Raw genomic sequence first — 72,089 nt, forward strand, 5'->3', positions numbered from 1 at the left:
TTGATACCAGTTATTATGAATTCCGAGCTATTTATGATGAATTGCATCGTCGCAGGTGAGGCACGACCCGCCCGTGTCTCACCTGGGCCTCACCTGTCCTTTCGCGCTATATTTTTGAATAATAATTATGCAAATTGATGATGTTGGACGAAAAAATGTTCAAATTTAGTTATTTATGAGCATCGATGTAAAATATCAATATAATCATCGACTCATGGAAGGTTTCCACAATTTTCACTTACTCACCCTGACGACAGGTGAGGCACTGCCCCACCTGCCTCATTGGACCGCACGTCACTGAGCTATATACAGTATACTGGAGAGAGGTGGAACAATGGTTCGGGTCGGGTTGAGTGCGAGCTCAGAAAATATTTCAGTTTTACATGGAATACTCGACTAATCAACGATGCAAAATTTTGACTGTGGTGTTTAGGCTCAAACCTATATGCAATCAATCTTCACCCCCCAATGTACAAAGCCCTATTCCACCTCAGAAACACCAGCGTGTTACCACGTTTACTATTTCTTATATTTTCATTTGGTGTTCTTTCAAATCCCTACATTTATACTTTTGTTGCGACGCCCAAGTGGCGTACGGAAAGTCATCATATCACTATGTGGGATATACTGCAATGGAAATAGTTGGATTTTCCTTATAGAAAAAGACGTTTAATACATTAGATATATTCGATCGACTGTCTATAAATTTCCCGTTTATCCAACTTTAAACACATCTGAGTGATAACACATGCTACACCAGAGTTACGATGAAAGCATCAGTACTGAATAGCTTTAAACGACATTACGCGATTGACAGCTCAAATTTGGTCCGGATAAGGTACTCTCATCGTGGGCATTCGCTAACCCCATTGTTACACATATTGCTATCGCAACAGCACAGACACACACTGCCCGGTTGCCTCCGTCTACATTCCTTGTTCTTCTTTTTGCTCTCGGAATTCATCTGGCAGGCGTTCTTTTGCTTACAGGATTTCGTGATCAGTTTCTGAGAAGAAAATATCGGATAAGTAATTTACGCATGTTGCTTACTCTAAATTTAGCAGTTGGCGAACAACCCAACTTATTAATCGAGCTGAATAAGTTCGCAATGTTGTACATCGACATCATCGGTTAATTTCACATGAAGCATTATATATTACGGTGTTCTATCAAGAGACAAGATAGCGTTATTTAGGGAGAAATGGCACTTATTCGTTGATGGGGATTTCGCTCAATTTCGCTCGGGATAGTACAACTGCCTGACCTTGCGAATAAAGCCGAAATGGTAGTCCATGGTGGAAGTTTCGCCAAGTCATATCGACTTCCTAGTGTCATTGCAGAGCACCCCCAATCCAGTGATGCATTTACGTGGTTTTTAAGGTATTGCCGAATGAGGAATTTCAATTAATTGTCCAACGCAATATCAATGACAAATCTGCCTATTCTAAACTGCGGAAGAAGCAACATATAATTACAAGAGCACCAGCGTAATACTGAAAGCACATACATTTTTTCGCATATTTTCCTCAATAACGGTTGTTTGAAGAGCTGGAGGTACAGAACAGTCCCTGTACCACCAATCTCCCACCCGTATCTTACACTAATAAAACTGAAGCTGAATGATGTAACAAATATGAGTACCGGTGGTGGTACGCATTTCTCATTACGCAATGCGAAACGCCTGCGGCTAAACTTACCCGTCGCTTTGTTATTTGGCGTACTTCGGTTTGGCAAATCTCATTCTCCAGGCACATCGTCCGAGTACCCTGATCGGCGCATTGTCTGTTAGATCCCGCATTTCGACACGTCATGCACGCGATGCCTATGAAATACACGGATGAAATATAGCCTGTCGTGGAGATAAGTACTGAGAAGGTATGGATGTAAAATGAATGTGTCGCACGATTGCCATGTTCGATTGATAGAGTGGTTCCCAACCTTTTTCGACTATCGCCCACTTATGTAGCTTGACACAAATTTTCACCCCAAATATTTACGGATCCGAAGAAGATGGCATATAAACGGAAAGTTTATTCACCTAACTGTGATCGCAGGTGAATCGACTAAAAAAGGTCAGTTTCCGGTTCCGCGTCTACTCTCCGTTTTGTTGACCTTATTTTTTCGCGTCGTATGCAGAAAACCGTATACTCTAGTGCATTTTTGACCGTGTTAATTAAATATATCTCGCTGACATTTTCGCCCCCTATATCACCTTCAGTTACCCCTTTGGTATTTTCGTCCCGTCGTTTATCAAAATGGCCCACTGGTGGGCGATATCGCCCACGTTGGGAACCACTGTACTAATATATTATTACTGGAACTCATCGCCCAGTAAAAGTACCATCTTAACTTGCTATAGACCCCATAGCTTCATAACTTCCTTACCATTAAATTTACGTTTTAGCATAGGATGCCTGGTACGGTGGTGACAATTCGAGGTAATGTATATGTGTAATTCGAGGTATGTATATAGCACAAATGTTTTCGAGGCAATCGAGGTTTTCGAGGTAATGTGTAATTCAAGGTATGTATATAGCACAAATGTTTTCGCAGGTCGATGAGGGGTTGACATATATCTGGGATTCTTAAATTTTTTTAATCGCAGACTCGTTTAAGTTTTGTGAGCGATTGCGCGTACCCAAGAAATTTCAGAAGCCGATGATTAACATGAAAGAAAAAGGCCTTCACATCAAGTTCAACTCCATTTTGGTAGGGTTACCATATTTTAAGATCCGAAATAGAGGCCACTTTCTTCAAATTCCAATAAGAGGGAAATTGTGGAAATAATATGGTCGTAATACTGATCGCCCGATAGGTTGAATAAAAAAAAACAAATCCGGTTTCTACCGACAGTTTCCGTTCGATTGACCTTTTTTTAGTCAACCTAGCCGGCGATCAGCATTATGACCATATTTTTTAATGGTTTTGTAGTCACTTAATGGTCTAGTTCAACATTTCCCTTTCACGGACCCGTCAAATTAGTGAACCCCAGTTTAAGAGCCCTTGGCATAGGCTATAGGACTCTTTTGAATTTGAACTTTTTGAATTCGTTTATGATTTAATCATTTCTTTAACCAAGCAAGCGACACACAGAATTTTCACGTGAAGACGATGAATTACTCAATAGAGGTCTGGGAGGACATTACGTTCTTTGTGAATCCAGTCGAATGGTGGATCGGAAATGGTTATCACGTCGCCCGCATCAAAACTGCAATCGCCCGTCCCATAGTTGAGTTCAAACTTTAGCTTCGGCGTCGCTGTATTTGCGGGAAAGTCTGTATTTATGAGATATCTATTTTTATAGAAATCCTCGATGCGGTAAGAGCGGTCCCTCCTTGAAATGGTATCCGGAATCTGAATAATTACATTTATGACAAATGAAGTCCGAGCACAATACCATGTCGAGTGGATCCGCGTATAAGCGCGTGATCTACATAATATATTATACCTAATGATTAAAATACATTCCATTACATTACATCACATTTCATCTCCTCACAGGGCGGAATGAGATGTATTAAACAAATATTGCTTGACTCTCGTACCTTATCGTCCATGTTATCCTCGAACACATCGTCTTGTGACGTGACTTGCAAAATGAAGCATAATGTATATGTATATATTCAAAATGTGCCGGAAGATAAATTATGTGAGATTGTATAGGCGTATCTGTAATGCGCTGAGGTGAATTCCATGCTGTACCGGTGCCGCAAATTGGTGTATTTTGCTGGCTTCAGATATACGGATCAAATTGCGTAATGTGGCTAACTGGCTATATATTCGCACCAGATGACCAACTCAATGTGCCAGAAGAGATTCGGCAACATAAATACAGGAATGTTTTTAACGAGGTGCTGAAATGTCACAAATTTTATCTTTAATTTCAATATTATCACTGACGTTGTCAGTGTGGTAGAAATGGCGATGCTATATTAGGGTTACCATATTTTTGTTGGACAAATTCCAGACGCTCTTCAGCGCCCAATAGCGGATTTCAAAATGAGGTATGAGCACATTGTCGATAAATATGACGTCTCACCAGCAAACTTTTGTCTATCGACTAGAGGTGGCCGCGATCCAGTTCAGGAGTATGTGGGTGGTTGTTTGTTGTAAGTTGGAACCAGGGCCGAAACCACATTTGTTCATCTCATTCCCGCCCAAATAAACACTTATCTTGGGAGAGAGAGAGAGAGAGAGAGAGAGCCTTGTAATTGTCATTACAATTGAACTTATTTTTGCAAATGAATGTTATATTTTTATTTATTTTTGATCGCAGTTTTTGCGAGGGTGGTAGTCTCATGTCAAAACCAATGTATATTGTACGTATTACTAAATCGCGCACAGGGTGAAGAAAAATTGCATGTAGCATAAATCTGCCCAAAAATAATATTGTTTATGTTGACTGGCATAAGTTTCTACAACACAAACCTATGAAGATATACGCCTCGGTCGTTCTTGTATGGTCAGCCTGAATATCATACCTGCAATGATTCTATTTCACAAGGAAATTCAAGACCAAGCATGTTCAATCCTTGGCCCGAGCCGCCTTCAAGGTTTCGTCTCGCACGACTCTTTTCAGTCTCAGGTGGAAGCGGCAAGTCAACGTGCCACAGTCTTTCGGCATTCTTGGAATCGTAGTATATTTCCAACATCTCAACTTGTTGCTGGCGATTTGGCGAACCAAGTGATCCAACCTGAGGATAACCTGCGAGGCATCGACAAAGATTTACAAGGCCGATGGAAGCATCTTATGCTATACGCAAAGCAGTGCGCGACGCACGTCCCAGTTCTCAGACATTAACGAACCCAAGTTAAACCGTTGCATTATTTAATCCTATATTAGATTCAATGGATTCAATTTTAGCTTACATATATGGTCTAAACCTTTACCTTTAGAAAGTATGTGACGGCTAACCTAACGTGTACCTTGCAGGGATTACGCATCGATTATTATAACAAAGTGGAAGGCGACGGCTGGGAACAGTTATGCTGTTATTCGATTTTTACATTGGTGTCTGTGCAGTGCATTCTCGGACACCTTTCCGCGGACTGACGGTTGGCAATGACGTAAACGATCGCTATAGTTATAGATATTATTTTGAGTATACCAATACGATCACGGTAATTAGTAATTACGAAATATTATTATTTATCGAGAAACTGCGATGATTAGCAAATGCGAAGTCACAATCATCGTGGGTGTTCAACTAAATTTAATTGGTAAGCTTACGGATTACGCCCACGTCTAATTGTCCATATATCACGTCAGACGCACAGTACCACAGTACGTCAGCTTCAACAATATTATTGGTTGACAAGGTATAGTCACATTTCCTGCAAGTCATGACTGATTCCCAAAATAGATGTGTTCGCTAGAAATTAGTCCAGCAACATAGGGATGGCAGAATTCGAATTACGTCCGATTCAAATGAAATCGAACCATGTAATTAAATTTATACATTCTTATTTGTACCTTAGTCACCATCAACTGACATTTGACATACCATTCCTGCGTGCGATCACCGAAAAGCATAATTCAGCAATACACCGCGTGTATCTGGATTTCACGGCCGTGTCGGAATCAAAATATTGAAAGGTGAAAAAAGTACCGAAAAGTCTGTACTTCGATTCGGTATTTGAAATACCTCACTCGATCTGACAGATGGGAATCTATCCGAATCAATTAAGATGCTGGTTTCGTATCGCCTGTATTCAAATACCATATCCACGATGTTACCGTTTCGCGCTTTGTCATGTAAGCGGGGAGTTAGCGCAGTGGTGACAAGCGCCTGCTACCAGGGTGGCCCGGGATCGATTCCTCGTCGGTTTCGCATCGGGAGGCTTATATCATGGTTGTGACACATTATATATATTCTATACATAGGTGGTCAATAACGATGTGCTTATTCTTTTTCGTTGTAGGCAAACTCAAATCGTTTGTGCCTACATGCAATACTTACTTTTTTTTTGTTTTTAAAATACTTCCACTTGTACTTGAACATTTATTTTACATAAAACTAATTACCTTTTACGTTTTAGAGTTTGGAAACTAGAAGTCGTTTTGGGATAAGTTTGCATCACACTTACGAGTGAAGTTGTCATATAAGATCCGTGTGAAATAACCCCTGTATCACGGTAGTGATATATTTCCGAATTGTACCTCGTCCTCGTTTAGGAGGATTTGTCCTCGATTTTTAAGAGATCGAAAATGTCCTGCGAGGACGCCCAAATGTCATTCTTTTGGGAATTCGTTTTTACTTCCATATACTTGATGTAGTTTTGGCGTGTCTTGGAAATTGCTACTTCTACCTCTACTTACGTAGTAACGCTGATTATCTTGGCCACATTTGAAATTTCACTCAAAAACCATTAATGACGCTTAATGTCATGTTATATAGGTAGTAGGTACGCTAATGTTATTACTTAAGATCCCAAATGCGCCCGTTGTGTTAGTTACAAGCCACTATTTTATTGACTGGATAATATTTGTACTACGAAAATTCAAAATGATTGGCATCATGGGCTATGGGCAATTGGGTATACTGTCTCTGTCACGCACAGCCGCAAAATTGATGGCGTGAAGTTTCCGCTGCTCGCATCTGGGTTCGAAATTCGAATTCTAGAGATTGCGTGAATTCGCCCGCGACAACAATCACGAAATAAAATCAAAATCAAACGACTTCAATTCCACAAGGCGATATCACGAAATCAGGAAACCGCTGTGCTAATTCTACAACACGAATCGTCTCACAATCGCAACGCCGGTTCTATAAAATTCCAACACTCCACTCGAGCATAATCGTGTCAATGAAGATCTGCACTGCATTTGAGATTTGCAGAACACCGAATGCGTGGGCGGTGCACTAGGCTATTGCAATTCGATACGGCAGTCGTAGAGGACCTCGAAAATCGCCGAAATATTTCACATTACTGTAGCCTACTAGAGACGATATTAGGTGCGAGAGTAGGGAAATAAAAACTGTATTATGTGCCGTTTACATCACATGAGCTATATATATATTTCGAAACATTTGGTAAAGTGCAAATGACTCATCGCACCGATATCCGCCCTTAAAGGTTATTAAAACCATACGATATACTCTTATAGTGACATTTAACGAGATAACCTTCAGTCGGTACTGAAATCTTACTCCGCGAGAAAGTTCACTGGGAATTATTTTTTAAACTCCCGCTATATTACATTATACATATATATTGTAAGTAAAACAGTGCGCATAGCATTCGTCATAATACTCCCAGCCGCAAGTATGAAATTTTGCCTAGTGGAATCTTTATACATCGTTCATCTGTCAAATCTGTCAAAACTTATGATTCTCGAATGTGTGCAAATAAGCACAGTGCACAGTGCACACTGCACACTAGGGTTATGACTAAAATAATTTCAAAATTTCGTGTGACCTGTAGTCAAAAATGATGGACTTTTGTGTCCTGATTTCAAAAATCAAAAAAGTTAAGACCGTTCAAACAAAAACCTCCCGCACAAAAATTTTCCAGTTTTCACTGTATGAAGAATAGGCTTTCTTTTGTAAATACACACTATATAATATATACAGCGACTGATTTGATTTCAACTGACACAATTCCAATTGCGAAGATTTAAAATAATATTTTGGTACATTGTGATTGCCCATAATGAATTAATCTTACCGTGTTCTTGTATACAGTCAATAATTATGAAATAATTATTAATTTCGATTTTAGATGTAGATTGTATATATCGTATAATTTCATTTTGTCAGACACAAATCAAACTGGGTGTTCGAAAAGGCGAAAGTAGAACAGCTAGAGATGTTTTCAGCAGCCTAGAAAACCGATTAGAGGAATATGATGCATAGGAAAAATTGAAAATGTCACATCATATGTGACTCAGTATCTGTTGATACTGGACGGCGGAATTGCGCTGTGAAACTGCAAAATGCAGTGATGAGCAAGGGTTTTCATAAACCACAGCATATATTGGTTGCCAACATAATTTGGTCGATTCTTTAAGCATATATCAGAGTTCTCCAATCCAACGTCTTCAACAAATCCAACTCTCAGCTGCAAATTTGGAGACGATGTGGTAGAACACAACAAAAACTTGGTACAATCCACCAAGCCAGAATTTCAGGTGAAAATATTAGAAAACCGACGATGTATGGATGATTTCAAGTTTATCTATGAGCTTTGCAGAGCATGCCGCTCTTTCAAAGAAAATAGTAGAATACCGCTAATCAAATTGCATAAAGGCCATGATTGCGTATACTTCCAAATCCCCAGATGGAGAGTAACTCTGGAGATATCATGCTTATTCATCGCAAATTCGTGTTAGGAAGTCTTATATTCTAACCAGATGTCTAAAGATACAATATACTGGAGCCCAACCGATTATCGGAAATCCGATAATATCGAGACGATATGACACTTTGAAAGAATTATCGTTATCGGACATTGGAGCTGAAAACTTATCGGCAATTTTCGTGACGTCACAACATGGCGGCAGGTAGTCATAAGACTATAATCTTTGACCGCTAGACTGAGAATATTGATATATTTTATATAGCTCACACTTTACAAGTGTCCAGATGCAGCCTTTAGTTTTTTTCATGTTCAAGTATAATGATGGCTGTAAAGATGTTCAAATAAACGCTCTGGAGCTTTGAAAATGTGCTTATCTATATCCAACTTCTTTTGAATATCGGCTGAATGTATTGGGGTTATCGGTCAAGGTGTGAGATATCGGTTTTATCGGCATCGACCCAAAAATCCAATATCGGTTGGGCTCTAGAATATACCAAAGACTATTTGCTGCTATCTTTGCGCTCGAATGACCTGCAGCGATAAACAGCCTTAAAATCAATGTTCCCTCTAAGCTGCGCACGTGCGCAATTGCGCAGTGCTGACACGGTCTCCGCGCACGGAAAATCCAAGTTGCGCACAAAAAATCCGAAGTGATGACTTTTTTTTAGTCGTTACGCACTGTTGTCCAAGGGTCTGCGCAGTATGTTGGTGAGTGGGCGCAGACTCATCATAGAGGGAACATTGCTTTGAACCCCGTTGGAAGTCGGTTATGTCCGTTGTAGTTGTCCTTGGCACTAACATAATAACAGAAAGGGAAGTCAAATTGATGGATGAACTTTACCAGAAGTGCAAAAGGACATATATTTGAAGATTAAATTTGAGTCAAAGAATACCATTGGATTGTAATTTTTTTCTATATTCGGACCAATGTCGAAAATTGAAGTTAGTTATTGTGCGGGACATTTTTTTCGATTTGAAGAAAATGATTATAATTTTCTTAATTTATACCAAAATGTTCATTAATTCCTGCCACAGGCAATTTTTTCCAAGTCATAACCCTAGTGCACTCCCTCCATTGCGCATGGCCAATGCAACGTTGCTGTCCAGTCATATAGAGTTTGTCGTACTGATTATGTGTGAGTGAGGAGTTGGCTTTAAAGAAACTGTTTAATATAAAAGTTTATCTAAATGCTTAACGTAATGACATGGTGTCAAACTCGCACTGTAGGTTTATGATATTCCTAGTTCACGTGAATTTCTTTTTGCTTGTCTTCACGTGCGGAAGTATATGCGGGTAATAAGCATGAATCGTATACAGTTTTGGACGAATTCTCCTATTTCCTGCCACACGCACACTGTGCACTCAGATTAGCCTTAAATCACATTAAGATTTTGATTTACTTCCAAAAACTTCGCCGCAACACCGCACAAATCTAAACATTAATAGGAAAGAACCCGCAGTCTGGTTGTTAGGCGACTATTCACCTACCGATATTCTTCATCAAGTTTATTGACAAAATACAGAATACCATTCGCTGTTCGCTCAATTCGAATTATGCCAGTTACTACTGCGATTTAATCACGATCAGTACTCCTTTACTCATGAATACAATGTAACACTGGATTGACCAGAAGACATATTTGACGAAAAAACAAGCCGTGTATACTCAATAGCATGCGCAAATTGCATAACCATTACCATATACACAATATTAGCGAAAAAGCAGTTGGTTAATGAAGGTTTTCTGTACATGCACACTGTCCACAATACCGCTTAAAATTCAAATATTTAAAAGCATTACCTCAATTGAGATGCGGTAGGATTGCGAATTTGCTATAATTCATGTGCATTTCTAAAATTATCGCATTGCTTGTACAAATTACTGGGCTTAAATTCCGTAAATATTCCACACGATTTGCTGCTGTTCAGTGTTTATGTCCAAAGCACCAAAGCAAAGGTCGAGCGTATTTCGTTCCGAATCATACACAGACAACGTAACGTACAGGCCCCAATATACAGGAAGCTGACCAGTGACCAACTTAAAGGCAAGGTTAGTAATTGCTCTAAATGCGGTTATTAGTCCTCTGCATATAGGAACTGTCTTGCCTGGTGACGGCGTGGACTCATCCCAAATAATCCTTATGTCCTTGCTTTCAAACCTGCACTCGTCGGAAAAATCTACGATAAACGTCATTCCAACATCTGTTTTCACGAGCTTGTTTTGAACAAGCGTGTAATCTCCTTCGCCGATCGTACCAACAAACGAATTAATGCAGTAAGCGTTGAAAAACTGAAGAAATAAGAACCGGTTATCGATCAATATTGCGGTTTGCGGTAGCGTACAAAGCACCCACGAAAAAATTTTTCGGCTTGCACGGAAGATCCACCGTCACAGACCACCAGTAGTTCGCTGGACGTATTTCGGGCACACCAATCTCGTATTTGTGGCGGGATAGAGGCTCTAATACCGCGTTGCCTGTTAATAAATATACCACGATATACCAACGCAGAAAACAGCACAGGAATATATTGATCACCATATATACAATCAGTGAATAAATGTTGACATGTTGTGTATGAAATGTTTTGATAGGCACAGATCAATTTTGTTATTATTTTTCCTAAAATCACTATACAAACATTTCTTTAGATCATCGATGTATCAATATAGTTGCGGTGCAGAATAAGATGTGTTAGGAATTCGCATACTTACTGTCTTCCAAAAAAGCGGAGGCGTAGTCATCGACACATTTCTCAATTTGTGTTTTGGTCGTTTCTACAAATGCATCATATATTTTGTCTTCGGAAATTTTATCCCTCCAACATTGCACGCATTTGTTGATATATGACAACTTCCGATCGCGGCCGATCGAGTTATTTTTGGATGCATCAATGTGATTTTTGCAGCCCTAGAAATATGTAACTATTTGATCAAATTGTAGCATTAAGTGAGAAATTACGCAAGTCTGGCATCATTAGTTCACCGTCCGGTGCATGAAGTCACGAGACACTTTTTTTCTTCACTATAGTCTGTGTAAGTGGATAGCCTGAGCGATACAAGTAGCTGCTTTCAAGGAGCCTATATTATTTCGACAATAGAAAAGATAGACTATCACTTATAGTTATTGCGGGAATGAAGTTGAAGGAAATACGATAAAATTCAGATATAGCTGGTGGCTAGATATAACAATGTCATCAAAGCCTAGTCTTTCAGACAAGCCGCATTTTACTAGCCAAAGTCGCTACGTTAAATTAATACCGATATTAAAAATTAAATAGAATAACGAAAATGCAAAAAACGCGAACGTAGAAAAATGTGCATCACGTAATATAATTAGAAATGGATGAATTAGGGCCTATATATGGTCTTTTGACAATCGCTAATACAATTTAGAACAGAGGTCTCAAACTGAAATGTGCTCGCGGGCCAATTTTCTAGTTTTTGATGACGCCGCGGGCCGTAGTATCAATAATGGGGATATTCAATGTATAATTTTCAAGTAGCCCTTATCTGACGGGACCTTGCAGATAGGCATTCCACAAACATCGTGGAAATGTAATGTACTATTATACTATTCACGCTTGACACGGAAAAATCACATTGCATCATGACATCGTAAAACTGTCGGGTTATAATATAGCTCGTGGACCTTTGACGTGCCAAAATTTTATGTAGAATATTTTAAAATCTACTGAAGATTGATCTGATATCAAAGCATTTGAGCGGTGTAGCCTAATCCTGGTTTTGATACAGTCGTTATAAGTATAAGCTATTGTTACTGTCACTGCCAAAGTCAAATTAAATCAGCGTTCAATTTTGCTTTCGATTATTATTGGAATATATCAATAACAACTTAAATATAATCATTACTGAGCCATAGTAATAGCATTGCTTCTTAACCTTAACCCTTGCGCTTCCGATAAGATTTCTCGTAGCCGCTGTCGATTTTCAACACAATGTCTGATGATACCTATATCAAAATCAGAAAGCCCATTCACATAAAATCGCGCGTAGAGCCAAGACTATTTTCCAGTTGAATAAATTGACCAATAAAATATTCCACGGCATGTAAGTCTAGTTTCACAATGCATCTCGTGCACCCTGATGTGGTGCTTCGAACCCCGATGGGGTCTACGGACCCTGGGAACCCCTGGAATAGAAATGTCCAATCGGTGAAGAATTCATTGGTGTAAGAGTTGTAGAGCGTACTACTACCTTACTCGCCACCGATAATAACATGGCTAAATAGACAAACAACACCCAATATGTAACCAACTATACGTCACAGGGGTCACAGAGTAGCAACGGTTGCCATACTGACCAGATTAGATAGCTATATACCCTACGTAACCCAAGCTGCGACCTTTTGATATATTACTATTCCCCGTGACATAGATTGTTGCGTCCGTAGGATTACTAAGTCACCGTTCCGAGTCGCAAGTCCTTCTCTGATCTCAACGTTTGACCCGACTCAACTCGAGTCATTTTTATTTAAGCACCCAGTAAATCTGAAATCGAGTAATTTTTCGAGAAGGTGGTGAAGTTTCTTAAGATTTCAGTGATTTTTATAGTAGTTTTAGCGTGAACTTAGGGTTCTTATATCTAAAAAAGATATAAGGCACTTGAATATATTGTTGAATACTTGAAATTTCAAAATGCCGTTGCGGGCCGCACAAAATGCTCTCGCGGGCTGCGTGTTTGAGACCTCTGATTTAGAAATATAAATTATGAGTCAGATCATTGTGTAAAATTCAGAAAGAGTTAGATTATGAAATGGAAACGGTGCGGTATTTGATTTTCCGACATCAATTGGGGCCTACGTAACATTACGCACATGCCCCGCACCCAGAGCCGAAACAGTACTTCGTCAGCACCCTGAATCGTTGATTTCGGGCCGTCTTATGAATATTAACCAAACTTCTGAGGCGCCTCGTCCCAAAGACTCCCTTTCACGAAGGCCCTTTTCGCCATATAGAAAGACACGTGAAGTCCCCGTTTGGTCGTGCAAAGCGCAAAAGAAATTTCAAGTTCAGTGTTCAATTTGCCTAAAATATTGGCAATTGCATATATTGCTAATGATTTTTCATCCTCTCTCAGCTCACTTGATCATATATACCAGTAAAGCTGCGGGAGGTGATGACTTCGAGAATTGAAGTCACGTAATTAATAATTATATATCTTCGGGCAGTCATGTAACTAATTACTTTGCTGCATGTCGCTACTTCTATCTATATCAGGGGTGGCCAACCCGTGGTCCGCGTGAGGATTTAGAGAGGCCAGCGAGGAAAAATTCTCGAAATTAGTTATATTATCAAAAACAAATAATTACCTAAAAATTTGATTGCTCTGACCGTGAAATTCGGGATGTTAATGGATGAAATATCAACTATGACGCATAAGCGTAGCCAGGTGCTAGCCACATTTTCTTAGATTTTCGTAAATGACCATGAAGTAGAATATTTCGCGGCAGATTTATATGACTTGAAATTTCGCTTCGAACTTCACGCCATTTATTGTCGCTCGATTTCTGGCTTGTAGTATTGGTACCCTCTACAGCAGTGGTGTCAAACATACGGCCCGCGGGCCGTATCCGGCCCTCCAGACCATTTCATCCGGCCCGCGAGGCCATTCCGAGAAATTTGCAAAATAATTGTATAACCCAGCACATTTCTAACATAAGTTGAGATTTTTAGTATGCCGGAGCTCACTTGTGGATCAGCCTGCTATCCGGCAGTCACCGACCATGTCAACATTCAAGTCGAAATATATGCAATTTCTTCTAAATGAATATCGGTTGGATCTCAAGATTACCGGACCACGACCTAGCATATCGATCTCACCTTCCGCCACATGCCTGCTCATTTTGTCTCTTGCCTTTTATATTATCTGCTCTACTTTTCATTCAGTGTGCATGCCTCTTCGTTACATCGCCTAGGCGCAGGTGGGTGTCTGATTTCAAAGACTACTCCAAGTTGTTTCGAAAACTTCCTATCTTTTCTTTGTATCGCAGTTTTGTGGTGATTTGAAATGGTGAAAATATTAATTAATTGATACTGATACTAATAGTAATAAATACTTTGACCTAAATAATAAATGATCCCTCAAGACAGCAAATGTCGAATATGTCAATAGAGGCCACACTATAACTAATAACCATATGTCGGCAGTGTTGAGTTCCAACTCAGTAACCCTCAGGAAAAAGTCGGTGACATTGACAGTACATTCCGAGAAGGCAAAAATATGCACATTGCACACTTAGTTGCGAGTTTTCTAAAAAAAAAATAGACCAAATAATAATAGTTATTCACCAAGGCGGAAACCGCAATCCGAAACCGTTGTAAAATACATGGAGGTATACGAAGAATATAATTAAAATATCTTTGGTGGCACTGTTGTTTGCCTTAGTCTGGCCCAAAAGGCCCCAGCGCTGGTCTCCAGAGAAAATCGAACGGTGAATTGGTAATATAAAAATAATGAACAAAATTCCAAAGCCCGTGTTTACAATCTCTTTTTCCTCACCACGAACACGTAGGGCCAACGACGCATCATATGATTAAAACAAGGGCAATATAGAAATATTCCAACTTGTTTCGCCGTAGAGCAACTGTTTTAGTGGTTTATATTAACTGTTTTCAATCGACAAATCATCGTATTTTGGCCGATACCATTGTTTGCGAATAACGGTGTTTCTCAAATAGAGCCCACATGATCCGTGATATAATATATAATACTATATTTTCTATAGTAAAGCATTCCAGTGCGACTTCGTGTGTGCCTGTGCACTCATAGAAAGATCGTCGGCGATGAAACTTGGCACAAAATGATAGACACACGTTCGCCGAAACCTTGATATTAATTTGTTGAAGCGCCTAATAATCCTGACCTTGCCAAATGAGCCCGGCGGACCGAATTCATTTATTGTCTTTGCGAAATTTTTGTGCTTCGCGCGGCTAGGTCGTTAATGCACGCTGAGTTTTCATGACATAATTTTTATCGATTTTGACGCGTAGCGTATAGTAACATAAATATTGTTTTCACCGTTACCTAATCCGGTTTGCTCCTATCGGACGACAAATAAATTTTTATCAACATTCAAGTGCGCCCGTGCAATTGTTTGTAAATCTCATGTGTCCCTTTGGCTGAAATGGTTGGTCGCCCCTGATCTATATAGTCAAAATATATTGGAATCGTCCAAACGCACCAATAAACTAGGCTTAAACTTCTTTCGCGAAACTAACTCGATTTGAGATTGGCATTTCTTCACGTGGGGTAACATTTTCCGCTGCGGGTGCCCGGGTTGCATTTGTACTATGGGCCTGATCTATTCCGCGCCAGCCGTCTAGGCGCCGGTGGACGATTGAACGTACATATATCGATGATTTCGTTCAACATACGGCGGTCATTTTTGGCCAATATGTTATTTGGTAAGTACACGCAATGCGTATATCTTTCTTGGAGCGGGGAGGGTAACTATTGATAACTAAACATCTAAATACATTAAATTTTGAAGTTTCTTTAATCTCCATCAGAATATTCCGTATAATTGATGTTGATTAGCGAAATAAGTTTGGCCCCCTTTCGAGCTCAACAACCAATTGGAGATGGGGTGGGGTGCAGAAGTTACGGTCCTATGCCCGCACCAACACACGTGATCGTATTTCGTATAACTGGTAGAGCGGTGTTGCACCGACAAAGACAAGCAATGGAGCTATAGAGCTATATTGGGCCGTGCTACCCTACAAGTCGGCAGCCACGGAATAAAAATGAAGAAATTTGGCCGGGTGTAAATGACCACAGTAGTCGACAACAGAGTTGGATCAATTACAATATTTCAATTCAATTACAGTTACAATTACAATTACTTTCTTGCATGTTTCAATTACATTACAATTACAATTACTCAATGCTAAAAATATCAAATTACAATTACAATTACAATTACTGTTAAATATGTAATTAATTACAATTATGATTACAATTACTTTTAAACAGGTAATTGATTCAGTAAAGAGGTGTTCTTTGACAACCGTAGCGACGTAATTAGCAACAATCTCAAGCTATTCATGTTTCATTCCTGATCTGTACCCTTTAATTAAAAAAAACTCGAACGTATTCGAACCATTCCTAATCATGAGTACTGAAAACTACAAGCATATAGATAAATGTTTCAAGCGACTGTTAAGAACCAAAGGTTTGAGCGACTAACAGCGAATAGGCTACAGGACAGTCAATGAAATGTAATCAAACGATTAGGCTACTCAGAGCTGAGTCAGGATAATGAAATGTAATTGGTAAGGCGTCAGCGATAAGGATGATACCGATAAGGTGCGTAAAATTAAAATAAATGCAAAAGGAAAGAACCTCCTGATAACTAAGAATTACCATATTTTGGTTCGCATTTACATTTTCACTTGCTCGGAAACTGTTAGATTGCATTTGATGAACATTAGGGTGCGAAAAGTTTCTGGCCCCAGTAAATTTGGCCAAGATTGGAGGTAAGATTGGGATAACATCTCTACAAATGCGTGATCAAGTTTGATGAAGCCTTGGTTGGAAACTTGATTTTTTTTTGCTATTGTTGCAACAAGCCTCGGTACTGGTCAGTGATTTAAAAAAAACTTTGACCGTGGTAGGAAATGGTTCAGCACAGGTTTCAGAAGAGTTTATTTGCTGTTCATCCATTTTTGAAATATTAGGATTTAGTTTAGCCCACTGGTTCTCTATCTTTTTTAGACACGCCCCCTTTATGACAGTGAATATTTCGTGCCCCCTTATCGTCATAGCACACAATGAAACCAGAAAATTAGCAATCCTTACATATAGTTTGATGGTATGGAAGGTTATGACTGTTGATGAGAGAATTCTCCAATACCAAATTCAGACTATACACCGAGCAATAACCATAAAACGGAGGTGAATCGGGCCAAGCGCGGATTTCAGTTCACTGGAGCGTCGCGCCCCGTTCAGATGCTTTCACGCTGCCCAAGGGGGCACGCCACCAGTTTGAGAACCACTGGTTTAGCCTATATTGTAATTCACAAAGTTTCCTGTTGCTACTGAAGTATGGGAAACAGTTTAGCGTGACTGAATTATCTAGTTATAACGCAGCACGCATAGAACACTGATGTAGGCTAATTATTACATGTAGTGACTGTTTACTAAGGCCTTAAGGCCTCTCGTCGTCATCCTGGTTCGTACCGGATTTTCACTGGTGCGACGAATAAATGATTGATTTAATTATCATTTTATGTTGTGATGGTCAGGTTTCCATGAAAATGTAATTGAGATTGTAATTGAGCAAAATTTTGATCAAATTACATTTACAATTACAATGACACAAAATAGAAATGCTTCAATTACAATTACAATTACAATTACATGAAAAAATGTAATTAATTACGTTCAGATCAATTACAAATTACAATTGATCCAACTCTGGTCGACAAACACCACGAATACCTCAAAACAAACAAGCTATAGAGGAAAATCTTGTTAGATATTACCGAGTATTTCAAGGCATACATGAAAAGCTACCGAATCGAAAAATGTCCCCCACCATTCAAATGGCATTGCTAGTCGCAGAAACATCAACTGGCCTACTTGAAGTCGATTTGAAAATTGGTCTGTTGAGTGCTACTATATACCAGGTCTGTTCGACCTACTAAAGTCACATTTCTATATGACGTTGATTGTCCTTAGGATCAACTAATGTCCCAGCTCGTACACTTTCGACTCTGCTAATACTTTCAACCATCCGTCTATACACCGTCCTAACGTCGTAACCTGTGGTTACATAGGCTTATACTGACTGAAATCTCAGCAGTCAATTTTGTAGTTTAGTCAGAGAGGAATTTGAAACTGATGATTGAGAAAGCAATGATTAACTGATGCATGATGACTCGATTAGGACAGGACTGAAGGAAACCCCCAGTGGTGTGCGGTCAGGGGAGGCAAGTGAGGCAGTCGTCAGGATGAGTAGAACAAAATTGTGGAACCTTCAAAGACTATACCATTGGTATTTTCTATCGATGGACTAAATTTCTACACTAAACGGATCACGGAATTTGCATATTTATTGCTCAAAAATATAGGCGAAAGGAGACGTGAGGCACGCACAGACCAAGCCAAGCATCCATTGTGCAATTCATCATAAACAGCTCATAATTTTAATAACTAGCATTAATCGAATGATGTTGTCGCACTGATTCTGAAAAGCTAAATAATAATAGCGACAGAGCACCAGAAACCCTAAAAATCGCTGCAGAATGTGAAATCGACTTCGTTACTTGTAATGACAGCGCAGAAAAGCGATTACCAGGTGAGATGCAGATCAATTTGCCTTACTAATTGTTGGATAACAATTAAAAAATCGCAGCGCAGTAGTATGATGCAGGGCTCATCAACCGGGTGTATTGTACACCCTGGGGCAGCGGTCGGGAACCTTTTGGCCATATCGGCCCTATATTTACAATTGTAATTCCCAAAGAGCCATACAACGATGTCAACAGCTACGTCACAATTGACGATTCGTGACGTCATGGTGGCACGGAATCGATCACTACATCGGATTCGTCGTGCGCGCACAGGTAGCCACTAGCCATACTTCAATCGCTCTGCTGGCAGTCGCGCACAATTCAAGCAGCTCCCTAAACCAATATAATAATATTGCTAACTCATATCATTAGGTTACCTGTACTAATATTCATTCTCAAATTCTTCGGCGGCAACATAACGTTGCGCCACAAGCCTTCATTTTAACGGCACTGCCAACAAACTACATAACAATAGGGAATGATGATCGCTATTGGCTATGCTTGCAATTTTAATTTCTAGTTGAGAATGTGACTTCGAAAGGGAATTCATTTCTCGTCATGATCATCAATGTGGATTTGAAAACTGAACTGTAATTTGCCATGCAGGCGTCGACATGTCTGCTATTCTCACTGATCAATCAACGAATTGCGCAATCCATAATTTCAAGGCGTGAGATGTCGAGTACGGCTCCTTCACGATTGATATTGTTTGCCGGCGTGACAGGAACTTTAGAAATTATACAAACTTCGTATCGAACTAGACCATTGGTTCTCAACCTTTTTGTCTTCACGGACCGCTTCCGGACCGTCATGGACCCCCGCGGACCCCCACGAAGTTTTAGTTCAAATTCAGCTCGATTATCGTGCAATCGTCATCTGTATTGTGCAAATATTAACTGTAGGCTTAGTGATAAACAGCAAAAAAAGACTTTTCTTGAAAATAAGATCATACTATTCATATCGAGATTTGGTTGACTTCTCTTATTTCAAAGCGAAAAAATACTCCTCGCTTTGACACACTTCTTGAAGCTCAAAGCCAATGCCAAGTTCGACATTAAATTAATTTGTATATTTTTCTTGTTAGTCTTGCTATTCGTTGGTACGTGCTTTCATTCTTTATAATTTTTGTTATACTTAATTAGTGTATGGCTCCAAACGTACTCTGAAATTTGAAATGCGGCTCCGACACCCAAAAGGTTGGGAGCCACTGATCCAAGGGGTTCATGAAAGGTGAATGAAAAGGTAGCTGATAAGTATTTAGCATATCCTATAAGTTGCGGCCTTGCTCATTCTTATTTCGATTAGGGCAGGGGTTGCCAATCTGCTGACGTGCGGCCGCATGTACCCGTAAAACCGTAAAGTTTTACGGCCGTCTACACATATTTATTTTAGCGTGTGTTGGCGGCCGTCAATGTGCAATTTGAATTGGTTCCCCGATTTCAGAGATTTTATTTCGACTTGAAAATTTTATTCCCGCTGAGTGCGATTCAGGGTCACTTGGATTTTTAGTTTTTTTAATTATAGTGTCCTTGCAATCTGAGAACTACCGTACAAATGCGAAACGCATACGAGAGTGAGGCGCTCCATAAAGATATACAAAGTTGGAATCGTGTGCGTCTCACGAATGACGTTTTTTCTGGTACGTTTGGCCGATTCCAATATATTTTACTATACCGAAATCCTGATGGGCGGTCAAGAAATAACAACATGCAACAAAGGGATTAATACAAATCCGAAGATTCATCATCAATAATTTTTTGTCCAAACTTTTCGAAGACGCCTTCTCGATCAGCTCTACCGGTTAATCTGATCACATGGGCTGAGAATGAACAACATATTGACAGTAATATGTGAAGCCACCAACATTATCGACGAAATTTATTGAAGAGGATAAAAAAAAATTTCGCGCTCGGCCCGACTAGAAACCTACTCCCGGAAACTTTTCCTGACATTTATACTCGCGATTTTGTTGCATATTAGCAAGATTGCGGAAATGTTATGCTTCTACAATTAGAAAATTTTATACGCAACGCATATCTCAAGAATTCAGTGATGGCACTAAACGCCACAAGAGCTCTCCAAGTTGCAAAGTCCCAAGTAGGCAATTTCACAAGAGTAAATTTGCCGTCCAGATGGGCCATGAGTCATGGCGACTCTCATCTGGAATACGGCCGCATGCTACATTTGTAACACTGGTCGACATTTTTCAACTTTTTTGTTCTTTTTTTAGAACGATTAATTGAGTTTACCTAATTTGACGAAGCTGTTTCCGAATTTGCCGTCAGAATTCACTCATCACGTCACAATTTTTCGTAAAAATCGAATAAAAAGTTTACTCAAAAACGGCTGTATTAAGGATGCTTATGCCCGTTTAGGTCCGTATATAATACGAAACACATCCTACAAAGCTCTCAACTTACTTTATTGGATTTAAGGTGTCATTATCTTTAATTAAACCCTTCAAATAATCGGGATCCTTGGTATTTCCAAGAAATGTAGGTGCACCTTCAATGAAAGAGAGTCATGGATTTTTCCCAAATCCGCCTTCCTAATAAGAAATAAGGGGTTTTGGTGAGTGTTCTGATTTGAGGCTCTACAAATACACCATTTACTGCATTAACTCAAGTTAGGAAACCTTTCGTGAATGTATTTAGAACATGCATTCTCTTTGATCAGAGCCTTTAAAATGGTATATAATAGTGGAAATACAACATTAGATCTGTCGATAAGAGCAGGCTCTGAAACATTTTATAGCCTGTTGTAAGATACTCCCTCATCGGTCACTTACCTTCAAGTCAATGATTTCTACTGTCCCATTCACACATAAAAGAATGACGCCTTGCGGTTCCAGACAGTTGAACCAGTAGCATATTTATGAATTCAAAATCAAAAGAAACATAACACGTTTGCGTAGTGTGAGTACTATATTCTAAATTTGAAATCAAAAGTTTCATATTCTCATAAGACCCCTTAATGCCGGCTGTACCAGCTACAGGGATAAAAGCACATTGATTTGTATTGTGCGACAAAACAGCCTTTAGGCTTGGTGCATAAATAAATAGGCGCAATTCACAGTTCCCAATGTCTCTATGAGACCTTGAACATCGACACAATACACTAAAGAGGGTTCGGAGGCAAAGAAGCGTATGTGTATTCACTATCACGGTGCATATACGAACGAAGCAACTTTGGTATCAGTGCCAAGTATATGTTTGGCTTTTAATCTGGAACCTACAGCAAGAGCAGATTAATTTGGCAAATTCAGTTATTTAGTTCAGCCTTTATATAGCTGCTGATCACCATCACACACATGCTGAGAACATTCTTCAAACAAAGACTCTTCACCGAAAGAATTTTCGTCAACTGCTGGTAAAACTTTTGCAGGCAATGGAATTGTAACATCTGGCCATGAGAAATCGGTCGTATTGCGCAAGTCAAATTGGATATTGAATTTTATGCTGATTTTTGACAATAAATAAAATTAAAAACATTAGCAAAAGTAACAATCTTTTCCATGCCCAAGTGGCTCTCTTTAAACCATATTGGCACACCAAATGGTAAATATTTTTGTTTTCAAATGCTTCACAGCCTCAATGTCGATTTATTATTCATTCATTTTGCTGTGCATACCTCTTCTTTACATCGCCTGGGTCAAGGTCTGATTTAAGTTTTCTGATGTCTAATTTCAAAGACTACTCCAAGTCTTTTCGACGCTTTCACATCTTTTCATTGCATTGCAGTCTTGTGATGTTTCGAAAGGAAGAAAATATTATTAAATTGATGGTGATATCAAAAACTAGGCCTATATAATGACTTTTTTACATACTTGTAAAAAGTTACTTTTACATCTACTTGAGTAGAAATTGACGCCGTTACTTCTACTTCTACTTGAGTAGAAATTGACGTCATTACCTCTACTTCTACTTGAGTACCTATGGTATGTACTTTGACCACCGCTCATGACGTCACAATTGTGATAGCTATGACCAAACAGCAAGGAATAAGTCACAGAACAGGCTTTTTTAGCACTAAAATGCAAAATTTTAAATCACAGATTATAAAAAATCCTGACGTGAGAGAAAAAAAGGTGACTTCATATTCGTAATCAGCGTACGAAAATTGACTTAATAGTCGTCATTTTGGCCAGAAAAGAAAAATGATGTCGACCAGTGACCAGTCGATTATGTAATCGAAATCCGGCTGATTACGGAATCGGTGTACTATGTGGTCAGGGGTTTCAAGTATACATTGAAAGAGTGTACCACGACGAGAAAGGTCAAGAGCACTGCAATATAGTATAGCAGTGCTTTTCAACCTTTTTGAGCTCCATTCGCACAGTTTATTTGTAAAATAAATTTCTTTCGCACAAACTAACCGAAAATTGTACAGAAAGAAGATGAAGATGCTTAACAACATTTTGTTCAGATGTGCAACAAATTGTACTATGTAGCTTAAAAGCTATCGAGTGTCCCATTAAAAAGGCAACTTTTTTCGCTCGTTTTGATTTCAACTATTTCACTAAAACCCTTCGCGGCCAATCAGGTTGTTGGGTTTCGTACAAGAACGTCTACTATTGTTTGGACGGCCAGGTCTTAAAATCTATTCTGCACTCCTACTCAAAATACAGCATATTTTTCGCAAGTGAAAAATGCTTGCTGGCAGAAATTTTTTTGAGAGCTGACACAAAGGTCCTGGAGGCTCCATTTTGTCGAAAGGGATAAAAATCCACATCTTTGTGTTGAGGTTTTTGCCTTATGTCTTGGAAAATAAGGTCCAAAACGATCAAAGAGAGTAGGCACCATTAGAGCTCGCTACCGTATGATACGTTGCTCCAACTTGTGTTCTGTTTTTTTTTCGATTTCTCATTTTCTGTCTCGCGAGTATGTGATAAGAGCAAATAAACTCACGATACTGTGTGTTCTTCTCTTTAGCTCAATCTAACTTGAGATATCATATAAGTTTAATAACGGTAAAGCGGCTTTTTAGACTACCGCCAAGATCTGAGTTTTTATGGCATCTCGCGACCCGAGCCTTAGGCTACCCGTGAAAAGGAATATATTTTTAATATTACGTAGTATGCTACGATTTTACGGACATGTATGACACACAGAACGCGCACGACACAATTCCACCTAACACAGCTCTCCAAAAAGGTCTGACGCACGTGATTTCAAATTAGGGTGAATTAAATTCCTCTGCGTGTCGCAGTTGTACAACTGTCTACTCAAATTGCAAGAACGGCATGCAAGAACCGCATTTTATTAGCGATTTGTTGGCCCAACATTTTTCGTATTCATGTGCCTCGAAAAAAATGAGTATCATAGGCCTGGACTCGCTCGTTGGACCCTCTACACTAGTTCATCCAACGGTCATCGATCATGTTTTCCAGAAAAACCAGTAGGACAAATCTTATCATGAATTGTCAGGATAAAGCCATATTTTCTGTATGTCTCACTTATATTGGCTACAGTACCCAACACAGTGACCTTGGATATGTAGAAACTATCGCCGGATGTCTTGCAATAAAGTCAACGAATATTACATACATATTAACAGATAGCTCTGGCACCGTTTCGACCCAAAAGTATACCCTTTGCGGTCCATCCATATTGTAATATCCCTTAATATCCGTTACGGTAACTTGCAAATGTGAGTTTGTTATATTGGTATTTACTACTATCCTCGTGCCTCGCGCTAATCGAACAGTTTATGCCAGTGGTTCCCAACCTTTTTCGTTTCGTGCCTCCCTTGGCCGAAATATGAGCCAAAATTCCCCCCTTAGGAGAAATCTGCCCGATGATTAAAAAAGGTAATTTTTACTGCGCAAACACCTATTGACTAAGAGAATAAGACGGGCGGGTACCGAGTGTTTGTTTCTAGCAGGGCTGACACAACACTTTGTAGACCTCCTAAAACAATGGTCTCGGTCCCAATCAAACAAATTCTGGGGGGCTTGACTCAACAGACCCCCACACTTCCATTTGTGTTTTTGGCTTACGATGCACCAATCGCTAATACAACTGCTGTGAAAGATCAGTATACATAAATTTACTCGTCTCACGATGTTTTTTTCTCAAGTTTGCCTATGCATTTGGCCAATAATATTGTTACTTTCGTAAATAGCAGGGTTGACCAGACTCGAGCCACCATTTTCTGATGACTCGACCTGACTCGAGTCATTTTCTCAAAATACGGAAACGACTCGGATCAAGACAATCTGTGTATTGACTCGACTTGGACTCGAGTCATTGCGCATGACTCGAACCAAGCCATATGACTCGAGACTATAAGACGGCCAAAACCGACATTTCATTGTAATTTCGAAGAACAGTAAAGTGACCACCCGATTGGAATTTCGTCTATTGGTCTTGATACTTGTAAATGCGACAAGAAACTGCTCAAAGTGAGGAAAATTAGTGTAATATAAATCCAAATTATTCAATATCACCAAACAGAGTTATAAAAGTGGGTTTAACAAGACTTCAACTGGAAACTGAGCAGTCAACACAATGACTTCGACTCGGACTCGAGTCATAGTACCATTACAATGACTCGGAGTAGATCCCTCTGCTCGGTGACTTGGAGTCGGACTTGACTCAATGCTGAATTGAAAATGACTCGACTTGACTCTCGAGTCAAAACTATGAAAGTGAGATTGACTTGTGACTCGGAGCATCGTGACTAGGTTACAGCACTGATATATAACATACACGCGATGAGATTTACTGCTGGAGCTCATTGAAATTTAGGAAACCCATTACGTTTCGGCAACATCGCACCAAGTTTAACATGTCTTTTTTTCGATCGGGGAGCTGTTCACTAAAAATAAAGCAAGGCTAGCGATATGTTTGATTTGAATCGATGACGTTGGAATATTTTGTCACTGTCTGAAAATGTTGACTTGAAAATATAAGATAAATACCTTCACTATAGGCCTGGTTGAGATAGATCCGGCACGACATTTGCTCGCTTAGGATATATTTGATTGAGAGGACGTCGCTGGCCTACAAAATTGCCTTGCGAGATGCAGCACGTCTGAACTAATTTAAAAAAAAAGGAGGAATTTGTATGTGAAAAAGAGATTTCAAATAGCATTCGAACATACTTTCAGCAAAAAAAAGCCATAAGGAGCATACATTCGGATAAAGCTGGTTGACTACATGACAGTTCGGACATGAAAATTTGGGAAATCGGTTACAATTCTAAAGTGGAATTCCTCCCTAAAAATTGCAAAATTCCCCCCAAGGGGGGAATTCCTCCCCGGTTGGGAACCACTGGTTTATGCAAAATTATGTTGATTGTTTTGCGAAAGAAAGCAGAAAGTCAACTTGACGTCATTTTTCCAGTCTGTCGCAACGTCAGATGGGCTGATATACTGTATGTCTGCCACCACACCAGCTTCCAAACCAGGCTTCTGATTACGTAATAATTATGGTGCAAAAATATTAATTCACTACGGCTTGTGAGAGCTACGATTAGTGTTGCGTCGTAAGTTGAACCTGTTTTTATTATTGCGTCGCAACTACAAAAGTTACACTGTCCTGGAATTTCCTATTAGGTTTATTTGAATTGTTACACGTCTCATTCGCACTAAATCCGGATTTTCATTCGCACCACCTTCGTTATTCGCACAGCAATTTTTTTCATTCGCACAAGTGCGGGCCGTCGCACAGGTTGAAACGCACTGTAGTATTGTGTGGTAGCTTCTTATACGTATCACGTACGACCAGAGGTGGTCCGTAACGAAGTACTTCTACTTTTTCGAAGTACTCAAGTCGTTTTCCTCTACTTATATTACTTACTCAAGTAGATCTATTTTTCGCTACCTCTACTTCTACTTCGTAATATTTTGTGGACTACTTACTTACTTCTCGCTATTTTTAGTTTGTCAAGTAGAAGTAGTTTAATCCCCCAATAAGAAAGACAAGACAACCTAAGGAATTTCGGGGCTGTTTTCACGTAGTGCCAACATTTAATTTTCGTAAATGTCATGTAATACCCGGAATTTTCGTTGCGCTTCACGCACAGTAGATATTGAGTGACAAATATGTTTTAACGAAAGTATCGCCCTTTGAACCTATCGTTTCGCAATCTAGCAGCCCATGACGTCATGGGATCTAATCTGGAAAAATGGACTTTGACTTTTTTTTAACGTGAGACTTGTTCTAGCAGACCACCGTTGAAACTTTCTAGACAAAAGACATGAAATATATTTCCGCTTTCTAGAAGTAGTATTTGTATTTTTCTTTCAATTACGAGTATTATACGCCGAGTTCTAATAATAGTTTCAGTTCTTTTGAAGTAAGTTGAAGTAAGTTGAAGTATAAAAGCAACTGTAGTAATGCCTTATATTGTCCGAAAATAAAGCCATACACTATATGGCATTTTAAGATCTGCCATATTTTTAATTAACGTATACTAATCGCGCAAAGTGTTAAAGCCGTCTCCGACACATCTTCTCCGTATTGATCTTCGACTGAACTAGGGGCCTTATAATAGGGAGGACGGCGCCATGCCATGATATTCTCTAAAACCGGGTGTTCGAGTAAACAAAGAATTAGTATCGCATTTCCATATCAATACTATCACGTACATGCCATGATGTGGACGACTGCTCATTCTGTCAAAAATTCACACCTCCTGGGATGCATCAATTCAATATGAATCATGCTCTCTACACCTTCCGCATACCTCGATTCGCAGCTCTTGACAGTCCATGCGGACGAACTACGATCGTTATCACAACTACTTACTTACTTGAGTAGATTTAAAGTCAGTCAATTCTACTTCTACTTTAAGTAGTTTTAGGTTACTTATGAAAGAAGTACTTCTACTCGTACTTGAGTAGATTTGTTCGTCGCTACTTCTACTTCTACTTGAGTAGCTTTCTTGACTACTTCGACCACCTCTGCGTACGACTGAAGAGTTCTAATGTGATAAGAAACAAGTCGCCAACTGAATCCATTTTGGGTTTATAGATTCGTAAATCTGACTCTGAAGGGGTCAGTGCCTCACGAGCCATGAACATTACCGCACGTCACTGGATACACCACTAGGGCTGGGCACAATGATTCGAGTACTCGAATCTGAATCGAGTATTAATTTTACTGATTCGAGTCGAGTAGTAAAAGACGATTTTTTTCAAGTACTGAAATATACGCTTACCACTACTGAAAGTAATTAATCAACGAGAATTATAGTTTCGATACTAATTTTCACTGTCGAAGCCATGAAACCTTGATTGGCGGTATCGTAGCATACGAAACATATACTACAAAGCTACGAAGGTTACTGGACGTAGCACATTTCCGAATTCATTAATATCCCACAACATTGTCACAAAGTGGAATGAAATCGGTATGGTCGAAAATCCAAAGGATCATTCATGAGATGGATAGCGGGCATTATATTTTTTGTGATGGTGGTACAAACGGTACATATATGAACTTTGATGTATTATATCCTGTTCTGACGTCATAATGAGTGATATTCGATTACACGACTCGACACGAATCATATTACGTGATTCAGAATCGAATCACTCAGGTACTCGATTTTGCCCAGCCCTATACACCACACCTGCTATGTTCATTGTCCAAGTATATAACCTCATCAACTACGACTCACATTTGCACTGCAATGACTGTAGGTTTCCGCATACCAAACCTTTGCCCCTTGTATTAAAAATATTTCATTCTGATCGAGGCAGTATGCAATTTGGCGCGTCCACCTTGGTGGTTTGATGCCGCTGCAGCCCTGTAGATTGGTGGCTCGATGGGTCGCCCTCGATGCGTCGCTAGGTAGGCCGCGCTTTCTCCGACACATTTGAGGTTGGCAGCCTAAATCCACAAGTATTTGTCGTTACATATTAGCAGTGCAGTTGCACCATGGATGCGTGGAATGGGCTTTGCCGAATTCTTGACAATATCACGCAGGCGACAACTGACAAGTACATTATTTGAATAGACTCATCGATGACAATGTGCACCTAACAAAATTTCTCAAGCCTTCTTTTCAGAACGGAATTATTGGGGATGGCGTGAACGTGAGGTTCACGTTCGCGTTCTGTGTGTGAACCTCAGAAATTTAGAGGTTCACGTTCACAAACGAACCTTGGTAGGTTCTGCATTGTGAACCTTTTTCATATATTGCAATTTTCATTTCATTATAACATCTTTGGTTGAAATTTATTGCATTTCAACTGCGGGCCACTCTATGCATGGTGCTGGAAGCATAAAAATAAACACTAAACGAGCATGCACCTTGACAATCTCACACATTTCACTTGCATTGTTACAAAAGTTTGTTAGAAACATCCAGCTTTCCGTTTGTGAATAATAAGTGACTCTCTGCTGTGAGCTTGACCCGCAATCACACAACATCAAGAGCGAAATGCACTACATGTAGGTAGTCAGCGAATGATTCTTATTCAACTAATCAATGAAGTTGATATCGTTGTCTGATGTAAAAAATCTTGCAGGCGTACGTGGTCAATCTTGATTTCATATATTAATTGTATCATAAAAACCAAACCCGTTTTACACTCTGCTCAATATCAACGTATAGCAATACTCAAGCCGAATACATTGTCTGGTCTGGCCTGGACCGTTAAGGCGTAAGCTTGTCTTTCCTTGCTACTCCCTGTAGAAATTGTTGGCAAAGCGTCGGCTGATATTGATCTTATGGGATTATTATATGATTTGATTGTCCCGGTTGATACATTTGGCAGCGTTTAAAACGTCAATATGTACTTCAGCATTGTGGCATTATGTGGCACGAGCCGTCGCTAGGTATCGTGTACATTAATATAGATAGGCTATCACTTCACTGAAATGCAGGGTTTGCATTAGCAATATGACGTCACTTGACGTCATGAGGTTCACGTTCGCGTTCACACAGAACCTTTCAAAAAGGTTCGCGTTCACACGACCTGAACCTTTCAGAGGTTCACACCATTCCTAATAGTTACATTTAATTTGATGACAGTGAAATTCCAGTAGCACAAATGTATTACCCATGTAGCCTATAGCCTATAGGGAAATCCATCATTGGGAGAAAGGCGCTATGATGCTCTCAAATATCGTAAGACTATAATAAATAACCGTTGGTCTATAGAAGTTATGTGCATGAGTCGGATTATGCATTGTTTATATACGAGTCGGTTCAAAGTTGGAGTGATATTCTTTTTAGGTTGTATTTAGTGGATATGAATTTAAAGCACATGTTGAAAACAGGCTCATTGCTGAATACATGTGTTCTATTTATTCATTTTAGCCACGAAAAATAACATCTAAATCACAATATCTAGTTCATTAGAGTACAGTACCTGTACAGTACAGTGCAAGACTCGAAATTTATGAGATGAGAGAAAAATGAGAAAATGAGAAAAATCACGACGCGGTTTCGTTTCATGACTCACATAAACAGAGAGACCGTCTGAGATGAGATATTCTACTGTGCGAACTTAATTGCCAAATCACCAATAGCCTACTGATACAAAACTGTTGGTGTTCAGAGAGGTTCTCTTGAGGTTTTGGAGAAAATGTTTCCGTAAATTCATTTTCTACCGTGATATACATAACGGCTACTTCATCTAAACTTCAAGATAAGCTGCTAGATTGAAATGACCAGGCTGGACGTTATATGTTTATTATAAATATGTTTCTCAATTTTGGTGCAATATATGTTGCGATCATGCTCAAAGATGTCGTCGGAAGCGTTACGCGTTATTATTAGGGCAAGTTTTTGTTGCAGTTAAATCCGTGGAAAGTTGCATTTATTTTTGAAAAAGGTTGAAAAGTTACAGAAGTTGCATTTTGACCACATTTTGCTCGGTTGACTAAAAAAAAGGTCAATTTTCCGGCTCAGCTCCCGAAATACCCGTAAAAGCGTTACTTCGGTGCTGATTTACGGTGTTTCAGTCGAATTTGGCCGTGTATTTCACCAAAATCGAAAATACTTTCATGAAAAATCGAGAATGTTGCAAAAAGTTGCATGGAATAAATGGACAAAAGTTGCAAAAAGTTGCACTATAAGATTCTTTCAAACAGCTTAAAACAGCATTCTACATATCTTACGAGTATTTAGGAAGCTGCCGGAAGCTGTAAAAAAAGTTGCAAAAGTTGCAAAAACTTGCCCTAGTTATTATTACATTGACCACCACCTATCTTTGTGGAAACGGATTTTCGGCACTCGTTCATATCAAATCCACGACGCGAATTTTCAGCAAACGATCGCGTATTTCGAGAAATGCAGCTACCGGTACAGAATTCGCTTTTAAGTTCTACATAAATAGTATGATTTTATTTTCGAGAAAAGTCATTTTATTGCTGTTTATCACTAGCTTGCAGTTAATATTTGCACAAGACAAATGACGGTTGCACAATAATTGAGCTATATTTGAATTAAGCTGAGGTGGGGTCCGCGGGGTCCGTAACGGTCGTCCAAAGGGGTCCGCGAAGACAAAAGGTTGAAACCATTGCTCTAGCGCATTATCCTAAATGCTATATCCAAGAATGAATCATCTTTATCCACTACCGGATTCGCAAATTGGTGCATAATGTACCTTCAAATGTCTAGCAATGATTTGAATCGTACAGGCTAAATATCTAATGTGACGATGCGCCCCCATCTAATGACCGAGGCAACGTGTCACTGAAGAGAATCGGTAGCACATATCATAAATATCATTTTGAATTTCAATATTATACTGACTAGAGACTTCGCTATGACGTGGAAAATTGATGGCACCCAGCCTAAAACCTGAATGCGTCACTTCATCTGTAATTATGTATTCACGATGTCCTAATAGATATATGGCGAATGGCGTAGCGTCAGTTTGACCCAGTTTACTGATAAAACCTACGTGAAGGAGCCCAGGTATACGACCCATCGTGCCGATGTCGAAACCTAAATCAACTTGACAAACACTAATCCACAATTTAACACATTTTTATCTATTGAGTTATGGATAGTCCTTTATATTCACAAAACATCATACATAACCTGTATTCCTAGTTTTGTGATTATCGGAGTATACGTGATATAGAGGTATTAAATAACTATGCTTTAATCCGCGTATTCTAAATGACCATACAAATCTTGAAGGCTACTGGCGAAAAATGTATACCTGATGTTATCTCACAGCAAAAATCAAACGTTACCTTGAACGCACACAATCATGCTCAGCGACACGGCGAGGCCCGCAAGTAATCTCGATTTCATATCCTCCGTTTAGGGGATTTGCAACTATACTAAACCTTGACAGAATGTAGGCAACGTAATGTCACAATATCCCGAAATTCCATACACTCTTTCTAGAAACGTTCCTCACTATATGCTTCACTATTGTGCAGACTGAGCCGTCGGCGAACGGATAGCCTTTATCGCATTCGGTACCGAGCGGAACGCCGGGTTAAATATCTATCAGTAGCAACGATAATCATGGTGAACTCTCAATCATGGCCTGCAGGGCAAAGCAATATAGAAAATTGCCATCGTAAACATCGCAAACTTAATAAAGAATAACCGCGTATTTAGGGGAAGGATATTGGTCTGACAGCATGGAATATTTCCTACGTAGGCTTTTATCCTAGAAAGACTACACGCAAAACTCCTGACATACGGTAAAATGAAGGTATAAAAGTGACGAAAAATGTCACTGAATTATTTGGAATGGAAAGAATCGAAAACTATGTTTATGTGGTACATGTCAGTAAACACACAATTTACGAAAATATCACTGTATTTCGTTGCTACAAGTAACGTATAACACAGGAAAATCATCAACTAGAAAACCCGATAAATGCCAAGTGAGGCACTCTCTCTTTCGCAGATAACCTTTGCATCCTAAGCTTCCGCGTGTGGCTACCAATATGCATGATTCATAAAATTTTTTACACCAGAGGCATTGTATCGTCACGAGACATTATATATAAATACATATTTTCAACTGAGCCATATATAGTATACTATGACATGCAATGTTGTATCGATGCGCCGATAAACTACTGACGTACATGATTATAATGAAAGAAACTAATTTCCTATAGATCTATTTTGAAAAATACAAAATATACCGACGAATTGCAAATACTTGTGTCGATTTTTCTTCTGAGAGAGAAAGAGACACAGAGAGAAAGATTTTTATAACTGCGTCTATATGCTACATATTATCGCAAGCACATAAACAAAACTGCGGATCAGCTGTTGTATTTATAGCACAACATGATTGCAAAGTATTCCGTATGCTTTGCTCAAATCATCTTTGTTGATGCCGGGCTAATTTCGGTAATTTTATTGCAATCATGAGATATTCTAAACATTAATGTCCAATTACGAGCTGAGTACAAGGCGAATATATAGTAGCAATGTAGCTGATGAGGTAGGGGAATAGTGGTTTGGACATATGCGTTCCTTATCTCTCACCATACAATCTCTATCCTAACACCCGACGATGTCGTGTATAGGCCTATCAAATGTTTGGGGAAATGCAAAGGAGTGAGTGAACCAGATAATATCGGAGATGCCCTGTAAACTCCACTACTCGGGTCAATGCAGATCGCAGGACGACATGTATTACATTTGCCTCCTGACAGTGTTTTACTAAGCATTGGTACCTGTAATGTGTCTTATGCCGGTTGATACATTGTTTGCTCGGCACGCTCATTTCAACAAGGTTCTCTGCGTGGTACCACATGTGTTGGTGATTGTGCGAGCCTTTTTGGAAGGTTCTGTGCGAATGCGAACGTGAACCCATGACGTCACGTGACGTCTTATTGCAAATTCCAACCTTACATTTCAGTGTTCAAAGTGATATAATAATGTACACGAAACGTAGCGACGACTCAGGCCACATTATGCCACAATGCTGTAGTACATGCTGACTTTTTAAACGTCACAAGATGTATCAACTGGAACAATGAAATGCTATAATAATCCCATGAAATCAATATTTTCCCTCGTTTAGCCAACAATTTTGACGAGGTCTTACATGGGAACATAAGCCTACGCCTTAACGGTCTCTGAGGCCAGACCGGACAATGTATTCGGCGTCCGACTCGCGGTACATTGATATTGAGAAGAGTGTAGAACAAGCTTCTATACTTGCTACCGATATTACCCCATAAACAAGTTATATAGTAGCCCTCATCCCTATCGTACGGATTTGTTTTTTTATGATACAATAAACATATCAAATCAAGGTGGATTCCGTACGCCTGCTAGATTTTTAACGTTAGACAACAATATATATTCTTGATTGGTTGAATAAGAATCTTTCGCTGTCCATACCTACGTGTAGTTAATTTCGTTATTGCTGTTGTGTGATTGCGGGACAAGCTCACAGCGGAGTGCAGATAGTCACTAAATATCCACAAACGTAAAGCTGAATACTTCGAGCAAACTTTTGTAACAACGCAAGAAAATGTTTTGAGATTCGTAATTGGCAAGGTGAAGGCTTGTTTAGTGTTTATTTCATAATGCTGCCAGCGCCATGTATAGAGTGGTCCGAGGTTGAAATGCAAAGTATTTCAACAAAAGATGTTATAATGACGTGGAAGATGAATTGAAAAAGGTTCACAGTACAGAACCGTTTGTGAACGTGAACCTCTAAATTTATGTGGTTCTTAACGCACTATGGTGCTAACGGCAGTGGTTTGCAATGTCGCGTGCTTTGTGCTAATAATGTACATTTTACGACGACCAATAACTTGAGCGCGAATGGGAGAGTGATAATGACCTTCACATTTTCCAAACTAATGTAAATATCTCAGTCGATGAGACACAACATAAGCCTGTAAAGCAACTTGCACGAGCAACAGAGCAATAGAGCCTGCTTTGATAGGTGCTATTTTGAGGACTGGGAAGGATCGACCACATGGGGTATTCAACTATTTTATCTGCTTCTGCGTGTCTTGAAAATCGATATCTATGATAGGGTAGAAATTTGCGATATTGTTTCCACTTGTACCGGAATATCATCAATGACTATTTTGATTATTGACTTTGACGATCTCTGGATTCACTCGCACATTTGTAATATTAAGTAATAAGTTCATCTAAAACCACTTTCCCGTATTTCCTTAGCGTCATGCTGTTGTTTACAAATAATTAGCATGCCAATTACCGATTGACGAGGCACGATTCTATCTCCTTATTAGAAATCACATAAGTATATTAGGGCTCTTCAAAAATGACTTTTTTTCTCAAATCCTACTGGCTACTTGATAAAATTGTTAGGTTACCTAATTTAAGCCTACACGCCAAATTTGGTTCAATTCCAATCAGTAGCCGCATTGCTACAGGAGAAGAAAGTTTCGATTTATTATATAAAAATAAATAATAAAAAAATTGAAAATTTTCTGTTCGCACCATGAATGTGTTACGTTGTCTATAGGAACGATGTTCACCAAATTTGGTTCAATTCCAACCAGTGGAACCGGAGTTATTGCCGTCAAAAAATTTTGGATTTGAATAAAATAGTATTTACGGTGACCGATTCTTTGTTTATTTATTATAGTTGTGCTCACCGTAAATACACGGTATGCGGAGCAGAAGATATAATGCTATTATTCAGACCTACGGTCAAATCGAAGAAACAAACTGCACTGAAGTGGAAAACTACATAAAGTATGCGAAATTAACGGGGATTTGTGCCAAGTGATACACAACCGTAACTTTGTTATATATATAATCGCTGAAAAATTATACGTTTTCATGCAGATACAATTTAACATAAGTGTACTATTTATAGAGGACGTGCATCCTTGAGACCACGAACGATCTGGTGACCTTAACAGTAATGCGAGACATTGATTACATGATTTTAACCTCGCGTGTTCTTGACATACCTGAGCGTATATATCTGTTTCGATTAATCTCGTGTCAGACAATAATTATAACGGCAGATGTGGTTCCAAAAAATCAAAAAATACGAAATGCTCTCTGGCGCCCAAGAGTTCAAATACCAGAACAGCAGAGCACGCAATGGGCACTGCGCTCTAACTATGATGCGGTCTCAAATTATAGACAAAAGTGTGATAAAATATTGACCATGCAACCATTTCCTCAGAAAACCACTTTATTTAAACTGCAGGCGAAGGATTTATATGAATGTCACTACCCACTCTGGCTCATCTCTGCGGTGTCGCAAGACAAACTGCGCTTCTTAGGACGCTGTTAGTGTACCTAGTGGATCCATTTGGAATTCGTATGATCGAGTAGCCTACAGTAATAATATAGTAATTAATTTGGTTGGGTATGAATTCCAATGCTTTACTATTAGATCCCTTCCCCGTAGGCCGTCATAGGTAGAATTGACCCTGTCCATGGAAGTAAATGGATTGGATGGTTTCGACACTTCCAAGCGCGCTAACATCGAAATTGGAACCGGGGTCTCGCACGCCGACAACCCCCTTATCATTTCGGTATGCGGAACGTGAACGCATTTTGTGGACCGTGCAGGCTCCCGTGTATCAGTGTTGGAATGACTCAATGACTCGAGTAACCTTTTTCGTATGACTTGACTTGGCTCGAGTCACTTTGCAAAAATGACTTTCCGTTACTTGACTCGGCGTTTCAGAAATGTAGATTGACTCGTGACTCGAAGCAAAATTTACGAGTCAATTTCAAGTCATCAAGTAACAGTGTCCCTAAAATGGCTGGTCTTGCATATATTCGGATTGTGCGCGATACGCTGTTGCGGCCTATGAGAGTGAGCAATCCATCATTGATTGTGCGTTCTACTGAACCTCCACTGTTCTATATCACAAATAAATTGACCGCAAACGAAGTGATCGGAGCTTACAGCTTACGTTGTCGTAAACTAGTAGTAAAGTAATCTAATGGCAAAGTATCTATCCCTGTTCTATAGACTGCTCATTGCGGTCGGTAGTTACTTTAACCAAATCTCTTGTATGATTTAAATTAAAATATATGTTTATATGTTTATATATTACTCGCCAACCATCGGCGCAGGCTTAAATTGTATCTCACTGATGTGTAGGTCGGCTCATATCAATTCGTTTTTTAAGGTTTCGTATTCTATTCTCTATTTTGACTGATAATGATAGATTGAGGCTATACAGTTCCTTCGACACGCAGTTTAGCAGTTCTACGTATGCGTGAGCGACAAGACGCCTCTTTGCATGTTTATTTTACTCTATATTCCAATCAAAATAAATAACAACTTTCAACTAGCTATCAATATGCAATGAAGTAATTATGCCTCATACTAAAAATCAGCGTAACTTGAATTGTGACTTGACCCGTGACTTGACTTGACTCGAGTCACCTCCAAAAATCGAGTGACATGACTTGACTCGAGTCACCTTCAAGAATAGATCCCCTTGACTGGACTCGAGTCAAAATGTGCAATGACTCGAGATGACTCGTGACTCGAAGGTATTGGTTTGTCAAAATCATTTTACCAACTGGATTTCGCACTGACAGAACATGAATAGGTCAGTAACGAAGTATACTTATATTTTTTTGAAGTACTCTGTAGTTTTCCTTTAATTCACTGGCTCCCAATCGGTGTGGGATTTTCTACTGCGCGGAATTTCTGATCTTTCTGGTGGGGAACAATCGCACTTGTACAAAAATCACAAAGGCTACATACAATACATATATTTACAGAGGGGAAACGCAGCAATTGCGCCTACCAGCTCGCTGCTCTGAACTGTATACGCCGAAAATATCATCGCGTGTTGTTCACAAAATTTTCACGCGCGTCTATAGAACGAGTAGCATGGCGTGCAATACAGCTTTCACAGAGTGTTGCATGTTATCGATACACACGAAGTTTCATGTTGCAGAACTATCAGACGAATCAGAGATATTCAGTACACTCTTTGTTTGTTTTTGGTATTCGTGGTGTTTGTCGACTGCTATGGTCATTTACACCAGGTTAATTTTCTTCATTTTTTAGTATTCCGCAGCTGCCGACTTGTAGTACGGCCCACTTCTAGGCTTTTATAAGACACCGCTTACAGCCTTACACGGATGAGATGACGAGGAGGAGCTTAGATAAACTTAAAAACACCTGTAGGAACTCTGAAGTCGACCTCGGTCGAACTAGAGTGACCAGCAACTCAGTGGTGTGGATTATATCACTACGCAATCTCGCCACTGCACTGGGCCAGTGTTGGGATCAAGTCACTACCTTCGAGTCACGAGTCATTTCGAGTCATTTCACATTTTGACTCGAGTCAAGTCAAGTCAATTGATTTTCGAAGGTGACTCGAGTCAAGTCAAGTCACTCGATTTTTGGAGGTGACTCGAGTCAAGTCGAGTAAAGTCAAGTCAAGTCACGAGTCAAGTCACAATTCAAGTCAAGTTGCCTTTTCGAAGTATGAGGCATGGTTACGTCATTGCATTTTGATAGCTGTCTGAACTACCGATTGTGTGGTCATTGATTTTGAACAGATGAACGAATATAGAGTTGAATATACACGCAAGAAGGCATTATATCGCTCACATATACGTAAAACTGCCAATTGCATAGCCTCAGTTTATAATTACCAGCCAAAATAAAGAATAGAGAAACGAACTGATAAGATGCAATACATTACCCATTTACAAATTGATATGATACATTTCAAGCCTGCGCCAATGGTTGAGTACTATATAAACTTTATTCGAATTCAATTTCAATGAAATAAGAGGTTTGGTTAAGGTAGGAACAGAGAACAGAAATAGACATTTTGCTATTAAATTACTTTACTATACTAGTTTACGACAACGTAAGCTGTAAGCTTCGATCACTTCGTTAGCGGTCAATGGAGGCTCAGTAAAACGCACGATCATTGAATGATTGGTCGCTATCACGGGTTACACCAGCGTTTCGCAAACAATACGAAGATATGCAAGATACAGTGATATTTATCAACACCGATTACTCGATGACTTGAAATTTGACTCGAGAATTTTGCTCCGAGTCACGAGTCAATCCACATTTCTGATACGACGAGTCAAGTCAAGTCAAGTCATTATAGCAAAGTGACTCGAGTCAAGTCAAGTCGTGCGAAAAAGGTGACTCGAGTCATCCCAACACTGAACTGGGCACACAAATATGTGAATAGCTGGAACGTCACATCCGGCATATCGCTATGGTAAAGCTTCAAGTTTTATTATTAGGTGTATACTGTATATAATGACTAAAGTTAAATGAAAACACGACCATAGTTATTGACCTGACATGACCTCGGCTTCCCGTTTGTGGAGACATATTTTGAGCATCTGCCCGAACGATTAGTTTTCTTTACATGGATGGTCACTATCAATTCTGGGAGATCTTAACCTTTCACTAATAACGCGTCTTTTACTAAACAAAGTCTTACCAAATGTTATTGGCGGGTGCATTTTCAAGGGTGGATATAGGGTTTTAGATGGCGGGGAATGAAGACTCCGTGTAAGTCAGAAGTGGGGAATGACTAAAAAGGGTTGAGAACTACTGCTCTACTTGCAGTACCTAATCAGGTAGGCCTACACCTAATTTTCAGTTATACCTCTACTTCATAATACTTTGCGATTTACTTACTTTTCGTTATTTATAGTTTGTCAAGTATAAGTATTGCATTCTTCGAATGAGGAAGAGAGATTATAGGGACTGTTTGCGTGAGAAGCACCAGCAATAATTCTTTTTCAAGCGATAATTTAACCTCAGAATTTTCGTCGTGCTTCACGCGAAATAAATATGAAATGACAAATATGTTTTCACGGAACTATCGGTCAATATTATTTAGGTATCGGCTGCGTTGTCCTTTTCACTCCAAATTTTCGCCAATGTGACATGTTTAATTACGGTAAATATTGCTCAGCAAAACGTTTGGAAATATCGTATGGTAGCCAGCGTATAGAAAAATTGGTTCTTGAATGTTGAGCTTTACATCCTGTATTAGCAGACCATTGAAGCTTTTTAAGAATTGTATTTCTTTTTATTGTATCATTACTTAGAGTTCTTCTAATAAATCTGAGTTCTTTTGTCTGAAGCCCACGCATGTTGATGTACAAAACTGCAGTATTTACCCTATATTCTGGAAGTAAGATTAAATGTAAATGGAGATCTTTTTTTAAAATTTTTTTGTGTTCATGGTGCTTTTCGAATGCTATGGTCATTTACACCAGGCCGATATTCTCCATTTTTATTCCGTATCTGCCGACTTATAGCACGGCCCACTTCTAGGCTTTTTGTGAGACACCGCTTACGCGGATGAGGTGGCGAGGAGGAGCCTAGATAAACCTCCAACACTTAGGTAGGAATTCTGAAGTCGACTTCGGTCGGACTCGAGCCCGCAATCCATTGGTGTTGCACCCGCGGATAATACCACTGCGCTATCTCGCTTTTTTGCGATCTATATACTTATGTATATAATAATCGGGCGAGGCGTGATGCTGTATAACTTTTTCGAATTGCTCTTCGTCACAGCTACGATTATTATAATACCAGGAAGGGCACCAATCCATGACATTTTCTGAATCAGCGCGATGGGGCTAACAAAAGTTTAGAACCGCTGTCCAATAACGAAACTGTCATTGGCAGCCCATGATGCGAGCGAATCCTTGTACTGTGGCAAAATATAACTAACTCGTGGGATGTAGCAGCACGAACCCGGCTCTCTGCACCTTCCGCTCGCGTATCTCAGTTTCTAGCTTTTGACAGTCCACGAGAGCGCATTTATGACTGCTTTTCACAACTAGACTACTTGCTTACTTGAGTAGATTTCACGCTTCCTAATTCTACTTCTACTTGAGGTATATAGTTTTAGGGTGATTCTGAAAGGCCTAATTATGCTCGTATACTTGAGTAGATTTTTGCGTCGATAGATCTACTTCTACTTGAGCAGCTTTATTGACTACTTTGGCTACCCCTGCATGGTCAGAACAAATCATTATACTCAAATATACGATTCGAGGTCTATAGTCAAGTGGTCGGTAACCTCGGTTCCGCCCACCGATGCCGATGCGCGATGAGTTTATTACTGCTCTGCTAAAGTTTTGTATACTTTCTTAAGTTAAAAGTGAAGGTTCAGAATTATAGTAGTCCCACTGATCAAAAAATACATATCATCCAAACAGGTGTGTTACTGGCAGTAGAGTAGGGCCTACTGTGGGTGAACTTATCATTGATCTTTTACAGCTTGTAGCCCAATTTATCGGCCTACCCTTATAGACGGCCCATTGTCTGCTCATTGTGAATCATAAACGGCCAAATGAAACAAAAAGTTAACATGGTGTTATGCTCAACGTATCGCAATATCCCAACTGAAGCAAGTCTGCGTGGGCAATGGGCATTGGCTTTTATATCTACAAACGCATGATAAAAAATTGTGATGTAGACAAAATTGTCAGCATGAAGCAACACGATGTGTCACCAGCCGTGTACTGTACACACAACTTCAGTGTTGCCAGCCAACAAGTGCTACTGTCGAACGTTCAGTCTCCATTCTTGGCAAGCTACTCAGTAAGGACAGACACTTTCTACCCGAGAATGTAGGAAAGTATCTTTCGTGGTACCACAACAAATTTTAATTATTTCTCCCCCGATGCGTGATGTAACTACTGGAATCCTTCATAGGTCCAGATTTAGTTAAAATGAAGTTTTCTCATGTAGAAATTTGTCAGTTTTCAATTCAAAAATGCTTGCTAAGGCCTAACTAATGACAGAGATTTCCAAACAGAAATGAAGATAAGTAGTACAAGACTAAGATTTTGTGGGAAATCTCCTAATACACATGCATGAGGTCAAAATTTGCTCCAAATTAAGTTTTTGATTTTTTATGTCAAAATCTTTCGTTTTTTAGGTCAAAAATCGCCTTAGTCATCACTTTGACTCGACTCTCGCTCTACCCACTTTGTACGATATTTCTGTGGTGTAAAAAACATGGTGATCACTATGTTTCCGACTCCCAAATTACTAAAATGTACAGGATCAGGATTTTGGATTCTAACCGGACAGGAATCCAGCAAGTTTTTTTTCAAACAGGACGGATCCGGATTCACGTTTTTGCCTGAAAGCCGGTTCCGGATTAGGCCAGGATTCTAAATTTCTAGTGCATGACTTTCTGGCGATTACTTCTATATATTGAGTGAACTTGGACTCAGCTGGCTTTAGCATTGTACCACTATTTCGAAAAATCCCTAATAGCAAACTTCAATACAATGCATCAGTGTGATTTGAAAAAATTCGACGACATGGGCTTGCCTCGCTTTAAAATCTGTAAAGGAGGACATTTAGGCGTTCTCATAGGACATTTTCTATTTCCTGAAAAAGGAGGCCAAATTCTCCGCATAGTAATACACCATAGCCTTGGTAACACTATGGTAAAAGCGTTAATTGTATTTTGTGCTATATTTCTTTCATCAATCGACAGGAAACCTTGCAATTTTGCAATAGGGAACAAAATTGAAACGTATTTGACGGACCGGCCGGAAAGTTGATGCGGAGCGGCAGTTGAGATTGAGAACCACTTGTCTAGTCGCTTGCCTTTTATATTCTCTGCTTTACTTTTCATTCAGTGTGCAATGTGCATACCTCTTCTCCACTTCGCCTAGGCCAGGGGTTCTCAGCCCTTTCTTGGCCGTGGCCCATTTTCCAATTTCAAAATGTGCTCTGGCCCACCTGATATCTTGGAGTCATAATCCTGTTTAATTCGTGGTCACGGACAGCGCCGATATGCCTATTGCTCTAAAATATGCGCATTTTTCTCTAACTGATGATATTTAAATCTTGATCTCTCGGGATATAAAATCGCGCGAAGCGCGAAAAAAAATTCAAGTTGAATAAATATCCTTCAACATACGACCAACGAAATAATCTTGGGCCTCTTCGAGCTCCCCCAATTGGGGACGTGGGTGCGGCAGTTACGGCCCTGGTAGATCATAAGCTAAAACTCCTAAGTAGATAATTTTTGTCCGCTGCTCCATTCGCGTCGCGAAACACAATGATCAGATCCCCGCACTGTGTGATTGGTACTTTAGTGATACTATTGTGGGGAATATTATTTTCATTCTGGGCCAGTATCAGAGAATTCATTGGTGAATGAGGTACTACAGAGAAGTGGAGAAAGATTTTTCAATATGCATGATGTACTTTGTATGTCTTGTACCAAAACAACTGAAGTTGCGATGTCAGAATATTCAATCCAATGATACAATCGATTCCTGTGACTCTTTCAGTATGTACAATGATTTCCAGGCCGGACATTTTAAACCGACTTCAATGCTTAATGCGCTCCGATAAATTCTCAATCCATTAAGATTCGTTGTTGTGGTGGTGCAGTATACCTCCACCAGAAGTTGCTAATAATTCGCAATTATGGCTATGTTTAGCTTGCAATAATACGGCCTGCTGAAGTACAATAAATCTGTACATCAATTGCACTTCATTGCATACCCCTTTCAACGTAATACGACATATGACCCTGCCGGAATACTTGGTTACTTCAGCATTATCTTCCAGTTATTAAACGCTTGAAATTATTTTAGTTGCTGTTAGCCGTAGGTTGTCATAACCAGTAGAAAAGGCCACCGTTTCTCCCTAACCTTTTCGATTTGTACATGCTGACTTCATGCGTGCCACTACGTCTAATCAGAGTGGATGAAAAGCTTTATGTAGCCTACGTATGATTAGACAATACGAATATATATTTTTAGCTAATAACATAAGAGATATAACTAAACTTATACAATAATTCTGAAATTTTCTAAATTGCTCTGTGGCCCACCTCAAAATGCTCTGTGGCCCACCCTTTGAGAACCCCTGGCCTAGGCCAATGTATATATATCATTGGCCTAGGCCAGTGGTTCTCAACCTTTTTGACCTCGCGGCACACTTTGAAAATTAAAAATAGTTCGCGGCACACTACCACAGTGGTTCAGAACTCTTTTGGCTTACGGCACAGGCAAACTACCAGAATGCGTATAGCAGCAACCATAATCTTACAGAGGTGGTCACTGACGAAGCACTGCTACCTTTTCGGCGCACTCAAGTAGGATTTTCTCTGCTGAAGTTTTCTTTTATCTCTGCAGACATGCCACAAAACGTCTATCATTTGACATGGGAATCGTTTTCAATTCTTCCCAAACCTGTTTTTACAATTTTATTGCAGGCCGGAAGAAGAGCTTTCTTCGTTTCCGTGTGAGGTTTTGAATTATCAGCTAATACCTCTGTTACCACATAACTGGCCAGCTGAGATCTCGTTTAAACTTCAGGTTCAGCTTAATTTCATAAGATTGACTTGACAATAAAGTCTGCTCACTACCGCATTGTCGATGTAATTAACCGTCGCATCGAAGAGTCCAATCCCGATCGCCACTAACAAATACAGAGGCGTAGAGGTGTATTATACAATATACATGGATGCCAAACACATTTCCACGCAGATCGTGTAATAGCACCTGTTAGGATAGTATACCTCAATAGCGTTACTGGCAGCCACCCGCAGTTCAATTGTAGTTCCAACAAATCGGGATAATAAACCTCAGCGGCGGGGAAATTTGTAACTGATATAATTTGATCAACTTTACTTCTCAATTCTCGAATTTATCGCCTGCAACATAACATTGCGCACTGAGCCTACGTTTTACCTGCAGCGCTGGCACGCTAGGCCTACCTAACAATCGCAATGTGAATGGCTATGTTAGCAATTCTAATTTTTAAAGGTGAACATCACTTTCAAATTAGTTCATTTCTCGATGGTGAGAATGCCTTCCTAGGTGTTGGAGATTTGTGAAGGCTCCTACTTGTCCTCCGATCTGCAAAAGCAGTGTCTTACAAAAAGTAGGCCGTGCTATAAGTTGGCATCTCAGGAGTCAAAATATGTAATATCGGCATGGTGTAAAATAATCATCGATGACGAAGACATGGCAAGAATACGACTACAAATTGAAACATAAAAAGGTCATCAACCTGCGTCATGTCCCTGTTCTGCCTACGGTTCTGATGGGAGACAAGTAAAAGGTGAACACTTCGGCCACACCTCAATATCACGGTCCAATTACCCGAGTTTAGTTATCACCGTCCTAAATGCTACATGTGGGCAAACTAGCATATCACACCCATCATTGACGGTGGAGGCCCCAATTTGATTCATGACAGTGCAGTAGCAAGTTACAAAGCGTTGCAGATTTTTAGATTCTCCGCCCCTATACGTTGCTGTGCTCAGAGCGTCTTTACTGCAATAAAAAGCCCAGAGAAAGACCCAATCCATGACCTCATGGGGATGCCAAATTAAAATACTAGATTGAGATACCGTAACTATGGTCGCTTTGGCATCCTTATATCTGTTCAATGCATCGGTTGGTGCACCGCGTGTCTTGATCGGGTAAACTCAATACAAAACCAACAATGACCCACTCAAAATTGGGATTTTTGTTATACTTTGACATAATTTGCTCGCGGCACACCTGAGCAGTCCAATTGGCACACTAGTGTGCCGCGGCACACCGGTTGAGAACCACTGGCCTAGGCCAAGGTAGGTGTCTGATTTCAAAGACTACTCAAAGTCGCTTCGGCACCTTCCTATCTTTTCATTGTATCGCAGTTTTTGTGGTGTTTCAAAATGATAAAAAAAAATTTAAATATAAATAAAACTGATTGATTAGCATGAAAAAAACTGTTACTGATACTGAAATGTTGATGACACAGACGTTAGTGTGATACATAGTCAACTAGCCATTATAATTCCAGAAATTTTGCGCCTGACTTCACTCAGTCAGCAATACTGCGTCCTGTGCGGCGGCGCTGTGGATTAGACCTCTGGACCAACTAAGAATGATTCGTTGATTTTATTCATGAAGTCAGTCTGCTGTGTAACTTCGGAATTTCTGCCCCATTATCTCTACCTACGCGTGTCCACAGGCGATTCGTGGTATGGGTCAACGGGCCTGTAAACTAGGAAATCGCTTCAGAATATTTCCCAAGAAAGTAGCAGTGTTTGTATTCGGGCTTCTGCTTGTATATTACGGGCTGTCATTGTCTTACACTAGCAAACACGGTAAGGAAATGATTATGATGAAATTTATGCCGCAGCGCATGTGACTGTAATGTTAGAGTCAGAGTAAGGAGACTTGTATCTGCTAATGGATTTGAAGGAACGAGGGAGAGTGATAGTTTTCGAATACGCTACTTTCCACGCGACCCGCGTTGTTACATTAGTTGTCCACCGCAGTTTTGATACCATAGATAATGTCAGGTTTAATAATCAGCTACTGGTTACCATAATAGATTGATTCAGATTTGATCCGTTGCATGAAAAATGTTTCCAGAGGTAGGCCTATAGGCGTTAGCCTTATAGCAATCAGCCTATATGGAATCTCTGTCCATTTTTTGAAATAAATCCTGCGTGATGAGAGCTTTTCTATATAGAATAATTAAGGAATTAAACAGAAAATCCTGCGTGACGTTGCCACCAATTCCACTCCGGGCAATCAGCAATCATGTGCATGTAGAAGTTTGACATTAGGATCATCAGTCAACAGGAATGCTATATTTCTGTGCTGCCTTCGATTGTATTGTATGCAGAAACACTACGACAGTTGTTTTTATGTTAAACAACCCATTCTGACACAGATTACAAATGATTTCTTGAATCAGGGAATCATCTCTAAAATGTGCTGGCTGAAATACAGAATAAATCTTGGATTTGTGATGTAAATGAACTTCCAATGTAGTATGAACATAGATTATTTCAGTAACGATTTGTTGCTTTTATCATATTCTACAACTCAATTTGCGTCCTCGTAGGCCCTACTGTTAACGAATGATTGTCATATACCGGCCGAAGTCCGTTCTCTTGTCATCTTCTGATTGAGCGATAGCAAAAAATCCTTGGCATTTTGTATTGGATTTACTAACTTCACTGATGTTTGGTCTTGCTATTCAGCTAATATTGACAATAAGTGTTGTTTGCTGGAGTAATAGAATGAAACAAACAGACATAAAGTTCCAGAAACTAGAAGGAATTTCCCTAATAGCTCTGTGGTCCATTGATGGTTTATGGTCTATTGACTATTGGTGAAAAACGCTGTCCTAAATCAACCTAGATTCCATTTCGAAATAGCATAAGTTACAATATACCCGTTCATTAACAGTGAAAACGGAACAACAACTGAAAGAAAGTCAAGAGGAAATAGTTCGTCTCAGCAAGCTATATGTACGGGATTTAGCGGAAGCGCATGGGAACGTGGATGACGGTCCAGCTGCGTTTCCTGACACTGGATATGGTGAGAGCATTGCCTCTGATAATTATTTTCTTCTAAGTTAGACTAGAATTAACTTGTGGTGTCCAGCACTGGGCATTTTGATTGGTGGGTGTGATCCTAGTAATGAGCTTTCCACCTGAGTTTATTCAATTTTGCAATGAGATAATATGATGTAATCAGTAGATGTATAAATTGGAGAGTCCAATGTCGCTATTTGACTCGAGTCATTTATGTTCATACCCAAGTGGAATTCCAGTGTATGATTAATGTTTTTCACTGACACTGCCTAGAAGAGTGGGTAGATATCTTTGCCGTGTTTTGATTTGATATTCATTGTGGGTTTTTGGAATATATTGGATAATTAGTGTTGAATCTTATAATTTGTCGTAGATTAGGATTAAATTACGCAATTTTAGAACGTCTCGGTAGCCTAGGAATGTTACTATAGACTACTAACAGCTGTTTTTGGACAGGATTCATGACTCGCATGACATCTGCGTCTAGCTCTGTATGTTTTTGCCGGAGAAGTATATTCAAGATGTAATCAGCTCGTATCTACAATACTTTTAACATTGTTATATGCATGCATATCAATATCCAACAGCTTTGAAATTTTAGCAACTACTGGTATGAATCAAATATTATTTGTAACATACTCATTATTTATTGTTGTTGTTGAAGTTTGATTATGTTATCTTTATTATATGAAAAAACTCAATTTTATGAAAGACTTGCTGTTATAACCCTACTATGATGGCAAGCTTAAAAACTATAATGATGTTCCTTACATTGGTCTTATTGATATGTTATTTAGACATGAAAAAAGCCCTGGCTGTGTTGATCGACGATCTGAGCCGTCGAGTAGAAAATTTAGGCAACAGAATCGAAACGTTGGAACGTCAAGTCGTCAGGAGCAGTAATGATACTAATGAGGAGGGAAAGATGCGAAAATCAAATTCCGATGCCATAATTAGCGCTTCTGGTAGGTCCACTTGACGAATGCATTTCTTGTGGCCTAGGCCTTTCTAATGTTAGCACTTGGTTTGAAGGTTCAATATTTGACTTGACTAGACTTCATCAGCAAAAATTCCATGTGTGTTAAGTACTGCTGATTTACAGATCTAGTGAATGATAAACAAGATGTTTGCCCGTATCCGAGCTTTGAAGATTGGCCATACTGCGAAACGAAGATAACATGGATGAGGGAAATGTGGAAGTCGGACCCGTGTTATGCGGAATGGGGGGTGGACGGCGGTAACTGCTCCATTCTCATCTATTTGAGCGAGCAGGAGTATTGGTGTCCTCCGTTTCCTTGGCGGGCTAAAGCGAAAGCAGAGCTCTATGATTCGGTGGGTATAAGTTTAATGTTTTTCTTGGCTTGATAAGGATATATTGTACGGATGTTGCTCATTTTGTGATTGAGCTTTTTACATTTTAACTGATGTTAGAATTATGATTCACGTGTTGACTTTTCTTTGATACTATGTAACCTGAATGTTGAAAAGGTAGTGGAAGCTGCTCCAAAGAGAAACTATTACGGATGAGCAATCCGTTTATTCATCGCTGTGGAAATGAAGTAGCTTACGTCCCTTTTTCAAAGTTTGATATCCATTCAAATTTTTTGTGAAATTTTCATTTTGTGTCGGGCATATCTTGGCTATGGTTATGTTTGTCACATTGTTTCCAAGTTAACAGTGGACAAAATATGATGGATAAAAATTATTACTTTACACAAATTTAATTCTCTCAAAGTGTGTGCAGTGGAGTCTAAGCTACTATGATTCCACAGCGATGACGTAGGCTAATCATCACTGATTAGTAATCGGGTCTTTTGAATATCGAATCAGGTTGTTCGAAGCAAGAAATAAATGACTAGCAACTCAATCACAAACCTGGAGATCCCTTTCGACTTGAAGCAATAGTGCATGTAAGCACTCACAATATGCAAATGTACTGTTAGGGTGGAGCCGTAGTGTTTTTTTGAGTCAGCTGGTCTGTCTGCATTCTGCCAAATAGTGAGTATTGAGCATCAATGCTTTCATGAATTTTGATATGATTTGGTCTTGTCAACTGACAATCTACCTTTTTCGAAGTGAGGAACATAGCGTGGAAAGCAGTTTTGATATTCAAATTACTGTTAACAAAGTAGTCACTGAACGAACGGTCTTGAAGCAACTGTTTCAACACTACTGAATGATTTATATGTCCAAAGTTTACAGATATATGTTTGCTGAGACTTGGTGAAATGAACATTGTTCTTAAGTATACTCACCTAGCTCAATGCTCAACCTTGTGTTTCAATTTAGTCAACAACACTTCTTATAATCTTATAATACCTAGAAGGAAATGCAGGGCAATTTCTAAGCTTAACTAAACTGGTCGCAGACTTTGATATCAGATCAATTACTTCACCCAGGTTTCTGGATTTCAACTGGATTTCTCGCCATTGTATACCATGATGGGTGACGGGATCTATTTCAAGTGGGTCAAGTCTAGGATCGAGCGTATGCATAGCGGATGGGTTGAAGCGGCCAACTCGCTTTCGAATAAGTTTGGCTTGGCGAAAAGGCGTAAACGAAAGGTGGGATAATGGTAATTCATAATGAATACAACATTAAAATGTATAATGAAGTGTCTTAATTCTTGATGTCTTATCAATCCCGGTTTTGTAGTTCTGATTGACATTGTTACAGAGTTCGGTGGCTTTTGCTAACTTGGTTGCAATTTTTCTTCAAGAATAAACATCACATTTGCTGACTTGGTAACGTGATAGAGCCGCCCATTGAGAGCTCTCAGGGTGAACGCAATCGTCGTAAAACTGTGATGGTATTTCTCGATATTCGTGTTGGTTACGGTATACAGTTTTGTGGTATTGATTGCAGGAAATTGAAATGGTCGTGCAATTCTGTGAGAGGTATACAAAAAAGTATGTCAGTGTTGCCATTACGTGCTCATGTGACTCGCTGTTGTTAATGAGCACAAATTCTCTTCAAGTAACCCATCATGTTCAGAAGTACACGAGATCAGTTTTCAATTGTTGGTCCTTACTTTGCTAATGATCATAACAAGCTGCGCTTCCACTATTAATGTGGTCAAGACACAAAAGGTACGACGTGATGCATAAGACATGATGACATGTAATGAACCTCAGCGCAATGATAATAATAATCATGCCCGGTCTCTATACTCTTTGATGCTTTCTCATAGTTTAGTTGCTATTCCCGGCGCTGATGTCCTAACTCGTTTTTCTGTTCACTGAGCTTATTTCTAAGAGGAGGTATAGCACAGTGACACAGGCGATGCTGAGCTCTGATAAACCTCTCACACTTGTAAACGTGCTACAGTCGAGAGTGATTAGTTTAGAAAAGGTCCTCAAAATACAAACGTGTCTTGGTGTCTTGCAAAACCCGCGAAGAACCGCTAGTTTGTATGGTGTGTGGCGCGCGCAATGGTTTTCTAATTAAGCGATCTCTGGGCACGTTTCAGCTTAACGCTAATGTGGTAAGAGGCGGGCCAGAAATAACGCTAAAATCGCCTAAAACATGCATGATTATTAATTACGCTGACCGCTCACGGTCATAGATTGACAGCATCTGTTTGATAAGCTGCGCGATTCGCTGCCTGGTGTTCGTGATTGTTTTGTGTAGTTTGATGCTAAAGTTCATTGATAGTCTCGCCATCACCAATTCCTAACGATATAGTGGACTTGGAAGTACTAGAAAGCTACTCTCTTGTCATAAAAATACCATATTCAGCTAATACGAACAGCTAGTCGCCGTTGCTGTCTGCAACGTAGCAAACCGCGGAACTTGCTCTTTGCAGGTTTTGATCCTGATGGGCTTGTTGTCGGACGATGTCGGTTGGAAAATTGCGGAGAACGCCTTCAAAGGCGGGCCGCTCGGCGAATTAGTGCAATGGAGCGACATCATCTCCGCGATCTACATTCTCGGACATCACGTGACCATCGCGAAGTCGGCGGCGGAAGTCCGAGAGTTGGTCGCTTTTTGTTCGATCTCTTTTAGCCGCATTGCCATGTAAATGTGTATTTGTTGGCAGACGTGGTCAGTAACGAAGCACTTCTACTTCGTGAGCACTCTAGTAGTGTTCGTCTACTTATGCTTCTGAGGATTGTCGTGTTTTTCGGCAAAACTAGGGCTAGAGTTTAAGCTTTTCAGTCGCGCAATAAGGGAAGATGTAATTCTGTGTAGGTTTGCTTGTAAACTACTTGCAGTACTTGAGTACTTTTCATGCCTTTGATTTATACTTCTACTAAAAGAACTTTTGACCTATCTCTGGAATCGCCGATTCTACTTGTAATTGATTAGAAATTTACGGCATTACATCCGTTGGAGTCGCGATGCTGATGACTTGACCGCTTTTTGTTTCTCAGAATTTACTCGCCGTTCCTGCAGTCCGCCAGCAGCAACTGCCCGCTGAAGTCCACCCCGTTTGACATCGTATACAGCGATATCACCGGGTTGAAAATGTTGAGAAAAGTTGCCGGAAAAAAGTTTCATTTATTGGAGTACGTGACTAGTGTTTGCGTTTTTAACGGCCAGACAGTTCAAATAAGGGTCGTCGTAAATTCTGTACGTACAGTGTACGCGCTTTTCCGTTATTCTGAATTGGCGGAGGGTTGTTTGAGCTTTGATGTGGCGCTAATGTGAACGGAAAATGTTACCAGTGGTTACGCATCGTAAAGGTACTGTGCGTGAAACGAACTCTTCCGTTTTGTGAGCATTACTACGGCGAGTCTGTTGTGTTCTTGTGCGCTGTTTAGGCCTGTAAATTGGTTGGGTGCGGTTTGCCGGTTGAGCGGTATTCAAAATACGGTATTTTTGTGGTGTCAACGGTTGATTGCGCTGGAATTTGTTGGTGACGTAATTGAAATTTCGGAATCAAAATGGAATGTATGATGATGACAAGTGACAGCAATTGCGACTGTACAATGGGCTTTCTACTGGTATAGATGGATACAGATATCAATCTGTGTCACTAGGTAAATAGCTTACGCAACTCATACATCGCAGGTCGATATTTTGTTTTGTTGCGTATACTGTATATATATATGCTATTGCTAATCAAGTGTCTTCATTTTGGCATTTGATGGCCAGTGCGCTTATCTTAACGTGGCAATATCAGCAACTAAATGTTATATCAAACGCAGGATTCACTTTGAACAAAATTTGTTGCCAAGTTCATACTCGCGAGATTGCATTCCTTCCTTTGGACTATTTCTCACAGCAACATTACGCCGCATCACTTTGACCTACAATTCCCCTCAATATTCCGATCTTCTCAGCACAGCTGAGGAAGCATTTCGAACATTTTCGATGACGAATATATTTCATGATTTCCATTTAATATGCCCTGTTACGATATACCCTTGTACAGCAATCATAAAACTTGATCGATAGAATGATCGATTGGGTTTCAAGTATTCTTAATTCAGAGCCATCAATGAATGTTGAAGTGCCAATCAATGCGTGAGATGATGACAGACTGACAATTGAACGGCGATAGATGGGCTTAATAGGACAGGCGTGTTCCGGAGATATTTCCAAGACTTTATTATATATTTCTGGCATATTATAAAATTTCAACTTTGAGAATTTGAATACATCAGTTGGCGTGTTGATTAAAGAATCTGATGCCCATTGATAGGCTACTCTCCGCCAGTAATTGTGAGCCGTTGGACATGTTGATATATTCTATTAACATGGGTGGTAACTGGAACACATTGTTAATGAAGTTGTCCTATAGATAATCTGTATTACATAATGACGTCACAAATTTCGAAAATCTGTTCATTTACGATGTGCTCTCATCCCTATCGTTATAATGGTTATGGTCTTTGAATAGGTGTTAGGCTGAGTTTCAAGAAAGCAAAATATGTGTATGTAATCATTGATTCCAGTAATCGTGCTCACCTTTTCCATAAAGCTTAATTGTAATCGTAATCGGTTACTGTTAGATATTGCTGTAATCATAATCGCAGATTTTGGAGGTAATCGTAATCGATTACATTGACACAACCCAACGATCGTCCGATATCTGCTCTTTTGCTAACCTCGCAGTTTTTGCCATTTCGCTTCGATATTTCATGATGATCATTTTCCATTGTTGCGCGGGCAGGTGCAGCCTTCGCGTTATCGATAGCTTTGGCACCGAACCCGAATTCAATCATCCGTCTTACGCTGCTCGGAAGAAACACAAAACTACGTGGGGCAAATGGAATTTGAACCCAAAGCAATTCAACACAATGTTCCGTGAGTCGACTTTCCTATTCCCTTGGTAAACGCACCGTTGTTAGCCACTAGATTCCCATTGCGTTAACCCTTCAATTCAAAGCCAGTCACACGCCTTGGTCGTTTCAGAATTGTGGTTTTAGCGTCTGTCTGAGAGATGCGAAGTTTTGACAGATTTGAGTCGAGACCTCTTTAAGTTTTGAAGGCAGCAGCCGAATCAGCAACGACAATACAAACATAAAATTTGCTAATGTAAATACTAAAGCAACCTTATTCTGTGGAGTGGATGGCCTACGCGTGCAAACATCCAGCATCCTGAAATGCACACCCAGCGCTTCCATATCCTGTTATAGTTCGGATGGCAGTATGACGCTAATGCCCATAGACCAGTGGTTCTCAAACTAGGGGGCGCGAAACTGCGATCAACTGTAATTTTTTACCTCCAATTCATAGTTATTGCTCTGTGTATAGTACGAATCTCCTATGTGAGAATTCTCTCATCAACAGTCATAACCTCCCACGCCATCTGATATGATAACGATAAGTATGGCGCGGAAATTTTCACTGTCATAAAGCGGGCGTGTTGCTAGTGTCTTCAATCGCCCTGAAGGTAGGGTGACACGAAATACCGACCAAGTGTTGGATATACGGATTCATGTATTGTATTGCGGCGTTTCGCACAGCGTGATAGTCGCCGTGTAATCGGCTCTACTAACAGATGCTGGAGGCACGCTTGCAACCAATCGTGTGTTGAGTTGAAAAATCCCAAGTTTCGCAACCGCAACTCCCTTACATTTTTGTCAGATGCATATATGCGAAGGTCGATGATATTGTAGTACACTTGGATTGATGATCTAACTGATTCGTATTCGTTTCTGAAACACTGTTAAGTCAGCCTAGAAAAGCATGCGTCTTACGTTTGCGTAACTCGCAGCTCATTCGCCTGACAATACCTTCCTCGGTTTCGTGGTGGAGGAGCATAGAAACGACACAGATGCTACTGACATCCCGAAAGAAGACATTGCTTTGGTGTACGGGAAACGGGACGACTTTTGGAAGGTTTGTTTGCCGATCAACGCCTTTTTGCTATCTCAAAACTGCACAGGCCTAGTTATCAGGTTAAATTTTGCTCGCCATATACGTTGCAATGCATGTTGGAGATGTATTTTTAATGTATTTGACATGTTTTCCGTTTTGTTTGGAGGGGGGTATAGAAATGAAAGCTCTTTCATTCTTAACGGTATGCTGTATATACTTGACTGTTTTATGTACTTAGCTGTTGTGTATTTTATGTAGACTTAATGCTAACGGCGGGGCATGACTGACAAGGCATATTTGACTGTAACGGGTAACAAGGCCTTTCTGTTGTAAGTGCGTCAATGTTCCTTGGTTGTGATGATATACTTCCTGTTCAAAAATGTCGAATGATACGTAATTTTTAGCGGATGTAATGGTCACCACATGTATACACATAGCTGGTAAGTAGGCTACTGTTGGACCAGAGGTATGGGAGACGAATGTTTGCGTTGTTTTTTTTGGTCCATCGAGCTCTTTTGATAACGCACTGTCCTTGGTTCGCGAATATGTGAATGACTTACGTTTGTTGTTGAGTAAATTAGCAAGTTTTAAATGTATGTATTCCATTAGAGACCAACGCATCTTTCTCCAACTCTCGTCTTTGACGTATTACAGGAACAAAGGCAATATATCGACGCCATACACGAGGTCGTCGAGGTTCACTCCACGGTAGACGAAAGCAAAGCTCTCGAGCACGTGCCGAGCTACGTTCACAATCACGGCGTGCTGCCCGGGCTGGAACTGCACAAGTTGCTGCGTCGCGCCAAGGTACGGAAACGAGTAGTGTGTGCTTTTTATTCCGCGCGACGTAGCGTTATTTTGATGACGGTAAATCGTCAAGTCCTAAACGTGGAGATAAGGGTCACTGCGGAACGTGGGTTGAATTTGTGGTTAGAGTTTTGGTAAGAGTTAATTTCGGAGTTGGTGTAGGTTTTTGTGATATATAGTCACATGCTCAAGTGTCGCATTTTCAAATGTCCGGATGTTCGCAAGCAACCTAGTTTAGGTACGGACGGTCGTTAAGATTGGTATCGTCCAGGCTCGTAATGAGAAATTTGAAATCATTCTTCAACTTCCTGGTGTGTCCGGGTTACAGTCGCGCCTGATTTTAATATGTTACGAAGATTTGCGTGACTATAATTGAGTTCCGTCTTTGCATATCTGGTTACCATAATACCAGCTATTTCGGCACTCGGTGAATTTCTCCTTACAAATGTAATAACTAGTAACTATTACTGTTATGAAAGCGATTCATCGTGACATCGATATACTCCAAAAATGCTTTGCGAACGTAAATCGGGACATGCAGCAATGCCGCCAAAATCGCTGTTTTAATCTGCAAACAATTGCCGCGATGGGAGCTACTGAACGCGAAGTCAAAAACCAATTGTGTTGACCGTAAGAGACAATTACTGATTGGCTGCGCGCTTTCGTGTTAGTAATCATCATTCTTGTCTACTTGGTGAAACATCATATTCCAGAGTTGGTCACAGTGCCATTGCGTACATGGGCAGTATATTTCGTTACTCACACAGCGCATTGTGCGTGAATTACATTGATCCAACACAACACACTCAGTGACCTAAATTCCGATTTTATCCGATGCATTTGAACGAGAACTTTCTGTATTCCAAGAAATTGATCGCCGTCGGAATGAATGATCGTAGGCTACCGTCTTAGGATTCCATTTAATAACTCGACTGTATGGCTTGATAATAATGACCACTGACCGGTATTAGCACGTCACATGAGTAATTTGAGTGATAACGCTCAGCAGCATGTGGTAAAGTACGTTCTAATGCGATGATGACGTCACCGATATCGAAAGATTATGAATTCGCAAGAATCCTCCACCTCGTAGAAATATAGAAGTCGGCATCTATGTGCATCAATATTGTTATATTTATAATTTATAATATATATATTTATAGTGATGGACGCCACTTGAAATGTATGTAATAATATATTCCGGTTAGGTTATAGTTAGGGTAGGTTTTATTTAGGATTAGGGCTGCCAAGTGCCGATTCACTGGTGTAGCCGCATATGTTAGCTTCGTGCCTTTGGAATCGTCAGCGTTTTATGCGTAGAATATCTGACTTCGCAGGTATGAAGTCGTTTAGCTTCTGTGCAATAACAATCGGCTTCCTGTCCGCATAGCATTCACGGACGCGCGCTTATCGTTCAGATTTTTGTGGGGTTGGGATTTCCTTACGAGGGGCCAGCGCCGTTGGAAGCCATAGCGAACGGCGCGGTGTTTCTAAACCCCGTCTTCGACGTTCCCAAAGACAGCCTGAACACGCAGTTTTTCAAGGTGAAGTACGCGTAGCGAGCAACTCTGTAAAGTACGCATCCTCATATGCTTCGCACTTGGCAATGAAAAGGCCTCACACCCTTTCGTTGGCAATAAGTCGAATCCTGTTATTAATAGCTGATTCGTTTCGTGTCTTCCGTTCGGCTGATCTGTCGATAGTTTGCGGCTTCTGCGGTATGTTTATCATCTATTATTGTCTGTGTGCTATTTCCGAGAATTTTCCTTTTGAAACTGAGTGGATACTCCCGTCTTATTGTAAGAGAGGCCTAATTCGGACTCGCATACGGACTGATACAGTGTATACCTGTATAGTATCATAACATTCCGCGGTTTCGTTTATATTTGATAATATGTTGTCGTTCTAGTTTCACTGGCGCGTTGGCGTATTGAAAAATTCATGACTTGTATACGACAAAGTACATTAGGTTAGCGGAGAAACGCGGTCCAGCTAATACGCACGTTGTCGGGATTAGCCCGCGTCACGTATTATAGATTCGTTCTCACGAGCAAATTATACTCGCGCAGGGAAAGCCTACGTTGAGGAAGCTAACTTCGCAGCACCCCTACGCGGAGATGTATATAGGTAAGGCTACGATGTTATTATTGGGTTCTGTTTTGACTTTGAAATGCCCGTGACGTTATTTTAAAGGGGCGCCTCACGTGCGGATGATACACACAAACGACTTGGACGGCGTGAAAGCGATTGTCCGCGATATCTTACAGGCGAAAGACGAAGTCAGTCTCTGCTCTTCGTCTTGATGTCCAGACGTATGCGACCTTGTCTGTCATGTTTAGGTGAAGCCTTACTTGCCTTATGAGTACACCAGCGCCGGTATGCTGGAGAGGCTCAGCATTTTCTTGGAGAAGCAGGACTTCTGTTCGGGCAGCGCCAATTCGTCGTGGCCGCCGCTTTCTGCGCTACAGGTACGTTGCGTACGTGTGCGCATTCGCAGTCTTTACAACAGCTTCATACGAGCTCGATTTATAGACGAAAATTCAATAGGGGGTAAGAATTAGTAGAGTATATGGAGTCGTGGTCGCAGTTTCTCGTCTATTGCATTGTATTTTGCAGTCGTGCTAAATTTTGCGTAATTCGAGTTCTTTTCGACACGCTCAATCAATACGATGCGTTTGGAAAGTTTCCCGCTCTGACCGTTAGAATCCGGTCATATTCGTCGAGGTCTGACCGCGAAAAGGAAGTATATTACGGCAGAACGTACGTGGCCGTGAAATTTAATAGGCTTTACGGCCAACCTTTCTGGCAATATAATACACCGAACGGGACCGAACAACGCCATAACCCAGTGGTTCTTAACCTTTTTTCCTCCAGCGCCCCCTTTCAAAAATAACCGTGCTCCAGCGCCCCCCAACTTCATAATGTAAGGAATGTAATAAAGACAATGAATAAGAGGGAGGGCACCTCGTCAACCCCCTAAAAACGAATGCCTTGTGCACCCATAGCGTGATAAACCGAACTTCTGAGGGCTTCGCCCCCACGAACCCCATATCGCGATTTCGATGGTCAGCAAAGTTTGTGTGGCCTGGTCGCCCTAGGTACCAATTTTTTTTATAATGCATCAATGAATAGGTGGTAATTACATATATAAGTCGCTATAAACTTTTTATCCTCTCAGCCCACGTAATCAGATTTACCAGTAGCACTGAGTGAGCTGTAGTATAGGAAAATAAAGGGCACTTAATTAATAATTAAACATATTCGGGCGTGTCCGCCGGTACAATTATTCGTTACCAGGGCCGTAAGAGGACTTCGTCAGCCCCCCCCCCCAACCAAACAAAAAACGTTGGTCCTGGGCCCCCATCGGGTGATAAACCAAGCTTCCGGGGGACTTCACTCCCAGGCCCCGATTAGGCTGTCCTCTATTTGCTGATAGCCTATTAGGTATCTACATTAGGTTTCCCTTTACTGAGGCAGCTATTCTCGCTAATTAATGATTGAATTGGTCAATATCATCGAGAATTGCATGTAAATTGAGATTAATTTTTATCACTCTCTCTGCTCACGTAAACACATTGACCGGTAGAGCTGAGTGCGGTGCAATGTTCCCTCTAAGCTGCGCACCTGCGCAGTGCTGACACGGTCTCTGCGCACAGAAAATCCAAGTTGCGCACAACAACTCCGAAGTTATTACCTTTTTTTAGTCGTTACGCACTGTTGTCCAGGGGTCAGCGCAGTGAGTTGTCGAGTGTGCGCAGATTTAACAAAACTTAAAGCAAACATTGTGAGGTTTCTTGGAAACTGTAGGGCCTGTTACTAATAATTAGACATATTCGGGCGGGCGAACCCGTTGGTATGACTTCGTTGCATGATGTTATTTCGTGACACCCTGTCTGCAATATCAAAAAATATAGAATCGCTCAACGGGGATATCGCCCAACAGGAATATCCCTGTCGCCCAATCGCACTAAACTAAAAGACGCACACGATTTCAGATTGGTATTTCTTCACTGACATAAAATTTTTCCCTGCCAGATGGAATTCGTCTTCTGGGGTTCAGATTGCCAAGACAGGAACATTTGGTGTCAGTTAGTTAGGCGCCCATGGACAACTAAACCTATATGTATTTTGAAGGCAATATGTAACGAAGTTTTCGGTGTTAATTTGCTGTGAATACTCATTAAGGATATGTCCTATCACCACATCATCTACTGCGAAGCCATTTTTCTCCAGCGCCCCCCATACCGCCCCCCTGAGTCCAGCGCCCCCCATATCGCCCCCTGAGCGTTTCCGCCCCCCTTCAAAATCGCCAGCGCCCCCTGGGGGGCGCTGGGGGCAAGGTTAAGAACCACTGCCATAACCAATAGGACTAAGCAAAACCTACTTGAGTATACTTCGAAAAAGTATAAGTAATCCGTTACTGACCAGCTTGAATTGAATTAGCAATACCTACATAGAATCACAACTGACCCTATGACGTCACTGAAAAGTTGAAGTTTGCCGTATTCAAGTATAGATAGGGATACGAGATACGCAACACCCGTCATCACGCTTGTTTGCTCAGAGGGAATTACTGCTCAGCAATCTCAACGCAACATAATTGCTAATTCCATAGCTGAAGACCAGAGCGCTCGAATTAAATAAAGTTGATCTTATTTGAAAGCTGCTGTCGCAATGATTCCGAAAATATACATTAAAATCTTATCGTGGCAATGGAACTCCTTCGAAATACACCTCGAACCACGCAAGGGCCATTGGTATGGTCATTGCACTGCGTCGCTGCGATTGTTTAGAACAATGCTGATTTTAAGACTTCGAAGGCTATTTCGGGGTGGTTCCGTTGCCTCGATGAAATTTTAATGTATATGTTCAAAATCAGCGCGACAGTAGCTAGCTTTCAAATAAGATCAACTTTATTTAATTCGAGCGCTCGGGTCGTCAGCTGCGGGATTGACAGTCACGTTGCGTTCAGATTGCTGAGCAGTAATTTCCTCTTGAGCAAGCCAGCGTGACGACGGGTGTTGCCGTACCTCTCCGTTGGTTAGTTATTTCAAGTCCGTTCGGTGGGATTGGCAACTGCGCGTCGGGCCGCCAGTAGCGATTCCTGACAGAAGTCGTCAAGGGCGGCTTTTAGCGGATATACAGCGCGTAAACACGATTCCGCCCTCAAATGTACTATGTTTAGTCTTCATCCGCCGTGATTTGTAGTGCGGGCGAATTATGATTTCCGTTATCAAACGTGGTTCAGTAACGAATCACTTCTACTTGCACAACTTAAATGGTTGTGATTTTAGTCTACTCCCACTGCTACCCAACCAACCCACTGTTTTTATTAAAAAATAGGCCTAGCTAGACTCTTTACTTATTCGGAAATCACCCTGCTTCTTGAGTAGACCACCTTTGAGCGTTGCGCGATCATTAGGCGGTCGCGAAGCACTGGGTTAACAAAGGTGGCGTTCTTTCATTCTTCTTTTTAGCAGCTTTTGCGCGTATTTTCGGCCGTCTGTGCCCTGTAGCGCTCTGGAAGACATGTTTTTTTGTTCGCAAAATTCTCTGGTGACGAATCTTTCTCCCGTTCAGACCAAGATAACCGACCAAAAAGGTACGTGCATCGAGACGTGCCACGCGGCCGGCTTGATTTGCGAACCCGCGTTTTTCCCGGCGCTGAACAAGAAGTCCACGTTCGCCTCCTTGGACGTCGCGTGTTCCGAGTTTCCGGACACGAAACCGGCGCCGGAAATCGACTATCCGGCTTTCTTGAATGACAAGTGAGATCGTTTTTCATTAAACGACTTCGATCAACTTAACTCTTGTTTCCGCGCGTCAGATGTTTTTTACAGTCGGAGAACAAGCTGTTCAGTTGCGCCGGACGGTATACGGAAATGAAGCAGCTTTGCCCGTGCAGGGATTTTATACCCGGCCAGGTTTCTCTGTGCAAAGATTGCGTCGACTTCTGAATGTGCGCCACGTGAAGCGTCCGTCCGTGCAGTCTGTTAGTGTATTGATTACGATGCAATAATTGTATTTATCGATCTGCTAAAGTGCAAGTTCCTTTTTTTGTTACCCTGCTATGTTGAAACTTCGTGAGCACTGTGAACGCGACCGGTGCATCATGTCGTACGAAGTCATTCTTTTCTGTCGACTTAAATATGGAAATCACGTAGCGATATGCTGCCTGCCATGTTGAAATGTACTTGCACGCATCTGACCAGCACGATAATTTCGATTTTTGTTTACCAATGACGCGTATTTTGAACAGCCTAAGTGCACTTGAGGCGGCTCGTGATCTGCGGGACGGATAACGTCTTGGTTGCTTCAATTTATTTTATATCCATTTTCGGGAAACTAAATATATTTATGTTTTTTTTCAATAAAGAGTGCCGTACCTTTACGTTTGGATGCAATTTTGTGGTGAATGATTATTACAATTGTAGCCGAAGGCAAAAAATTTCCGAACTTCTATAGCATGAGCAATCATACAGGTGTTCATGAGTATGACAGTTATATTATCGAATGTAAACATTCGAGTCGTTTACATTCGATAGTTCTATTCAGGGGCGGGCCTAATTCCTGAATCGATACATTAAACGCGTATTTATCCACCTATACAGGGATTAATCGCATTAGTTGTATATTTAAGTTTGAAGCATAAAGACCTGAGCAGTAGGCTATTCAATGAATTTATTAACGTGATGTAGGCCTACTTCAATAACTCTTGAATGAGACATCCATGGTCGATCAAAGTTGTGTACAGGAAAGAATAACCTGCAGTCACTATAATTTGACGTAGTAAGCAACTCTAGTGGAGAATTGCGGAAAGCTGTGACCGCCGGTCATATTATCATTTAAGACCGCAAACTGTCTGCGGACCGCATAATGCCCGTCCCTGGTTTTATTGGAATGTTCCCTGGTTGAATTTCAACATGAAACCACGTGTGGCCTACTATGCTGAAGGCCTATAAGCGCAACGGCCCCGCCAATACGGAGGTTGTCTGTAGAAACGATGTTCATTTTTTTCTTCTTTTAGGGGTAACCGGAGGAACCGCAGTAAACCTCCCCCCGTTACGCTTGTGACAGACTGATATTTCACACAGAAGACAGTCACAAGCGCCGTAATAGGGCCCTTTTGTGTCATAGGACACAAAAGCACCCATCTCGGTTGCTTCCTGTTTTCTTCCTTTTTCTCTTATTAAAGGTTCAAACAGTTGGCACAAGCAGGCTTTGGCTGGGGGCGTCTGCGGCCACTTGTCCCGCCGCCACCATACTTGTGCCTGGGGAGAGAGCCACCAATAGGGTGGAGTGAAAATGACTTTTTTTTTTCAAATCAAAAAAGGCCTTCCTCAATCCTGACAAATGACCTAAAACTTCAATTAAAAGTGACTTCAGGGTGTTGCCCCCATCTTCCAGCCGGCAACGCCCCAATTTCTGCGCGTGGGGGGTAAAATGGCCCATCTCGGCAACCGCTGGTCGTAGAGTCATGATATATAGCTCAAAATCTGCGGAAGCATCATGTTTCTATCTGTCTTCTGAAGAAAGTTTTCTCTATTGTGAACACAAAATGAGTTATAGCCAAAAAACTATATATACGCACATTTTTGTTGAAATTCAGCATTTATTCTGACGAATTACGATCTGTCATTAGTTTTTTTTTAAAGTAAAGTAACACACTGGCAATACCGAATATTGGGCCCATATTACAAATATATTCACAACACAGTCCATTTAAAATCGGTTTAAAACATAATGAAACATTCACATTGAACGTCTTATATTAAAAATGCATTCTTTTGTCAAGTTTTTTCATCAGTTTACGAGACTTAATTTTTCGGCGAATGAGGCCATCTCGTCTTTGAAATCCCGAAACGTGCCCTGATGCTTCTGTTACGAGCTTTACATGATGTTCCATGCACTGTTTGATTGCGGCATGGATTATTATTATTATTACACGGGTATTACAGTGACGCTTATCGCCGTTTAGGCCTTGTGCGTCACGACACAGATATAGGTACAGTTCAGTTTCATATTACAGTTCATATTCATCGTATAGTCAGTATCTTCGACATCATGTATCTTCCTCGTTGGCCGACTTTCAATCAGCGCAGTCACTCTTTCACTCTTTCTCTTGCATGCGTCCGTCTTCGGGTCTCAGCTGCCAGCTTTATGAGAGCGTGGCTTGCTCTGTGTCTGGTCTCTGAACCATTGGTGTCGTGACTGTGTCGCTTAGCACACTGCGCCACTCGCTTCCCCATTGCGGCATGGATGAAACAAAATCAGAGGCTTCTCGCGGCATTCTTCTAACTCTGCATCAGTTAAGTGCTCAATCGCTGGAGAAAGTTGTTGATATAAGGTTCAATATCAACCAACTCGTGGTATACCTTTGCTTCCAAGTTCAACTTTGAGACGCAGAATAAACGAACAGGACCGCAGTTCAATTGGTTGGAACCGCTATGACTCTCAATGTCCAGGAGTGAATTTTATTCAGCGGCATGTTTTCGCCAGCACCTTGGTCACACCCAATTGAAAAAAAACTACGTGGAAGTGTATCTTGTTGGTCAGTTACTCAATTCAAAAAGCTCTCGCCACCACTTATGGCCTTTCAAAAGCTACCATAGGAAATTGTTAGTGACTTAAGTAAGGACCAGTTATATGCTTATAAATATGCTGGGCAATTATTCAAGGAAATGCTGATGATGATCTGGCTTACTTGGAGGTTGGACCACCGGGTGCGCATTCAAGATGGCTAACTTTAGGATGCAGTGCAGAGTTCTACGGTATTATGTGTAGAGTTTTACGGTATTATGTAACAGTTGATGAATCGCCTTCGAACCTGGAGATTCTGGTTCGTTTTTGTCTTGAAGTATATTTTTCAACTTGGTTTGAGATCAAGGGAGACAAATATATAACACATGGATCCAGAAACATCTTCAACTTGATTCAACAGGTTTTGAATTTCTCTGACCGAAACGTTCGGAAAATTGCTTTGAATGTGGTGACAAGAAACGGTTATTTCACAAACCCCGAAAATATTATGATTGCAATGCTGGTAGATGATAATGAAGACATACGAAATAAGGGTGTGACTAGGGATGGTGTGAACGTGAGGTTCACGTTCGCGTTCTGTGTGTGAACCTCGGAAATTAAGAGGTTCGCGTTCACAACAGAACCTTGGTAGGTTCTGCACTGTGAACCTTTTTCATATATTAAAATTTTCACTTCATTTTAACATCTTATTTCAACCGTGGGCCACTCTATGCATGGCTCTGGCAGCAATAGAAATCGACACTAAACGAGCATGCACCTTGACAATCTCAAAAGTCTTACTTGCTTTGTTACAAAAATTTGCTCGAAATATCCAGCTTTCCGTTTGTGAATATTTAGTGACTCTCTGCTGTGAGTTTGACCCGCAATCACACAACATCCCTACCGAAATACGTATAGTCAGCGAATGATGCTTATTCAAGCAATCAATGAGATTGATATCGTTTTTGATGCAAAATAATCTAGCAGGCATACGGGGTCAATCTTGACTTCATATCGTTACTGCATCATTAAAATCAAATCCTTGCGATTGAGGTGTTGGCTACTGCTGTATAACTTGTTAATGGGGTAGTATCGGCATCAAGTATAGAAACCCGTTTACACGCTGCTCAATATCAATGTAGCGATACTCAGACGCCGAATACATTGTCCGGTCTGGCCTAGACCCTTAAGTCGTAAGCTATATTCCCTGGTAAGTCCTCGTCGAAATTGTACGCAAAGCGACAGAAGATATTGATTTATAGGAGTATCATATCCTTCGATTGCCTCAGTTGATACATCTAGCGACGTTTAAAACGCCAACATGTAGGCCTACTTCGGCATTGTGGCATGATGTGGCCCGAGTCGTCGCTAGGTACCATGTACAAAAGCTATCACTTCATTGAAAGATAGGGTTGGAATTAGCAATATGACGTAACGTGACGTCATGAGGTTCACGTTCGTGTTCACACAGAACCTTTCAGAGGTTCACACCATCCCTAGGTGTGACCAAGGTGCTTGCGTTTCAAAAACATACCGCTGAATAAAATTCACTTGTGGACATTGAAAGTCATAGCAGTTCCAACCAATTGAACTGGGGTCCTATTCGTTTATTCTGTGTCCCAAAGCCAAGGCATACCACGAATTGGTTGATATTGAACCTTATCAATAACTTCCTCCAACGATTGAGCACTTAACTGATGCAGAGTTAGAAGAATGCCGCGAGAAGCCTCTGATTTTGTTTCATCCATGCCACAATCAAACAGTGGAACGACATGTAAAGCTCGTAACAGAAGCATCAGCACTAGTTTCGGGATTTCAAAGACGAGATATGGCCTCATTCGCCGAAAAATTAAGTATCGTAAACTGATGAAAAAACTTGACAAAAGAATGCATTTTTAATAAAAGTCGTTAAATGTGAGTGTTTCATTATGATGTTTTGAACCGATTTTAAAAGGACTGTGTTGTGAATATATTTGTAATATGGGCCCAATATTCGGTATTGCCAGTGTGTTACTTTACTTTAAAAAAAAACTAATGACAGATCACAATTCGTCAGAATAAATGCTGAATTTCAACAAAAATGTGCGTATATATAGTTTTTTGGCTATAACTCATTTTGTGTTCACAATAGAGAAAACTTTCTTCAGAAGACAGATAGAAACATGATGCTTCCGCAGATTTTGAGCTATATATCATGACTCTACGACCAGCGGTTGCCGAGATGGGCCATTTTACCCCCCCACGCGCAGAAATTGGGGGGTTGCCGGCTGGAAAATGGGGGAAACACCCTGAAGTCACTTTTAATTGAAGTTTTAGGTCATTTGTCAGGATTGAGGAAGGCCTTTTTTGATTTGAAAAAAAAAAGTCATTTTCACTCCACCCTAGCCACCAATCTGACCGCATCGCCGGGGTCGGACTATGAAGGCCTGGCGGCCATACTCGTCCTGGGTAGTGAGAGTGATTGGATAGTATTATGGTTGGACCACTAGGGTTTCGCACCGGCCAGCGTCCAGAGAGCCGATGCTTACCTTGGCTCGGAGGTGAATTGAAAATGGCTCGACTTTACTCGAGTCAACACTATAAAAATGAGATTGACTTGTCACTCGGATCCTTGTGACTTGGTTACAGCCCTGCAGGGTACTCGAAGCGCTAGGGTTCCGCGAACTGTTTTTCTCTTTCAGAGGTCAACAAGACTGAGAACCACTGAGTTAGTTCAACGACTAAAATCACAGATCCGACAATGCTTCTACTCTGAAAGCTTTGAACCGCGATGTCGTAGAATACCACATGTCAAAAACATTCGGATATACTCGCTCGGAGCTTGCACGTCAGTGCAAATTGGCTGCCAAAACAGACTGCTATGACGATAACCAAGCATATGCTTCGTCATTTGGTCAGCATTTGAGTGAAACATTAACATTACAATACATTTCAATATCAATCAGTTTCCATAGTTGCTCGTGGTCGTTCTCTTTTTCATTTAAAGGTCCTTGAATCAACCATTATAAAGCTGCAAAAGCCGATCCTCTGCCGCCAGAAGGAACATCTCTACACGCTGGGAATCTTCCATTAGTGTTGTTTTGTCATTCGGCTGTTTTACAGCTGATTTTTTGTGTGTGCTGTACCGTAACCATGCGCTGTTTACTGCCGTTCGCGACTTGTGTACTTGTCATTATTACGTCACAACGACAAAATTCTTCCTATAGTTCGAACTTGGTTAACCTCATTTACTGGCGTTCATTGCTGAAGAGAGCCAGTCGAAAAGCTTCCAGTGGAATAAATTTAACACTATGAGCGTATATTGTTTGCTGCAATATTGAAGTTCGCCGTACACTCATGGACTCGAATTTGCCAAGCCCTTATTGCAAGTTACCATTTGTATGGTTATGTTCAGTTTTAGACGTATTCGTGTGTAAGGAGTTGATTCCTACACGGCATACGAAGACCGTTAGGTATCACCAGAGGTGACTTCTACCAGCAAGTGTCCCGGACAAAAGAACTCAGATTAATTAGAAGAACACTATGTAACGATACCGTGCGTAAATAGAAATACAAATACCAAATACTTCATGCATTTGAACAGTTGCGCTGCGGTTAGAATGCTAGATCATGATTTGATCAGGGGTGTCAAACATAAGAATTCGGCCCGCCTGACGATTTCATCCGGCCCGCGAAGCAATTCTGAGTGGATGGAAAAATTATTATATTATCCAGAACATTCGTAACAAATGTTGAGACTCTATATGCAGGGCATACTTTCATTGAATATTCCCTCAAGACAGCAAATGTCGAGCATGCTCAATTGCTCATGCTCATGTTCATAGGCCACATTATAACGACCAAGTCGACCAGTCTACGGCGTTGTGGTTTCACTCTCTCTAATTCGCGAAAGCTAATGTGCGCTCTGAGTTCAAAGCTTTATGGAAAAATGAAACCTAAAAGCAGTTTTTCACAGAAGCGAAAACGCCAATACGGAACCGTTATATGCAGTTTACATGGAAGATATATTAGTTACACAAATATATCTTTCAAATATGTATGATCGCACTGCCGTGTCACTTCCCACCCGATAGGTACCCAGACTTAAGAGAAACTCGATTTGCGAATTAATAATAATATCCCAAATTCCAACGTCCGCATTTACAGTTAAATATTTTGCATTCATCATAGCGCATACGCTGGGCTAACGCCAGGTTATGACTACTGCAAACAGATCATAGAAATATGCCAACTTATATCGTCGTTGGCGCCACTGCTGTATCGGTTCTTAACTGTATGCAACCGGACAATCATATCTTTTTGCCTATTTATCGTTTGCGAATAAAGGTGTTGCGACTTGCTAGAATAAAAACCCATGTGCTGTGTATTATCCATATATGCTTGATAATAAAGTATTCAAGCGGAAGGCAAGGGCACGAGGTAACAATTCGAAATTAGTTGATTGGTCTAGCCCGCGGGCGATTTGAAGCCTTGAATCCGGCCCGTGAAGCAATTTGAGTTTGACACCCCTGGGTTAGATGGTTCCAAATATTTTTCTGAGCCATATTGACTGTGATGAAACATGTCATATGGACGACAATGCAGTATATAAGGAACCCGCTACCTAAATGATACTGACCAACACTTTCGTGAAAACATATTTGTCCCTCAATATCTATTTCAATATCTTCCCCAAACTTTTGTGATAGTTAAATTATTGTTGGTAATCTGCGAAAAAGTCCCTAAATTTCCTCATCTCATTCTCTCTCTCTCTCTCATTGGAAGAATATAATACGTCTACTTCACAAACTGTAAATAGCCAAGTGTAAGTAAGCGAACAACAGAATATCATGAAGTAGAAGTAGCGAAAAATGAATGCTACTTGAGTAAGTACTAGAAGTACAGGAAAACTACTTGAGCACTTCAAAAAAGTAGAAGTACTTCGTTACTGACCACCTCTGGGTATAGCTCACCCACTCTGAGCTAACATCTAAACACGTCAAAGACCAAGGTTTGTATTCAACTATCAAATTAATTTATTTCTTGCGTCGGAGGTAAACCAATAGATATGATTTATCATGACTGTGCATTTTCAATTAAAAAAAGATCATATTATTAAACGTGTTGAAGCAGGATATATACAAGCTGAATGCTATATTCTTATTTACGCCTTCCGATATATCCTTGTAGTATTGTCTTGAGCAATAACTTCCTGCTGTTGTAGTTGGAGCGGGTGTAGTTGTTGTCGGAGGAGGCAGTCTGCTACCAATTCTTGCCTCACAAATAGGACCTGTAATATGGAGTCGTATATTGATTTACATCGTCAACCACAACATGCGAGCTGAGCGGTGTGTCATAAAATAGATACCGCTGAATTAGAGCATGCATGAAGCAGATATTACGTGTATCCGAAAAGACAATTTTTTAGCGGATTATACGGACTGATGGCATTTCAATATTTCAGCGCCATTGAACACAGCTGTATCCTGTCCAGTTGGTATCTTGTTAATCGGTGCGGATGGTACCTTTTTTAAACCTTATCATCTCAAAATAGAAGCTAATAACTTTATAGAATGTTATGAAACCCAAATGAACATACGAAGGTATTTTGTGTAGTAGGATTCGCTGTAGAAGTCGATCGCCGACGGGAAGAATACTTGATTGCCTCCGTAGTGTTCCAACGACGATGCCCCCCTTTTCAAGTTGAAGCGCATTATGACGTCATTGATGTCGTCGGTGACGTACGCGTAGCCGTCCACCACGACAATGCTAATAGGAAACCACATGTTAAAATCGAAAAACAATCTATTGTTGTTGTTGTTTTGAATTCGCTGTAGCCTACATCACGAATATATGAAATTTCAAGACACGAGAAACATCTTGGTCAAGCAAGATGGGGAACATTGTAGAATCACATTTTCGTCCATCAGCCTAAGAGCTTATTGAATTACCCGAGAAGCAAGAAAACGTTGCTCTTTATGTGCGGCTTCAACTTTGTTCTCGTGTATCCTGCGTGATTAGGAGACGTACTTGGAACAGATTTCTCCAAACCTTTCAACGGTATCGAGTACACCACACCTTCCAATGCCGTCAGCACATGCAGAGTGTAGCCTGGAAATAATGAAGTATCAACTTGCATGCATGTTCTCTTTCGTGTAAGTGTACTATACATTTCCAAGATACAAAGATATTCCAATGATTCAATACACCAATCAGTTATGGAGTGATTAATTCATGAATGTAATCGATTGCAATTACGATTACTTCTGAATCACGCGATTACGATTACCACACAATCTCGAAGTAGTCGATTACGATTACAATGGAAAAGTAATCTCAATTAGTCACATTACGACCAACGGGGGATGAGAGAGGATTAAAATAAATAGTAAGATATAATGAAAGTACCAATATTATTGACGAAATTCAGTCTTCAACTTGAAAATTGACCGCCCTATGGGGCGTTTGGAGTGAGGGATCAACATTTGAAGTGGGGAACTAATTGCTGTTTCGGTCCTGATTCTAGCTACAACCCGCGCTAACATGGTGCATAAGCGGATGGCTATGGAGACAGGTCCAAATGTTGAGTAAAGAATTACGAAATAACGATTGCGACCCGTTTCAAGGAGAGTCATATGAGAATAAGTTAAAGTGAACATAAAATTCTGCCGTCCACTTTAGTACAGAATGCTGATACTCAAGGCTGACTTTACGAGAAACGACAAAGAACGGCTAGGATATGATATATATCAGCAGCTGTTGATTTTTAATGCTTCGTTGTGGACATCGTAATGTTTTATATGACGAGTACAAAATTTCAACTATATGCGGTGTTCGAACTACATAGGCCGACTGCTCGCCAAGCAGCAAAGGTCAAACTGCGTTTAACTAAGGATAACCAAACATCCAATACTATTTGAAACTAGGTAGAGTAGTGATTGTCATGTCGATGCGAGGTAATGGCGTCTTGAGTGTATTGATAACCTGATATATACAACACGGCGGGTATTCTAACAATCACATCACAATTTACAAAATTTTACATCGAATATCTAGTATTTACTATATGTGGATACTTCTTGCGCAATGACGAGCAAAGCTAATACCTCTCACGTAATAATGAGCAATGGCGTTTGAAAATCAGACGTTTTTGCTACCACTAGTCTGGTATAATGTATCTTCCCTGTTCACGAATGTTCAGTTTATGACCTCATAGTCCTTGTAAAAATAAAAAGTAATCGTTCTTTCACAAAGAAATCAATTAGATATGGAAAGTTGTCGTCTACTATTACGATTACTTCGGAATTTTTTCGAAAGTAATCGATTGCGATTACGATTATTTGAAAATGCTGTAATCGTCGTATTCGATTACGATTTTTATTCTCAATTACCCTATGTCTGACACCAATGCAGGTATTTCAACTAGTGTAAACCAGCATTTAAAACTCCTAACTTTTCACTCAGCAAAACCACCAGAAACGACAAAATCACAAAAGGATAACTAAAATGTCATTCAATCGCACGGAAATTATCGGAGCTCGTATAATGATTCTCATTGCTATTTCTGTTCGACAGTGCCACATAGTTACTGGCAAATTTCGAAAATACACAGCCTATATGCCATATCTCACTTTCGTAATCAATTGTCAATGAGAATGAATTCGGGACGCTGCGCAGCACAGTCTCGACATCCCGACCTTTCAGATTACTCCTTTTGACGTTTGCGTTTTGGTAAAACGAGTCATATTCGATCCAATACAAGAGGCTGTAAATATAAATGATCGATGTTTAGCGTATTTTCCGACGCTGTTAGAGTAATCTGTACGGTGCACTACGACTCAATTAGAGAAGAGAGTGATAGATACACTGCGGTCGAATGATCTCTAGCTAGAACAAGGTTCGTAATTTGGAGTCCGTGGACTGGTTTTAGTGGGTGCATGAAAGGCCGATGTCGAAACTACAACTATTACCTGTAAAACTATCTTCCTCGCGCTTATTAGATATGTGCTTAATTTTGACTTGGTCCGTATTTAGTGTTATTTCTAGTGCTCACCACAGGTTACAATAGACCAGAGGTGGGCAACCTTTCTGCTATTCACGGCCGCATTTCGCTTACTCATGTAGCTTACGGCCGCATTCCAGGTCATCATGACCGTAATGAACTAACTGGACGCCAAATACCGATGTTAAACTGTTCATTGTTCATGTCCATTTCCGGTGAACTCCGGACAATCTACTTTTTGATATCGGCATACTATACGCTCCGAAGTTGCGAGTAGTCCCAATGCGACTCCACGCCAGTACAGGTTTAATAACCCCAGATTTAGAATGTCTTACTTCGCTTTGCAGTCTACAACAACTTGGCGAATTTGCGCGTCCGAAAAGAACGACACCGAATACAACTTGTCCGGCGTAGACGATACTCCATCCCAGCTGTAGATGCCCGTCTGCGTGGTCCAGTAAACTTTCTTGTTGCAGCATCCGGTCGTTATCGAGAGAACTATATACGATCAAAAGGAAAATCATTTTCAGCATAGTATAACTCCATACTGCGGTATCTCTCGACATGTTGAAACATTAAATCCGAAACTCAAAAGGGAGCATGGAACAGCGTGTGAATTGAACACTGTCAGTGTATACTCCGAGTATAGATGGACGTGGCCCACTGGTTAAAAGGG

At 40.4% G+C, this 72,089-nt stretch overlaps 3 protein-coding genes across 3 annotated transcripts in view; 1 reads left to right on the top strand and 2 right to left on the bottom strand.

Moving 5' to 3' along the window:
- Nucleotides 1–497: 497 nt before the first annotated feature.
- LOC145454252 (uncharacterized) lies at nt 498–28,390 on the bottom strand (the record flags this gene model as incomplete). Its single annotated transcript, XM_080332252.1, has 8 exons — nt 498–1,006; nt 1,698–1,822; nt 3,147–3,354; nt 4,482–4,705; nt 10,409–10,592; nt 10,657–10,778; nt 11,016–11,211; nt 28,244–28,390. Coding segments are annotated over 8 exons (1,368 nt in total), but the record flags the coding sequence as incomplete, so codon positions are not given.
- Nucleotides 28,391–45,328: 16,938 nt separating this feature from the next.
- LOC145454346 (alpha-1,6-mannosylglycoprotein 6-beta-N-acetylglucosaminyltransferase A-like) lies at nt 45,329–61,303 on the top strand. Its single transcript, XM_080332345.1, has 16 exons — nt 45,329–45,612; nt 46,709–46,840; nt 47,634–47,801; nt 47,939–48,168; nt 49,236–49,400; nt 50,642–50,811; nt 51,210–51,344; nt 52,955–53,088; nt 54,002–54,126; nt 54,760–54,912; nt 56,331–56,456; nt 56,982–57,039; nt 57,106–57,191; nt 57,252–57,380; nt 60,493–60,680; nt 60,740–61,303. The coding sequence occupies exons 1-16, from the start codon at nt 45,489–45,491 to the stop codon at nt 60,867–60,869; spliced, it is 2,253 nt and encodes a 750-aa protein (XP_080188471.1). The 5' UTR covers nt 45,329–45,488; the 3' UTR covers nt 60,870–61,303.
- A 7,120-nt stretch (nt 61,304–68,423) lies between these two features.
- The window catches only part of LOC145454349 (uncharacterized), a 9,347-nt gene continuing 5,681 nt past the window's right edge, over nt 68,424–72,089 (bottom strand). The window contains exons 11-15 of the mRNA XM_080332349.1: nt 71,749–71,911; nt 71,043–71,176; nt 69,363–69,522; nt 69,011–69,180; nt 68,424–68,701 (exon numbers count right to left, since the gene is read on the bottom strand). Of these exons, the coding sequence (XP_080188475.1) occupies nt 68,508–68,701; nt 69,011–69,180; nt 69,363–69,522; nt 71,043–71,176; nt 71,749–71,911 (821 nt within the window). The 3' untranslated portion in view covers nt 68,424–68,507. The remainder of the gene's footprint in view (nt 68,702–69,010; nt 69,181–69,362; nt 69,523–71,042; nt 71,177–71,748; nt 71,912–72,089) is intronic.

The sequence above is a fragment of the Botryllus schlosseri genome, chromosome 13, assembly GCF_051294905.1.
Source record: "Botryllus schlosseri isolate E-star chromosome 13, Bs_hap1, whole genome shotgun sequence".
Lineage (NCBI taxonomy): Eukaryota > Metazoa > Chordata > Ascidiacea > Stolidobranchia > Styelidae > Botryllus > Botryllus schlosseri.

What these genes read in the sequence shown, in the direction of transcription:
- LOC145454346 (XM_080332345.1), top strand. Translation starts at nt 45,489, where the DNA reads ATGGGTCAACGGGCCTGTAAACTAGGAAATCGCTTCAGAATATTTCCC. An exon ending in GTTTCCTGACACTGGATATG is followed by an intron (nt 46,841 to 47,633) that starts GTGAGAGCATTG and finishes TATGTTATTTAG; the next exon opens with ACATGAAAAAAGCCCTGGCT. An exon ending in GCAATTCAACACAATGTTCC is followed by an intron (nt 53,089 to 54,001) that starts GTGAGTCGACTT and finishes CGTAACTCGCAG; the next exon opens with CTCATTCGCCTGACAATACC.